General features: G+C 37.2%; 1 protein-coding gene across 6 annotated transcripts; it reads right to left on the bottom strand.

Annotated features, from left to right (window-relative positions):
* Positions 1-21,911: 21,911 nt before the first annotated feature.
* Positions 21,912-61,317, bottom strand: LOC145606677 (uncharacterized). 6 transcript variants are annotated; one of them, XM_081662490.1, is made up of 61 exons: positions 61,189-61,317; positions 60,666-60,785; positions 60,485-60,546; positions 60,026-60,141; positions 59,508-59,930; positions 58,825-59,009; positions 56,541-56,704; positions 56,389-56,453; positions 55,558-56,286; positions 54,660-54,961; positions 53,396-53,493; positions 53,127-53,312; positions 52,576-52,756; positions 52,307-52,495; positions 52,183-52,226; positions 51,707-51,763; positions 51,449-51,545; positions 51,165-51,337; positions 50,868-51,081; positions 50,597-50,722; positions 50,421-50,510; positions 46,454-46,570; positions 46,171-46,251; positions 45,968-46,075; positions 43,789-43,958; positions 42,836-42,914; positions 42,575-42,649; positions 41,634-41,731; positions 41,422-41,529; positions 40,912-40,969; positions 40,548-40,775; positions 37,730-40,376; positions 37,298-37,423; positions 37,015-37,149; positions 36,728-36,829; positions 36,107-36,217; positions 35,847-35,960; positions 34,881-34,994; positions 34,380-34,493; positions 33,424-33,489; positions 33,014-33,127; positions 32,437-32,550; positions 31,879-31,992; positions 31,309-31,422; positions 30,787-30,900; positions 30,268-30,381; positions 29,739-29,789; positions 29,228-29,341; positions 28,714-28,824; positions 28,053-28,166; positions 27,579-27,692; positions 27,303-27,416; positions 27,027-27,140; positions 26,733-26,846; positions 24,859-24,951; positions 24,364-24,480; positions 23,895-24,008; positions 23,363-23,476; positions 22,705-22,809; positions 22,392-22,495; positions 21,912-22,186 (listed from the first exon to the last, which is right to left on the bottom strand). In XM_081662490.1, exons 2-60 carry the CDS (start codon positions 60,774-60,776, stop codon positions 22,410-22,412), a joined length of 10,422 nt encoding a protein of 3,473 aa, XP_081518616.1. In that variant the 5' UTR covers positions 60,777-60,785; positions 61,189-61,317; the 3' UTR covers positions 21,912-22,186; positions 22,392-22,409. The 6 variants fall into 6 exon arrangements, with proteins under 6 accessions (XP_081518616.1, XP_081518617.1, XP_081518619.1 ...); XM_081662491.1 differs by having other exon boundaries at positions 24,364-24,477; XM_081662493.1 differs by having other exon boundaries at positions 24,364-24,429.
* Between the last annotated feature and the right edge of the window lie 10,772 nt (positions 61,318-72,089).

Raw genomic sequence — 72,089 nt, 5'->3', positions numbered from 1 at the left:
AAATATGCCTTAAATCGAGTCATAATTCCTTTTAGTCAACCCGGATTTTTATTCCCGTATACTGCACATGCGTCAACTTGTTTTGGTCATAGCCGGAGTTCTAGGACGAACCACGAGTCGTATAACCTATGGATCTGTAGCCCCGAGTTTTATCTTTAATTTGGCGTTAGTTTCGTCCGAATCGGAGTCACAGATTAAAAGTTATGACTAAAATACTACAGCCTGTCCAGTTTAATGCACATACGTGAAGTCTTAACTTAGTCTTTACTTGAGTCTAGTCACATAGTCTAGCCACATGGTCATAAAACAAGTCTTAACATGTCACCTACACTCATTAGTTTTAGCACACACATAACATGTTTGTCACACTATGACCATGTCTTAGGTTTATGCATGAGTCGTTCTTCCGTCATTTGAGTTGGGGGTCCATTCTATTCTTAATTCTTCCATATTTCTTCATCTCCATCATCTTCCCACTTACTACATTCTTTCCCCATGCATATCATATTTCTCACTCTTCCATAATCTTTTCCCATCTATTGCATGTTGAATAAAGCTTGAGTCAAAATAAATAATTGGTATAAAACTTATCCCTAATTTCCCTTTCTACAGTACTTGGTCAAGGAGAGAAGGGTGATTAATAAAGGACAACACTTTCATTCAAGTAGCACTTTTTGATAAACCGGTTAGTAGGAAAGGAAAGCTAAGAAGATAATGGCTAGTCAAGAAGAACTTAATGAGGTCAAGGGACAGGTAGCCAACTTGGCTGAGACATTGCAAAACTTATCGCTGCAAATAAGTGACCCTGCAAGACAGAAACAAATGGACCTAATCCAGGAAAACTTGGGCAAGCTGTGCAACGACTTTAGATTCCAAAGGATTAGCTCACAAGGGGTCTCGGTGGATACGGACCTTCTCCCGCAGAAGTTCAATCCCAATGACATCCCTAAATTTAAGCCTATGGATAACTCTTACTTTCATTTAAGAGCATTTGAAACTATAATGAATATTAAGGGGATAGACAAGAAAGCCTTTCATTCTGTATTTTCTTTGTCTTTTGAAGCTATATGTCAACAATGGTACTTTTCTCTTGACAAAGAGAAGACCTCCAATTGGGAAGAAATAAAAAATGCTTTCATCAATAGATATAAATGTAACATTCAAGTTGAAACTGACCATAGATAGCTTGAGATGCTAAGACAAAAAGAAAATGAAAGTTTCACTTCCTTTTTCAACAAGTGGAGGGAAACTTCCGCTAATATGATTGAAGTCCCTACTGAGAAGGAGTCTGTGAGGTTGTTTATCAAGAATTTACAAGAGAAGTATTCGAAGCATTTGAGATATCAACACAACTTGAACACTTTCAAGGCAGTCTACGACATAGGCATAGAGATTGAAGATGACCTTGCAAAACAAAAGGCTACTAACAATAGTAACCACAGTGGCTGGAAAGGAAAGAAGAACGACAATCCTTCCTCTTCTGAAAACACCCACTCTAGTAACAATGTTAGTACCTTTGATCTCAATGAAGTCTTAGCCATGAATAACCAAGAATCTAAGAAAGAATTAAGGAAAGAATTCACTCCTATTGGGATGAGCTATGATGTGGCCTTCGATCGACTCCATACTAAGGGGCTCATTACTCTCGTTGGACCTATTCAAGATCCCGCACCTGAAAAGAGATTGCCTAGTTAGAATCCAGATGCACATTGTAAGTACCATCAAGGTAGGGGTCATACTACTGAGATTTGTTGGAAGCTAAAGAAGGCCATCCAATATTTGATCGACAACAACAAGCTTCCTATACCTCCAGTCGGCAAAAAGACCGGGTGATGATAAAGCACGAGACAAGAGGCGAGCTTCAACGACAAGATTTAGTGACTTTTTTTTCTTCTATTTCTTTTTTTTTTCCTTCCCCCAATAAAGTCTAGCATAGGCACCTTTCATTTTCCCCTAGTTTTTACTTTGTAGGACTTTCATTTACTTTTTTTCCTTTTAAAAAAATGAGCATTTTATTTTCTTGCATATGATCATTGCATTGCATTGTCAAAAAAAAAAAAAAAAAAAAAATTAAGGTCGAACTAAGCACAAGGTATACCAATGATTTGAGGCACCCCTTGTAACCATATCATATTACCTTTCACCCTTCAAATATATAATCCCTTTCTTGACAAACCACTTTGAGCCTTGTCTAACGATAGACCTTTCTTTCTTCAACCCATATCTAACTAACCTTGGGATGGGATGGTGTGTAACTTATGCAAGTTCTCAATACAAAAGCTTGAGTGATCTCAAAATAATAAAATAAAAATAAGCAAAAATAAATAAAAGTGTGCAAAAGGCAAGTGTTCCAATGTCTATGATATGAAAATATCTTTGATAAGAACATGTCTCAGATTGCGTCTCTTATCGAGTGCTTGGTACCGTGCCTGAGAAACATGAATGCCAAGTGAGTGATAGACCGCATGATCGGGATTGCCCACACTTACAAAAATAAAAAAAATGCAAAAAGTAAAATAAAAAGATAGAGCAAAAATAAAAAGAAAGCTCAAAAATGAGAAACCTCAAGCATAAAAATACAAAGATTCAAAAGCAAGGTTGCACACCTTGGGGGGCTTATTCAGGGTCTTGAGCCTTTATCCCCTTCTTCCCTAACCTTTAGCCTAACCACGTTACAACCCTTAAAAAGACCTTTTTGAGGTATACACATACTTGTGCGAGGTTCGGCTAGAGCTACGTTTGGCCTGATTCCTAACGGATACATAGGCAACCTCACAATGAGGTGCGGCCATAATAAAAATGCATTCATTTTCACATTCACACACTTACACCATGATCATGTCAAGGGATCTCCAATGCTCATCCCTATTTACTTAGAGCTAGACTTGGGGGCTTGATCCTTACATCATTAGCCTACCTAGCCTAAGATTCATCATTATTTGACTCTTATCAAATAATACTTTTCCACACCGTTAGCCTTTGCAGCCTAACCTTAGTGTCACTTTCACACACATCACGGATACATGACCAAATAGACTTCCAATTAGGAACCTTTTGTCATGAAATCTTAACATAACGTTGAAGCATGCTTTGTCATATCACACATCACTTATAATCATCATTGTATCAAAGTATGAAGTACTTAGCCTCCGTGCCTAAGTTACCTAAATACTTTCATAATCGAGTCAACTAAGATAGTTTAGGAGGAATTAATCCTTGCACCTTGAGGGATAGTATCAAATGCATATACTTGATTAAGCTCATTCAACATGTACCATCAAACACTTCGATTCTTTTTCGCGTCTTTCTTTTTCGGGAGAAAGTCGGTACCCTCCACAAAAATGACGGAAAATTTTTGCTGTTTTGCATTTTCGAGTCGTACATCACACACGAGTCATGTACATTGAGTCATGTTGTGTCATATCATATCGAGTGGAGTCTAACACATGTGTCAAACGATTTGAGTTAAGTCATGTCAAATCAATGAGTCAAGCAACACTAAGCCTTAGGTCAACCCTAAGATAATAAAAGATGAGCAAAGTCCTATAGTCTGAAATATAGATGCAGGTACATTCCAATTTTTTCAAAAAACCGCGAATATAGATGTATGAAACTTTTCCAAGATGAGAGAAGTTTGAGCAAAATTATATGGAGATGAAGAGCCTTAATTTGCAAAAGATTTGAGCAGATTTGGTTGTAAGGAAACGACCAAATTGAAAGTTCGGAGCAATATCGCGGCGACAGGCACTTTTGGCTTGCGCTGGTGCAGCGACAGGTCACGTGGCTTCATGATGTGGTCATATAGACCTGGCTTAGTAATTTTGGGTTCCTTGGTACGCCAGTTAGCCCCTATAAGCAATTTGACAGGATTAATTAGTCGGCTCGATTACAACAACAATAAGTGATCGACCTGACAAAAGATCGTCTCACTTAGCTTAAAGCGCCTAAGTATTGGCTCATCGCAAGCACCAAAGTAACGGTTCACAACGATTTCCTAGGATGGAAGAAGATTTGAAGATTCGAGATGACGAAGCCTTCAACAGGGGGCTTTAAGAATAAAAAGAGTCTATTACTTGGATTTAAGAAGGACGGTTTGAGATAAAGCGACCTTCAATAGCTTTCACTATTATTGGGAAGGTTATTATTTGAGAAGAACGATTCAAGATGAAGCGGTCTTTGATAGCTTTCGCTAAGATTGTGAAGGTTATCACTTGATTTGAGAAGATAGCACGAGATGAGCAATCTTCGACAACGCCCGCTAAGATTGTGGAAGTTGTCACCAAGATTTGAGAAGATAGCACGAGATGGGCGATCTTCGACGACATTCACTAAGATTGTGGAAGTTGTCACCTATATTTGAGAAGAGCGGTTCATGATGAGGCGGTCTTCGACAACATTCGCTAAGATTGTGGAAGTTGTCACCTAGATTTGAGAAGAGCGGTTCGTGATGAGGCGGTCTTCGACGACATTTGCTAAGATTGTGGAAGTTGTCACCTAGATTTGAGAAGAGCGGTTTGTGATGAGGCGGTCTTCGACAGCATTCGCTATGATTGGGAAGGTTGTCACCATGATTCAAGGAAAAGCTCGAGATGTAGCAGCAATGATAGACAGCGTTCCCTAGGATGTGGAGAGTTGTCACAAATTCTGAAGATGGCGAGATATGGTCACCTTCGACGGTCCCTCAAGGTAAAGAAGAGATTGTCTATAGCGGCGATGCACTGCCGTGGCGACATACTGCCACAACCTAGAAGATGACGACATACAGTTATTTTCGACGATGTTCCCGAAATACTGTGGAGGATTGTCACCAAGGATATTGAAGACAACGACATATGGTTATTTTCAATGATGGCGTTCACAAGGCACTGTGGAGGTTGTCACAAACAACAAATGAAGCAGCAAAATGGTTATTTTCAGAGGCGTGTGCTCGACGGTGCAAGATACGCGTTTCTTAACTCTTTTATCTGTTTTAACTAATGATTAGTTTGCAGGTATCGGCGTTATAAGAATGATTTGGAATTGCAGAACGTTTTGAGTCATTCTCCGTCCCTATCGCTACTTTGACTTTCGTTTTTCGAAACATAAGTTTCTCCAAACTCAGTCAAAGTGGGGGCTTCTATAGACACCCATTTGTGTCTCCCCAAAACCAAACCCAGTGACGAATGCCTTTCACGTCGAACCATAGTCGAATGAGGTGAAAGTGGTTAAAAGTCAAGTGTTGTGGTTTAGTTTTATTAAAATTCTCTTCTCTCTGTTTTTGAAAATAACTCTATTTATTTGAAAATAGCCAAACCATTTTAGTTTGGTACATAATTAAGGTCCAATAATAGTGTAGTTGGATGGGGCTCGAAAAGACCTTTCCATTGATATATTATAAGCCCAATTCCGATGAATATTGAGGAAGTTATGGCCAAAATACTAAACTAGGCCCGGTTAATTATTTACATACGGCCCAATGATCTAGAGGAGGGCCCAATGTTAATTACTATTCCTAAAAGCATTAGGATTAATTATAATTTTCTAGAAGTTTCTAGAAGCTTCTTTTTAATTCTAATAATATTAGATTTAATAATTATTTATTTTTAAATAGACTTTTATTTGGAGTAAAATATTATTTTATTATTATTATCTTAAAAATATGTATTTTATCTTCTGTACGGATTCCGTAGATCAAGTTGATTAAAGATCGGATTTCGCGTGAAGAAAACGCGCTAATACAGGATGTCGCCAAACGACAAGTCTGTCACCTCGCGACAAAGTCGATTCCTGGCGACAGCGTGTAGTTTTATTCCTTATCAAATTCTGTATTTTTCTAGACTATTTTCCTTATAAATAGGGTCCCGAACTTCTGTTTTTAGATCATCAACTTTCAAAAAACAATAAATTCTCCCAATCAACTTTCATCAACTTTCATCAATTCTAGCCATCAACTCTCATCATTAACAATCAATTCTCTCTATCAATTCTCTCTATCAACTCTCATCAAGAATTACTTAATTCTTATTCTTTCTCTCCCTCTTTCAAAACCACCTTTTTACAAATACACAATTCCGCATTCACAAGACTTAGAATCTCCTAGCCAAGTTCGAAGTTGCCTTCGCCCTAGACGTGCAAGGTTTGATAATTTCTGAGGGTTTGGTCCAAATCTAGTCAAAACTTTATTTAATTTGATTTCAATTTGATTCTTTAATTATTCTTTATTGATTTTCATTGAAGTTTACTAACTTATGTATTTTGTTATTAGAAAGAGGTACGAGGCTTCAAAGTAAGTAGATTAGCTTACTCCTTATTTTATTAACAATGTAGAAAGCATGCTTATTATTGTTTTGTATTCCTAGTATCATGTTAGGATGTATTCAATTCCAAGTATCATGTTAGGATGTTATTTTATGCTTTCTAGTATCATGTTTAGGATGCCTTTACTTATTTCTAATATCATAATATCATGTTAGTACCATGTTAGGTTTAAAGCTTTGATCTTTATTGTTTAGTGACATGCTAGGATTGGTTATTAATCTTTTTAGTATCATGCCTAGGATCTTGCTATTATTATTAAGCTTTATTATGCCTTAACATGATTACTATTATTGTTATGATTATTTTATATTGTTTATTATTATGTTGCTTGATTTATTTATTGTTATTGCTTGATTACACCTTTAATGATTGTTAAAGGGAATTTGTACTTGAAATCACGCTTAATAAGATTATTAATAATTTGGTTTAGGCTAATGTGATTTTAACTCAAGTGATCGCCAATAATAGTCTTATTTGTGCATTAATATTCAACCAACATAGATAAACAGGGTAGGTTTAATATAATGTTTGTATGTTATTCGAAAAGCGCGCATGAATACGAGCAGAACAAAGTAGAGGCCTATTTTATAGGGCGGGTCCTTTCGTTTGTAGATTGGATTCGTACCCTCATCCCCGGACCCTGTTTGGTTCAAGAGCTTATGGAGTTGATGATCCTTTTGGATTGTCTTTTGGCTTTACAAGTTCCTAAAACTTGTTGGCGACTATTTTGCTCTCTTTTCCTTCCCTTTGGAACGCCACCATACTTTAGTGTACGATCACAGTGGAGTTCAAGTTTGGGATCATAATGCTTGAAATATTCCCTACAGGTCTCAACCTAGACCAGAGGCCAATGGCCGGATAGCTGCCTTTTTCACAAATTCGCCCGTGCCAACATGGACAAAGGCGTCCGGCGACACCTTCCGGGTGCGATCGTCGCAGAGAGAAGCCAACCTGCTTACTCTACGTACCAATGCAGGCGGCCACAATTGGACGGCCGAATCGGCCCATCCATAGCCGTCTGACCTGAACAATCTAAGGAACGACCAAGTTTCGAAACCCGGATGTCCAGTGACATCAGTCGGTGACCGACTGAAGTTCTTACTTGGCACTTTTTCGTTTTTAAATTGCATACATTCTCCCGTTTGGGGCAAAAGAGTTGTGCAATGGCTATGCAATCTCTGCCTAGACGGCCAAACACCGTCTAGTTAGTGACTGGAACGCCTGTTTATGAACGGCTGTGCACTTGGTTTGGGGCAATCACTACTGTGATTGATTGACTTACAAACGCATCATGCTCTTTGCAGCATCAGACGTTTCCAAGTTAATCAACCAACTCCATTTGAAACCAACCACACAGCCGTCCAGGGGCAAGGACAGCCGGCTTTTGATAAGTTAGGCAAGAAATCGCCGCATGCTTTTGATAAGTTAGGCAAGAAATTGTCGCATGCTTTTGATAAGTTAGGCAAAAATCAGGCATATACGCAAAATTGAAAATGCAAAAAATTGAAATCCAAACACAAACACAAAATGATCAAAACCGACTCAGTCGGTGCATTCATTTAAAGTCCACTCAACCAAACAGCTGTAGTGGATCAAATGTTAATGATCGGGGGATTAAGTAGTGTCGTTGGTCTACTAACCCTAATCAAATTAATTATTTATAACCTAAACTACCCTAATACGAGTATAGGGGTAAGTAAAAGGTCGAACCCAAAAGGACTAAGTGTATCAATCTATGCTAATTAGACTACTAGGAAAGCTTGTGAGATAGAAAGAGATTCAACTAAACATAACTAAGGACAAATAACTAAAACTAGGGAAGGTGGAATCCAATTACATCAATGCATTAAACAAAATCATACAATTAGATAAAAATGCCCTCGATTAGGAACAATCAACACATTTAACTCACTCTCGCACAATTAAGCATGTTAATTATCCTACTAAACTAATTCACTCTCGTGCAATTAGCCTAGCAAAGGTATGGAAGAATTTAGACCCTCAACCAACTCACTCTCGCACAATTGATTGAAAGCACAATTAAGAACATAGAATCAATTAGCTAGAAAGATTCTAATCCATAAAAGCATCATCCATACGCAATACTCAAGAAACAATTTCATACTAACCACAATCAATCATTAAATTAATTAACATAACCTTCATCCATTTCCCTAGAACAAAATCTAAGCTAACATAATGAACAAAAACATGGAAAACAAGGTAAAATAATAATAAAAGCAAGAATCAAATAACTAAACTAATTAATCTACTCAAATAAACAAATAAATAAGCAAAAACAATAATAAATGAAAGCAATAAAGGTGAGAGAAAGTTAGGAAGACTCATTGAATTTATGAGAGGAAAAATCCACAAATTGCTTCTTCAAAATCCCAAAAATTCCCCAAAGGGGTATTTATAATACAAGCTAAGAGAAAAAAAAAAAAAAAAAAAAAAAAAAAAAAAAAAAAAAAAAAAGAGAGAAATAATAAAAAAAAAAGAAAATAAAATAAAGTAAACAAAAGAAAAAGAAAAAGAAAAAGAAAAAGAAAAGGAAATAAAATTAAAATTAAAATTAAAATTAAAAGAAAATGAAACCCAAAATCCCCCAAATTCCCTCAGCAACCCACGATCTCCCCTTCTCTTTCATTTGGCTGCTCTGTACTTCCATCATCACCATCACACATCATCAATTATCATAATCACCACCGTTCATCAACATCATCTTCATCTAGCATCAAATCGTGGCCATCCGATTTTCATTAAAACTCGCGTGAGAAGCTCGTGATTGACCCACATTTGTGCGCCCGCGAAGACATCGCGCATAGGTCGCGAAAATGCTACTGTATCATTCTGTTCTTTGGAGTCCAATTGTGTGCGCCTTGTGACAGAGCAACGCGCCCGCGGTGGTCTGGGTTGGGCGAATTTGGAGGTTCGATTGAAGCTGCTGATTGTTGTTAGTGTTATGTTCGTTGCTGTTGTTGGTGGTTGTTTTGTTGTTGTTGCGGTGGTGGAAGAGAGCAGGGGAGGTACGAATTTTGGGGTGTGAGATGCGGGTCGGTGCTGTGGTGATTTTGGTGGTAGATTGGAGGTGAGTGCGGTGGCTGGGTGAAGGTTATTAGTGTTGTAGGTTGCTGCTGTAATTGGGGTTGTTGGTGAGAAGGCAGTAGTGGTTCTGGGTGTGGGGTGATTGGTGTGTGTGTGTGGTTGGAGATGCGGGGCTGTGTGGTGGTTGATTGGAGGAAATGTGTGGTTTGTTGCTGTTGTTGTTGGCTGCTGGTCTGGTGAAGGGTGAGCTGTTGTGGCTGCGTGGTGGTTGATGTTTAAGTGAGTGTGAGTTGCGGCTTGTTGTTTTGTGTGGTGAAGGGGGCAGCAATGGTGGAGTGTGTGAGTGAGTGGAGGTGCTGGGGTTGTTAGTGTTGCGGGTTGTGATGGCTGGTGTTGGTGGTTGTAACTGCTGGTGTTGTTGGTTGTAACTGCTGTTGGTGTTGGGGTTGTGTGAAAAGAGCAGGGGAAGGTTGCGTGGTTGATGGTGGTGTAGGATGTAACACCCTAGAAATTCCTTTCCTTTAAATACACACTTTACTCTTTTAAAAATACGATTTAGGAATATCTAAGACATTACCGCCACCGTGAAAACGGCTAAGGCAATTATCAAAGACACACAGCGGAAGACTTGAAAGTCAAAACTAAGAAATAACACAATTTAAAAACCGAACTAAACAAAAGTAAAGTTGAAAATCAACAAAACCAAGTTAAATGAAATCCACTACCACTTGGAACCACTTAAGGCCCTTATTCAAAACCGATCAATCAAATAATAGTGTTAGTCCAACAATCAATAAAACAAAATATCCAAACATAACTATTACACACCCTAGTGGAAACTAGCATAATTCTCTCTTCACTCATGCCCCATCATGAACATGCCTCGATACCTGAAAAGAGTATCTCTACTTGCCCCCACTACTCTCCATTAAAATGGATCATCGTAGGGCCAAGATAAAGACATAGCCAGACACAAACAATACACACAATCAGCAAAGCTGAGTACATAAGCGCATTTAAACACACTAACATGCAATTCCTAGCATCACACATACTTACCTCATTGCACCTGTTTACAAGCACACACAACAACACAACAACAAGACTCTTTAACTGGACACTAAATAATTTATTTAGCGTTGATTACGCATCGAACGGGTTTCCAACTAAACCAAACCTACCTCAATAAATTGAGCCCACTAACACGGGAGCTAACCGTGCCAGCATCACCTATGCCACATCCATTGGTGGCGGAATTCCAGCGCATAATAATAATAATAATAATAAAAGGGAATATGCAGCGTCCTGTACTCCATTAGAAGTTATGGTTAAATATAAAACCCCATAACTCCCCCCATATGTTCATACTCAAGGTATATACGTTCCAAGAGTTTTGGTGCGTAATCTCTTTCACTTTACGTTGTTTACATATTATTAGACTTGGTGATGACTCTCAAAGCATACAATTCAATCATCAATAATAATTCAATCAATCAAACATACCAATTTAATTCTTGAATAATTAGTGACCACATATAATTTGATGTTGAACCCTTTTTAAATCTACCTCAGTGTCAAAGACACCTTAAACGCATAAAGCGCCAACAATCCTATCCCTCGGTGTTAAAAACACCTTAAGTGCACAAAGGCACCAACATACAATTTATTCCTTGTGTACATAGACACTTGTATAGCTCCTTCCTCTGCTTAAAGCATCAATAAAAATTATATGAACCATAATAAAATTCCTTTTCAATAATCCAATCATAATTAAACAATTAGTTTGATTAAACATGCTCTCTATCATGCCATAAATAAATATGTAGTCCATATAATCATGCCAAAATATAATTTTCCAATCCATAGATCATCACAAATAATTCATGCTTCACAATTCAATCACCAACACCAATAATTCACAATTCAATACATGAACCTTAGCATGATACTACTTGTAATTGATTGAAATTAAGCCTAGCATGATTCTACATCATCAAATATGCTAAGTATGCGAACGTACCTTGAATATGATCTTAAATTCGCCACGACTAGTAAAAATCGCTTACTTCAAAGTCTCCTACACATTAAAATTATAATAGTGTATCAAAGTCCACTCTAAACAAATTTCCAGCAATATATACTATTTTAAAACCCTTCATAAATTAATTAGAATAAGCTGAAATTATATTTAGAACACCATAATTAAGTCCCCTTTAATGGGTAATTTAAATTTCCTTTAAAAACATAAAATTTAGGTTTCTACATAAAATTCCTGCACTATTTTTATAATTAAAACTTGCTGAAAATTAGTCTTAAAGCACTTAAATTGAAGGTCCTAGGGTTTCAAAAATTGGGGCTTTTATAATTTCATAAATCAAGAACCTAGGGTTTCAAACATTAATACATCATATACTTTCATAATTTCATAAATCAAGAACCTAGGGTTTCAAAAATTGGGGCTTTTTAATTAAAATCAAATCTGAAAATTAATTAACATAATTACAACATTCAAACATCAAAATTTAATCCCAAAACTCATAATTTATAATATTAAGTTTTTTTTTTCGAGAGCCAAACACGGCAGCAGCAGCCACCGCGGCAAGGCTGGGCTGCCGCCGCCTGCCGCCGCAGCTGCTGGCCGTGCGCCGGTGGGTGTGGTGGTGTGCGGTGGTGGTCCGTCCACGTGTGTGGCTGTGGTGGTGGCCGGCCGTGAGAAAGGGGAAGGGGAAGAGGAAGGAAAAAAAAGAAAGAAAAGTAAGGAGAAAAGGGGAGAAGCTTACCTTGGGTTTTCTCCACTCTGGGCAAAGTTGATTTGCCTCATAAGTGGGATATTTATACCCCTTCTCTACCAACCCTTTTTCCCTAAACTTTCCTCTTTTAGTTTTCCTAATCCCTTCCCAAATAAAACTTGTTAAAATTAAACTTTCCTAAATTAAAACCCCATCTTTTAAAATAAAATAATTAAATAAACTTTCCTTTTTATAATAATATTAATAAAATGCTTTAATTAAAATGATTATAACTAATTAAATATTTCATTAAATACATACTTTAAAAAAAATACGTATAAAAATACGGGGTATTACATAGGATTAGTGAGGTGTGGTGAAGTTTAAGCTGGCAGCAACAGGGCAGCAATTTGCTTGGGAGCTTGTGCCTCGAACCTTAGACCTCGGACCTTGAACCCGATCGACCACGGACCCGAAAACACCTACAACCAAAAACAACACGATGGGAAAATTGGAAAATAAAATAAAATAAATAAAATAAGATAAATAAAGTAAAATAAAATAAAATAAAATGCTAAAACTAGAGTAATAATAAAATTAAATGAAATAAAATAAAATAAAATAAACTAGAAACTAAAAGAAAATAAATAAAAAGAGAGAAGCTGGAAATTATTAACTAAAACTACAAAAATAAACTAAAAACTAATAAAAAAGAAAAAATACTCAAAATACCCTAAAAGTGACATAAAAGTCACTTATCAGTTAACCGGACCCCGTCCGGGAGAAGAGAGAAATTGTTGATTAACCAGGCTCCTCAGCCGGTAAAATACAAAGATACTCGGCACACAAGCCGGAAAAGCAAGTTTTTAGGCATACTGCCGCAGAAAAAAAAAATAAAAAGAAATGGCATACTGCCGCTGAAATCACGCTTCCGCAGACGGCCCCTCCTTGTCCTTCTCTCCTTCTTCCTCATTTTCTAAGGGAATATCGTGCGCTTGACCAAGGTCGGGAAGCTCAGGCTCGAGCAGCTCGGTGTTGGCCCAGACGGCGAAGGACTCAGGCTCCGGCTCGCCCCTCTCTCTCAAGTACACCACCTCCTCGGCGTACTTGTGAGCCAGTGCCCAGACGTTGTAATCTTTGTCTGGGTACAAGGCAGCCCAGGCGATTCTCATCCTGGAGTCGTTGTCAGCGTCACTTTCAGCAATCAAGCGGTTCTGCTCCGCCTCCAGGGTTGCTAGAAAGTTCGTCTGAGCCTTGGCCGCCTCATCCTCAAGCTTTTGAACCTTAGCCTTCAGGTCGGTGTTCTCTTGAGAAACACCTTGAAGTTTTTCAAGATCTGCCTGGGCCTTCAAGAGAGTCTCCTTAGCCTTTGAGAGGTCCTCCTTCGCCTTCTTCTGAGCCGCCTCTGCGTCGCTCGCCCGCTGCTTGGCCGTCTTCAGATCCGCCTCTAGCTCCTGAATTTTCGCCGCCTATGTCATTGTGGTTGCTGTAGTTTCAAGTTCATCTATGATACATGAGTATAAAGCAACATTATCGGCATCTATGGCGGACTTCTTGGCCCGTTTTACCTCTTCCCGTTTGCGGGTGTAAGGACGCTTGAGCCCGTTTACCCGCAGCAGAGCCAGCAAAAGCAAAACAAGATTAGTATTGCAGGCGGAGTAAAGTACTTAAAAAAAAAAAAAAAGAATTTACTCAAGTATCTTACCTCAGCCAGAAGGGACAGGATCCGTTCCAGGTTGAACGTCTCTATCCCTGGGATAGCATCCTTATCCCTCTTGCTCACTGCCTCGAGCATGGCTCTAGCATGCTTCTGGACGTCTGGCCAGCGAGGAGATTGATCTGCACCATAATCAACGTCACATGAGTGCGAAATTAAGGCAACACCTATCTGTTGCCGACCGTCTGAGGATGACGTCTATTGGGAGTGGGATTTCACTCGCAAAGGCCACCCCAGCTCAGGCGGGGATTCAAAAGGGTTATTACCTTCAGAGCCGGCTAAGCGAGTGCCGCTTGCAGACGTGGTGAACCCGCCGGTTGCTGATAGGGGGTTGGCGAGGTTGAGGCCAACACCGCCACTTACCCTCTCATTTCGCCCCCCCCCCCCTATCCGCATCTGACTTTTCCCGACTAGGGCACCAGGAGTGGCGGTGGAGCTGGATTTTTTGGTTTTGCTGGGGGTGGTTTGCTTGGGGTGGAGGCGGATTCCTCCCTTGCCCATTTGAGCTTCTTCTCAAACGTCTTCCCAACTTCACCTCCCTGTGAAAATAACCATGTTAAAGTTAGCAGGCGGGAAAAGTAAACTTTGAAGCAAATTCAAGTAAGAGTTAGGCATTTTTTACCTTGGCCCTGAGCTCGGCCGCCTGTTTTTCCGCAAGCTCCTTGCGGATTTGTGCAGAGCACCGCCTGGGCGTTTTCTCGTCTGGCAACATCTCCAAAGCTTCCTCTGCAAAAATGAAAAAGAAGTTGATCAGTATATCATCAAAACAATTCTGATACAAAAGTACTACAGTCGGATATGTACTCAGGCGCATACATCTGGTAAACATGTTTCCTAGCCCGTAGGCGGCCAAGAAACACTCATCCCTGAGCCAGGCGCTCTTTGGGATCCAGTTCTTGGGGACTTTTATTGTCTCCCCGGTTGACAAGGTCGCGTCTGTGAGGCCGAAAAAGTCAACCTCAATTATTTTATCGAATTCCTCATCCGGGATCCGAGGAGGACAACACTTCCGGCCCAGTTGATCGGGCTTCTTATTGTATTGGCGGAGCTCATAGTTCTCCCGCTTGGTGGGAGCCGTCAACAGGTAGAACCTGTGCTTCCAGCCGTCAAATTTTGAGACCTTGTCTAAGGTCATCATGTATTGGGGGAACGTGGTTAGAGTATACCACGCCCTATACCCGCCTGGGCTGCGACTAAGATAATGCATCTTAGCAAAAGCTTCCCAGCCGGGGTGAAGCCCCTGAAATTCGCAGGCGGCAACGTACCCCAAAATGTTTGCCCAAGAGTTGGGGGTAAGTTGCCAGACTCCGAGGCCGTAGCCTCTCAAGATTGCCTTCACCGCCTGGTGAAGGGGAAAGCGAAGACCGGCCTTGAACGCCGCCTCGTAACAGCCGAAGTAGCCGTTGGCGTTCCGTTGGTCGTCTTCCCAAGAGATGGTGTCGTCTGCAGGCGGCACCCTGATTTTGTACCTGTCTCCTAACGGGTGCATTTGTTTGAATTTGTTGAGGTTGCTCTCCATGTGACCTCTGTCTTTGGTGGAGACGTGGATTTTGAAGGGGTCGTCCTTCTCTTTCCAGTTCTTCTTCTCTTCCTCCTCGCTATCCTCAAGCGGAGGCAAGTCGTCACTAGGGATGACAATGGATCTGGACCTGACCCGGATCCGTGGATCCAGATCCGTTTTTCACGGATCTGGGTCTTCAAATTTTGGACCCGACGGATCCGGGTCGGATCCGGGTCCTGCGGACAAAAAACGGATCTGGATCCGGGTCTAGGGCTAGACCCGGATCCAGATCCGTTTACCCTTTTTTTATTTTACATATTAAAAAAAAAATTGTTTGTTTCTCTATTTAAAATGTTGATGCTGTTAGTAGTGATAAAGATTAGCCCTTTCAAGAGATGAATTTTGGATACTCATATGGAATATATCATCGTATATGTAGCATCGTACTTTTTTCCGTTGTTTATATTTTTTATTACAAAATATAAGTGTATAAGTTAGTTACTTTGTGTTTTTAGATTAGGTGTATAACATTAATTAAGGTTGAAATTAATAACCCCCATCGGAAGTTTAAAATAAATTTTTTGACCCAAACATTACATTTATTGCAAAAAAATTAGGCAAAATATATTGGACCCGTTTTGGACCCGGATCCGGACCCGGATCCGTGGACCCGTCGGATCAGGATCCGAGTCTTCATTTTTCAGACCCGACGGATCCGGGTCGGATCTGGATCCTAGATACAAAAACGGATCTGGATCCGGGTCCATCTGGACCCGGTCCAGATCCGACCCGTTGCCATCCCTAGTCGTCACTGCTTTCAGAAGAGGAGGCGGAGCTGCCGCTCTCCGTCTCCTCCTTATGTTGGGAAGAAGGAGCTGAGACGGCCTCATCGCCGCCTTGGTTGCACTCATCCAAGAAGGAATCTGCAGGAGTTGGAGGGCCACGTGGAGGGGATCTATCCGGAGCCGTCTGGTGTCCTTGGCCAGACGCTTCTCCCTCAGGCGTTTGGCCGCCTGAGCCCTCGCTCCTATACTCTGGATCAGGGGCCGTCTGCATTATAAAAGCCATTGTGTCCTACACAGACACGTAAATGGTCGGAATCCAAGCAAAAGGGTGGTCCCAACACCCCGAGACGGCACTCCCAGTCCTAGACTCAGCCGTCCCTGGTGACCGGCTGGACTCTAACCTAGACTGTGTCGTGTGTGTTGGTGATGCATCCATTTATTGCAAGAAATATGTACAAGCGGTGTAAAATGAAAAGAGCTGAGAGAGACAGAGACGGTACCTTTAGATTTGATATCTGAAGGTAGACGGGTCCGGTTGGGTTGACGAGAATGAGTTTTCCTAACTTGCACTTGACTCAGACGGATGACTTCTGCTCTCTCAAATTTTTGTCTCGAAAATTTTTGTGAACGTACAAAAATTATGAGGGTAAACGGCTATATATAGAGGGTAATATCGGGGGCATTCCCGTAATTTACTCAGAAGGTGAACAGTTACTTTTTGGCGGTAAAATTACCACCAATCGGAGCGTGACACGTGTCAGTCCCAAGGTGGTCCAAAGTGGACCTATCCCTGCTTGACACATGTCACTCCAGAAACTTGGGGGAAAATGGCGGCCTTCAGACCCAACTCCTGAGAAAGTCGCAATGCGGCGCAGCCCACCAATGATTAGGGCTCAGTACCCTAATCAGGGGCACAAATCCCGATGACCCTATAAATAGGGAGATTCCCCTCTTTTGGAGGGCACGTTTTACCATTTATTGCAAACTGTCCCTTTGATAGAGACATCTGAGCTTGGAATCCGAGCAGATACCCACCTAAATTTCCGCACCTTTTTCTCTCCCTTCAAGTTACTAACTTGATCGTCGGAGGCGGAGCACCACCCAACCGGTGTCTCCGTTCGTTTTGCAGGTACAGGCCGCACCGGACCAGTCTTCGAGTTGTAACTCTCCCGAGGGACAAAAACACCCAAAACACTAGGTAAGGATGCAGCTACCTTTTAAATTTCGTATTGTACAAGTTCTTCATCAATTATGTATTAATTTGCTTTATCCAATGTCCAAAAAAAAAAAAAAAAAAAAAATTTTCCTGGCTTCGTCACTAGGTGGACTTATTATTAAGGTGTCTTAAGGTACCTTTTTAGGCCATATGCATACTGATGCTGACTCCAAGCTTGGTGACGGATATGAAAACTAACACGAATCCTTATTTCCATGAGCTTTTGGGATTGGCAAAGAATGAATCTCTGGAGCTAGCTAGCCACATACATAAAAACGTATTTGTGTGGCAACATTGGATGCATTAGTGACAATGTTGGATCCTGTTCTATTGAGCTTCTAGGTAGAGCAGGGATCATCCAAGCAGAGCAGATTAAATTTCAGCAGAGCAGAGTAAAGCAGATTTCAGGATAGCAGAGCAGAGCCGAGCTCAGCAGAGCAGATTTCAACATTATTATTAATAATATTATTAATCTTGTTGTTGTTGTTGTTGTTGTTCTTATTGTTGTTGTTATTATTATTATTATTATTATTGTTATTATTATTATTATTATTGTTGTTGTTATTATTATTATTATTATTATTATTATTATTATTGTTCTTATCTATCGTTCTTATCGTTCTTATTATTATTATTATTATTATTATTATTATTATTATTGTTGTTGTTGTTGTTAGTATTATTATTATTATTGTTCTTATTATTGTTATTGTTGTTGTTATTATTATTATTATTATAATTATTATTATTATTACTATTATTACTATTATTATTATTATTATTGTTATTATTATTGTTATTGTTGTTGTTATTATTATTATTATTGTTGTTGTTGTTGTTGTTGTTGTTGTCATCATCATCATCATCATCATCATCATCATTATTATTATTATATACCATTGATTTAGGTGAGTGAAAACATAAATATATGTGTACCATATTTAACATATGTTAATAGTATAAAGATAAAAGACAACGGTTTACTTATATTTATTTCACAAAAATTTAAAAATAATATGATTTATTGAGTAATAATGATTTTACTTATAAATTTGTCTTAATCATATATTTTTAACCCTAAATATAATAATGATATACAAAGTACTACTTGAAAACAACCTCTTTTTTTTTAATTCTTAAATTGTATTGAAAGATTTGAAAAATAATTTAACTCAATGAACTAACAATCAATACCCACATAAAATGTTTCTACACATGTTGATTCTAATATCAAATGTTTATAAAAGAAATTGTTATCAGTTGTTATTATTATTATCTAGTTTTTTTAAAAGAATTGATATAATTATTAGAAATTATTAATAATATTATTAAATATTAATTCTTAATAGTTTGAATTATTAAATATTATTTTTGATAATTATTATTATGATTAATAAATAATAATTATTATCAATATTAACAAAATTAAAATTATTTTTAATATTAATAATTATTATAATTATTTAAAATAATAAATTATTATCATCAATAGAATATTAATTATTGTTATTGAATATTAATTATTATTATTGTTATTATTAATTACTATTTGAAAGTAGAGCAAAGTAAAGCAAAGCAGAGCAGAGCAGATTTCTTTTGAGCAGAGCAGATTTGATTTGAGCAGAGTAGGGCTCAGCAGAGTAGAGCAGAGCAGGGCTCAGCAGAGCAGAGCAGAGAAGCTCTAAAGAACGGGGCCTTAGTCAAATTGCAAAAATACATGTCAAGAGCCTTTAAGTCTCATCCACGTCCACCAATTACCCAAATTGATGGTTAATTAGGAATAATCTCCAGTGAAGTCGCCAAATTGTAGGTATCGTAGGATTTGGCCCTAACTTTGCATGTATGTATGTTTACTTGGCAATTGTAGGAAGATGTGGAATTAACATTGAATTGAATAGGAGAAAAGACTTCGTAGCAGCTGCCAAAACGTTTTTTACGAACTTGTAAACCATTCATGGACTTTAAAAAGAGGGACAAAGGCAACCATGTTTTAAATCCATTAAGGTTACATCTCATTCACAATATGTAAGATTGTTAACTCCATGTGGTCATGAAACATGACTTAAGAGTTCAGGGACTATGGTAAAAAATTGAATCCGGATGAGAATTTCGCCCGTAGTGGCCATGTATTATTTTAAGTTAAAAAAGACATATAACCAATCATAATTAACTTGCTCTAAAAAAAACTGTCTTAAGTTGGCTGAATATTTAATGCACGTGTAATTGCTACTTATGTGACAACATAATTAAATAAATAAATACCTAATGGGATCCTAAAAGTTTGTTCATGATTATATTTTAAATAGTTATATTCAATACTGTTATTAAAAGCTACTGATATCTGCCTGGCCCGCTCAAATAAAGCAATAAAACTCCTATGCTTTTGTTGGATGTTTGGATAACATCTTTTTCCAAGTGATCCTTCGCTATTTATAGACAAATTCTTTGAGAGCCTTCCTTTAACAATGTAACCATTTCCTACTTTTTGGAGCCAACTATTCCTTGCTTTTAAACAAGGTTGAATGGATGCATACACCTCGCCACGTTCTTTGAGAACTACGGGCTTAGATATCGGGTCATCCTCTTTATGCTTACGGGATGTGTTATGAATAACAAAGTAAACAGCTTAAATGAACAGGGCCTAAATGTAATTGCCAGTTGCTTTTCACATAATCGTCCTTTGAGTTATGAATATTGACCAGGCCAATTGTAGGGGTTCATGCACTAATGATATTTATCTATAAAATAGTTAAGTTATAAATGTTTTTTAGCATATGGGACATAAAACGTATTTTTTATATTTAGAATGAGGTTTTTTTTTTTTTAATACTTTAAAATAATTAGCAATTTATCGTGACTATTTTTTTGAAAGTAAGACCAGATTGATAATTTTGGCTTGTCAGTTTAAAATTTTGGGTCAAAACAAACACAATGGAAAAGATAACTAGTTCTAGGTTAAATGATTAAGACTGATTTGGGTTCAAAAAAGACACCCTTATATGTACTTCGCATACAAAATTATAGAAATTAGATTGAATATAATCAAAGATCCTGGGTATTCTATTTATTCTCTAAGGTTGACATATATCCACGCTTTAACTATCATTCAATTTCTAACTTGCTCATTCTCACTTGCCCCACCATCCATGGCTGTTATAATTTATATCCCCTTTATCATCCCACCACACATCATGCTTAGTGATCCCTACCTAATCGAGACAAATGGGACTATGCTAAGCAAATTGAACACAAGCCCCTCAGGCGCATAGCCACAGTAATCAAGTAATATTAAAACAGCGTAAATATTAACCGAGTTAAGGTAATAATTAGGGACTAAAGTTTTATACTTTTCACTTTTTGGGACCTGGACTTTTTTTTTCACCGTTAGAGACCTGTGGTTAAATTTTAAGCCATTTAACCCATTTGAAAAATTTACTAACCAACTTGAGCATTAATTGGTGTTGTAAAAAAAAACATCGTGAACATCAGCTACATAATTTTTTAGCAACAAAAACAAAAAAAAAAACAAAAAATAAATAAATAAATAAATAAATAATAAAAAAAAAACTACTTCAAAAATTAGACTTCTATGTTCCAGTTTTTTACGGTAAACTAAAATAGCAAACCACAATCCAAAATTTCAAAACAAAAACAGTGGTGTTAAATAATTCATGTTTGATTATTATACAATCTTGTTGATGAAATTAGAACCTTGCATTTTAATGAAATTAGAACAATTTTGTTGTGTTAAATGATTTGTGTTTGATCATTATACAATCATTAGTTAGTATGGTTATTAGTTCGGTAACTAAAACCGTGCATCGCTGTACGATCATTTAATTTAGTTTGGAATGGTTAAGTAGTTCTTCAATTGATCCATGAATTATATAATTGAAATTATTAAATATGAGAACGTAGTAAACTAGCTGCCTAACTTTCAACCTTTTCTAGCAAAACTATATACTTGGTAATTCTACTAGTGGTGTGGATGTTATTTTGCCAAACTATATAAATAATAATTGGAATACCATGTTCGAGAATTGCAGAGCATAAATTTGACTGGGCATAAATTGACCCCAAACTAAAATTATACATTCTCAAATACAAGAACAAACAAATAAATTCAACACTATAGCAACACTAATTGTCAATTTTAGCATCAAAATTCATGAATACCCATAATTTTATTTTTTTTAAAAAAAAAAAATCCCTAAACCCCGCGATAACTAGTGAGGAAAAAAAAAATTGAAATAAAAAATTTGTACAAGATTAGACAACTTACTTGTATTAAGATGCTTAATATACCGCTAATTATCTGACTAAAATCAGCTTCAAAGCTTTAATTTTTCTTCAAAGGGAGGTTGATTATGAAGGAAACAACGAGAGTTGAAAAGGCACCTTTTTTTTTATTTTTTTTTGTTAAAAACAATTACTCTATTTTTTTTTTTATTTTTTTGGAGTAACCAATAGAAATTCTCTTTGCAAATAAATTAAACCCAAAATAATTAGTGGGTCCCAATGCTTAACCATAGTTAATTTATTTGTTTAAAATTCTTTCTCACAGGTCTCAAACGGTGAAAGAAAAAAGTTCGGGTCCCAAATGGTGAAAGTATAGAAGTTTAGTCCACAAATATGACCTTTAACTCACATTAACTCGGTAGTAGAAAAGCTTCAGATATATATTGATGAAGCTAAGTCACATAAAATTATCTATTTACACCAAGTCTCAATGGAATATCATTGATGAAAAATGGCAATTGTTTAGGGATGCTCAACTAAAACTAAAAAAAACATAGCATCACTGTTATCTCGAGCTGAAGCTGCTGCAATGTCAAACAACCAGAAGATATAGAAGCATCATCAACTCATGCTCAGCATTTCCATCATCACTCCCTACAAAATTAACAAACATATATCTTGGTCAAGCAAATAAGCAGATGTTGGCATAATAATGTATAGTAACAAACTAACTGGACAGTATTAATAATATACAAACACAGCATGCCAAAGTGTGACTAGGAGCCTTCAAAAAAAAAAGTGTGACTAGGAAATTCTAACACAAATTTAGTGATGCTGGGTTAATATCATCTAAATATACCATGGCGCTCTCTGTTTTTTATTCCAGCGTTGATGTTGCTGCAGTATCGGTATCAACCGCACACGATGCCGTTGGAGCACCATCAGCCTTGCCATCATCAGGCCCTAAAATAGCAGGGCAAATTACATTATTAGTTTTAGAGTGCCAATTTGTTATTCTGCTCTCTCAAAGGGATATTGACAAAGGTCAGATTCATCAGCCAAACATGTCAAAAACATATAGAAACATGTATCATACAGAATATGTATTTAGCTCAAACTGAGGATTGTGGCAATTTTGAAAGCTAAAAAGCAGAATATATTGTTGGACATACCATGACATGGTTCATTATCAGTTGATACCAAAGTTGAGGTTGTTGGAGTGTCAGAACCTTTACATATATCACTGATATCATGTTCAGAATTTCCATCATCACAACCTGAAGGACATGAAAAACAGCCAACATTAAAAAGGTATCTCCATGTTCAGCATCTCTTGTAATGCAATGTACAGAAAGGCTCAAGAGTCAAGACCGATTGAGGTGATAGGGATCCTTCGGTGCCATTTTCCAACTCAATGAAGAGACATTAATCTATACTGTAGTTATTAAAAAGCATCCCAAAGGATGTTTATATTCCACATGGCCCTCTCTTCTTCACTTCATGCTTTCCATTACTCAAATCAGAAGTAAGGTTTTGTACAAGGCTCAAACACCCAACCTCAATTTTCAACACTAGTCTTATCCAATAAACTACATTTTTTGTTAATATGATAAAGAAAAATATGTTTTGTTAAGAGGATTCAATAATAATTTCAAGCATAAAAACATAACAACTTATTGTTATGTTAGCTTATGTTCCAGGGAATTGCTCGACAATACTAGGTTTTTGTGTGTGTGTGTGTGTGTGTGTGTGTGAAAAGTTGTGCCCCTTTTTAAGCAAATTTGCGAGGGTTGTAATTTCAGTGATGCGGCAATCAATTGTTGAATTTACCATGACACCCCTCTTTTGAGTCCAAACTTGAAGCTGCCACAGTTTGAATACCGACAACAGGAGAAGCTGTAGGAGCATCGACATCATGAAGTTTAGCATTGCCACCATCAGGTCCTGCAGAAAGAACACTCAAATTACTCTACTATTATGGCTTTATCCATAAAAAATATAAATAAAAAACACCAGTTAAAGCTCCAACTTATCATTACTTTTCCTTCTCATTTTTTATCCCAAAGTAATCTCCCTCGTGCATAACTCTATTGCTTCTGTTTAACCCTCAATCACTCTGTTTTTTACTGTACGGTTGGACTGATCCTTCAGCGCCTTATTGCAACTCATTGAAGAGTTCCACTTAACATAAAAATATGCGTGTGTGCACGCACCCCTTTTTACACAATGATGTGGTCATTGTAATTTCAAAGGAATATAGAGTAACCCCGTGTTGCCAAAAGCAACGTGAAAATAATATGGATTGCCTGAACTCCTCAAGTACAGAATGTTTCAATGACATGTAGCCAAATGTTGAACTTACCATGACACTCTTCTTTTGACTCCAACCTTGAAGCTTCCACAGTTTCAAAACAAACATCATGAGAAGCTGAAGGAACATTAGCACCACCAACTTCATCATGGCCACCATCTGGTCCTGCAAAAAGGGGAAAAAAAATTACTTTAAAGTACCAACTTTTTACTATTTCTCATTCATTATCTCAATAATCCCTCTTGTTCAAAACACTCTTATTTCTGTTTATCACTCAATCACTCGATTTCTTACTGTTCAAAAGACTCGCATATAATATTTTTTTATATATATAAAAACCAAAAAGAAAACTCATGCATAAATATCTAAACAAAAAAAGTGCGCATATGTAAAAGCTATGATGTTTGTAATTTCAAAGCAAAAAAACACCTAGTGTTGCAATATTAACATGAAAGTGATATGGACTGCCTGCAGTATAGAGTGAATTTTCAGTAATAAGTAACTAAGTTGTTGAACTTACCTTCACGCTCTTCTTTTGACTCCAAGTTTGAAGCTGCCAAAGTACCAAAACCAATAGCCTGAGAAGCTGAAGAAGCATCAACATCATGAAGTTCAGTAGTGCCACCATCAGGTCCTGCTGAAACGAAAGAGAATACTCCACTTCTATTATGGCTAACCCAAAAAAAAAGACAATACGAACTTATCATTACTATTCCTTCTCAGATCTTAAATTATTCTCTGTCATTCGTAACACACTCTTCTGTTTATTCTCTCAATAAATCAATTTTTCACCCTACAGTAAAGTCTTCACTGCCTTGCTGCAATTAGTTAAAGAGAATCGCACTAAATTTATGAATAAAATAAGTGTACAAGAAAAGCTATGTACTTTTTAAACACTGCTGCGAAATTTAATAGCATAAACCAACCAAGGCTTGCCAAAGCCAACAAGAAAAAAATATAGACTGACTCAACTACACAAGTGTGAAGTGATGCATAACAAAATAATTGAACTTACCATGACACTCTTCTGTCGACCCCAAACTTGAAGCTGCCAAATTATCTGTAGGAGCATCAACATCATGAAGTTCATCGTTGCCACCATTAGGTACTGCCAAAATACAAATCACACGACTCTCATGAGAACCCCTCCTTTATGTGTGAGCCCTTTTGTTATGTAAGAACACTTTTTATGTTCTAAATTTTCTCGTATATTCTAAATTTAAAATCTGGTGTTCAAAATTATTACTCAAGTGTTCCAAATTAAATCAGATCCTCTAATTACTAGTCACATGTTCTACCATAGATTAGTTGTATCAAATGTAATAAATTTAAAATAAATTGTTCCAAAATTTTAACTTATATGTTTTTAATTTTAAATCACGTGTTCTAAGATTTTTAATCATATGTTCTAGATTTTAAAGCATACTTCCTCCGTTTTTATTTAGTTGACGCGTTTGATTTAGGCACACATATTAAGGAGAGGAGAGAGAGTGAGAGAGAATGAAAAAGCAAGTGGGGTACCTTGTAAATGCAAGGTAAAAAATTTACCCCAAAAGGAAACGTGTCAACTAAAAAAAAACTTCCTAAAAAGGAATACGTGTCAACTAAAAAGAAACGGAGGTAGTATGTTCTAATTTTTACTCGTATGTTCTAATTTTTACTCGTATATTCTAAATTTTTACTCACATATTTTTTATTCTATATCAGGTGTTAAATTGACTCACATGTTCTAAATTTCATAAATCATATTTTCTAATTTTTTACTCACATGTTCTAAATTTAGAATCAAATGAGAAGTTTTTAAAAATGAGAAGGATTTTTTGTACATAAATTTTCACTCAATGTGCATAATAATTGAACAAAATGTGCAAACAAATTTGACCGAAATTCATGGCGCAAATTTTTTGTGCATAAAGTGCATAAATTTTCGTTTTTCCTAGAAACTTCAAAGAAAGTAACAGGTCAAAAGAAAATAATGTACATTTAGTAGAAAACGAGAAAGATGAAAAGGGATCTTAGCCATTCATATGAAACAATCTAACGGCTGATATTAAAAACAAAATAATATTTTTTTACTTCATCTTCCTCACCACTATACTGAATATCGTCAGAGGATTGATCTCCATAGCTCCCATTAATTCATAATCTTCCTTTTAATCAAGCTGCACCAATTTCATCCCCAAATTTTCACTACTCTAGGTGCACTTTTAATTGACATACTCTTGTTCTTTTCTCTCTCTTCCTTCTACATGTTTTCACTCTCCAAAAATCATAGCATATGTGCTCATTTTTTTAACAATAAATTTCAGCTTAATCTTATTGATGATTACAACATTCAATTGAACAAAATTAGTGAGCTGTATTGAGATGCAAGAGTTGATTTGAGAGTGGATAAGGTAGCCTACTAAGATAGCCATAGACATTTTGATATAATTAAAAATTAGCTTGCTCGTACATCTAATTTGTAGATTATGCTCAATATTAGTGCTCATCGTTTATCATGCTTTTTTCGGCCAATCAAAATATATTTATACATTTTTTTAAAAAAAATTATACATATTCTATGTAAACATTATGCACATTCAACTATGAGAATATGCACATATGATTATTTCATTGCCAAACTAGTACTTGTTGTATAGGTGTTGAGTTATATTTTGTGCATATTCTAAATTGTTGAACTTACCATTACATTCTTCTTTCGACTCCAAACCTAGATGCCTTTTTAAAAATAAGTGAATGAAAACCTAGATGCCTTTTTAAACACTGAAATGATGTTAGAGCAAGATAAACCAACCAAGTGTTGCCAAAAGCAACATGAAAGTGATACATATTGCCTCAAGTGTAGAGCGTATTTTTAGTGTTGTGTAACTAAATTGTTGAACTTACCATTACATTCTTCTTTCGACTCCAAACCTGAAGTAGCCACAGATTCAAAACCGTCCGCATGTGAAGCCGTAGGAGCATCAACACCATCAAGTTCAGCGTTGCCACCATCAGGGCCTAAAAAAGAAAAATTACTCCAATAATACTATGACTTATAAAAAATAAATAAATAAAATAAAATAAAAAAATCAAGTTAAGTTAAAAGCTTATCATTAGTTTTGCTTCTCATTTACCATCCTAGTAGTCTCAAGTATAGAACGTATTTTTAGTGTCCTGTAACTAAATTGTTGAACTTACCATTACATTCTTCTTTCAACTCCAAACCTGATGCATCCACTGATTCAAAACCATCAGCATGAGAAGCTGTAGGAGCATCAACATTATCAAGTTCAGCATTGCCACCATCAGGCCCTGAAAAAGAAAAATTTCTCCAATTCTATTATGCCTTATAAAATAAATCGAATTTCAAGTTAAATCAAATGCTTATGATTAGTCTTACTCCTCATTAACCATCCTAATAGTCTCAAGTATAGAGTGTAATTTAGTGTCGTGTAACAAAATTGTTGAACTTACCATTACATTCTTCTTTCGACTCCAAACCTGATTCAGCCACAGATTCAAAACCGTCAGCATGACAGGCTGTAGGAGCATCAACACCAGAAAGTTCAGCATTGCCAACATCAGGTCCTGAAAAAGAAAAATTACTCCAATTCTATTATGCCTTATAAAAAAAACGATTTTCAAGTACAATTAAAAGCTTATCATTAGTTTTACTTCTCATTTACCATACTAGTAGTCTCAAGTATAGAGTATATTTTTAGTGTCGTGTAACTAAATTGTTGCACTTACCATTACATTCTTCTTTCAACTCCAAACCTGATGCAGCCACAGATTCAAAACCGTCAGCATGAGAAGCTGCAGGAGCATCAACACCATCAAGTTCAGCATTGCCAACATCAGGACCTGAAAAAGAAAAATTACTCCAATTTTATTATGCCTTATAAAAAAAACTCGATTTTAAAGTTAAATTAAAAGCTTACCATTAGTTTACTTCTTATTTACCATCCTAGTAGTCTCTGTTGTTCTTAACATTCTTACTTCCGTTAGACAATCGAAAATCTCAATACTCTACAATTAAGTCTGATCCTTTACCGCCTTTTGGCTACATACTTTAAAGAGTGGCACTTAATTTTTTGTATGAAAAATAAATAAATCTAAATTAAAAAAAAAAAGAATATTGCTAAAATCAACATGAAAGTGAAATGGGGGCTTCATGAAGTATAGTGTATTTTCAGTGATGTGCAACTAAATTGTTAAACTTACCATGACACTCATCTTTTGAATCCAAACTTGAAGCCGTCACAGTTTTACAACCAACTATACGAGACATTGGGGGAGCATCAACATCACGAAGTTCAGGATTGCGACCATCAGGTCCTGCAGAAATGAACGACAAATTACTCCACTTCTACTATGGCTATCCCAAATAAATAAATAAATGAAAAACAAAAAAATTAAAAAAAAAAAAAAAAAAAAATAATAATAATAATAATAATAATAATAATTTAATAAATAAAAAATAAAGTCTAGTTGATGTAACAACTTATCATTACATTCCCATCTCATTTCTTAACTCTCTTCTATCTGTCTAACTCTCAATAACTAAATTTTTACTATACAGATTAGTCTGATACTCCCTTTTTGCAACACAAAAAAAATTGTGAAAGGAAAGATGTCCTTTATTTTGGCGCCATTCTGCAACTAATTGCAGAGAGTGAAAAAAAATAAAAATTAAAAATTAAATTAAATTTTTTTTTTTAAAAAAAGTAAAAGGAATAAAAAAAACAGTAAAAGAAAAACCGAGCACTGTTTATAATAATGAGGATGCTAAAAGCAACATGAAAATGATATGTACTGCCTCAACTCCACAAATAAAAAGTTACGAAAGTATCCAATGATGCGTAAATATATAGTTGGAAAATACCACGACAATCTTCTTTTGACTCCAAACTTAAAGTTGCCACAGTTTCATGACTAATAATTCGAAAAGCCATAGGAGCAACAGCATCAAGTTCAGCATTGTCGGCATTAGGTCCTGCAAAAACAATTGACAAATTTCTCCACTTATATTACGAGTTTAAAAAATTTTGCATTAGTTAAAGTATGTACCTGTCATTACTTTCTTTTATTTTAAACCAGCAATCTATTTTATTTCATAGCTGATGTGTATACCTCTCAATCACATATTTTTTACTCTACAGTTAAGTCTAATCCTTCAGCGCCTCATACAAAAAAAATAAATAAATAAAATAAAAAAATAATGTGGCAGAAGAACTGAGAACCTTTTTAAACATTGTTGTGATTGTAGCAATTTCAAAGCATTATAAACCAACACAGGGTTGCCAAATACAACATGAAAGTGATATGCACTGCCTCAGCTCCTCAAAACAGTTGCATAACATAATGTCAGTTATACGTAAGTATATTATTGAGCTTACCACGACGATCTTCTGTTGACTCCGAACCTGAAACTGCCACAGTTTCATGAATACAAATCTGAGAAGCCGTAGGAGAATTAGCATCATCAAGTTTAGCATTTTCGCCATCAGGCACTGCAAAAACGAAAGGCGGATTTCTCAACTTCTACTACGGCTTACCGAAATTTAACATTAATTAAAGTTTTAACTTATCATTACTTTCTTATATTTTATCTTAATAATCTCTTTTACTCATAGCTCTATTACATTTGTATATACCTCTCAATCATTCATTTTTCTCTCTAATTTTAAGTCAGATCCATCAGCGCCTATTTAAAAATGAAAAAACATATCATGACAGAAGAAGTGGGATGCTGTAGTTGTGTTAACTTCAAAGCATTACAAACCAACAAACACAGGGCTGCCAAACAAAACATGAAAGTGATATGTACTGCAAGTCTGCAACAACTCATCAATCATAAGAGTTATAGACTGTAATTTCAATGATACATAACTATATAGTTGAACTTACCACGACAATCTTCTGTCGCCTCCAAACTTGAAGCTACCACAGTTTCATGACCTACAACATGAGAAGCCATAGGAACATCAACATCACCAAGTTCAGCATTGCCATCAATAGATCCCGCAATAACTAATGAGAAATTCCCCCACTACAATTACGCCTTTAAGAAAATTTACATTAGTTAAAGAACTAATTTATCATTACTTTCGTATATTTTATCCTAGTATTCTCTTTTATTCATAGCTCACTTTTACATTTGTTCACCTCTCAATCACTCATATTTTACTCTACGCTCAAGTCTGATCCTTTAGCACCATTTAAAAATAAAAAATAAAAAATAAAAAATAAAAAACATGACAGAAAAACTGTGTGCCTTTTTGAATAATGCGGTGATTGTGTTAATTTCAAACCATTCTAAACCAACCGGTACAGGGTTGCCAACAAAACATGAAAGTGATATGTACTGCCTCAACTCCTCAATCACAGAGTCATAGACTGTAATTTAGATGACGTGTAAATATATTATTGAGCTTACCATGACAATCTTCTGTCATCTCCAAACTTGAAGCTGCCACAGTTTCATGACTGACAACATGAGAAGCCATAGGAGCGTCAACATCATCAAATTCAGCATTGCCACCAACAGGTCCTGCAAAAAAACAAATGACACATTTCTCCACTTCTATTACAGTTTCCAAAATTTTACATTAATATAAGTATTTACTTATTAATATTTTATACCAGTAATCTAATTAATTCATAATTTCATATCTCTATCTTACATGTGTATACCTCTCAATCACTCAGTTTTTAACCAACAGTTCAGTCTGATCCTTCAGTGATTTTTTTTTTAAAAAAAAAAGATTGTAACAGAAAAACTGTGCTGTTTTTAAACAATGCTGTGATTACGGCAAATTAAAAGCATTATAAAACAACCGACACAGGGCAGCCAAACGCCATACAAAATGATATGTATTGCACTATTGCCCAACACCTCAAACATAGAGTTATGGACTATAATTTCTATGATGCGTAAATATATTGTTGAACTAACCGCAACAATCTTCTGTCGATTTTAAATTTGAAGCTGCCACATTTTCATGACTAACAACATGAGAAGCTGTAGGAGCATCAACATCATCAAGCTCAGTTTTGCCACCATCAGGTCCTGCAGAAACAAATTACCAATTTGTCCACTTCTATTACGGTTTCAATACATTTTACATTGCTTAAAGTATTTAATTATCATTACATTTGTATATATAATCCCATTAATCTCTTTTACTCATAGCTCTATCTTACGTGTTTTTATGTGTATACCTCTCAATTAATTATTTTTTACTCTACAGTTAAGTCTTGTCCTTCAGCACCTTTGACTACTAAAAAAAACATTGTGACAGAAAAACTGTCTGTCATTATAAACAATGCTGTGATTGTTGTAATTTCAAAGCATTATAAACCAACTGACACATGGTTGCCAAACGCAACATGAAAGTGATATGTACTGCCTCAACTCCTTAATTATAGAGTTATAGACTGTATTCTCAACGATGCAAAAATCTATGATTGAACTTACCACGACAATCTTCTGTCAACTTCAAACGTGAAGCTGTAACAGTTTCATGACTGACAATATGAGAAGTTATAGGAACATCAACATATTCAAGATCAGCATTACCGCCAGCAGGTCCTGCAAACACAAATGATAAATGTCTCTACTTCTATAAAGGATTTTGAATATAATATAAAATGTTAAAATATATAGCTATCATTACTTTCTTAAAATTTAACCCAGTAATCTCATTTATTCAGCATGTTGCCTTACACCTGTATATCTCTAAATAACTCATTTTTTACTCTACAGTAATGACTGATCCTTAAGCGTTTACAAAAAATTAAAAAAAAATAAAAATTTAAAAAAAAAAAACAAAAAAATTGTGACGGAAAAACAATGCTTCTTTACAAAAAAAATAATAATAATAATTAATAAATAAATAAAATTGCTATGATTGTGGTAATTACAAAGCATTACAAACCAACTAGTTGATGCCAAAAAAAACATAATTGTGACATGCACTGCCATAAGCCCACAACTCCTCAAAAAATAGATTATTCAGTGATGCATAATTTAAATTGTTGAACTTACTGTGACACTCTTCTGTCACCTCCAAACTTGAAGCTGCCGCAGATTCAAAACTGACAACATGAGAAAGTGTAGAAGCATCAACATCATCTAGTTCACCATGGCCACCATCAGGTACTGCAAAATAGAAAGTTCCACTAATGGCTTTCAAAAAAAATAATAATAATTTAATTACCATTAACTTAAAATTTCAAATTGTCATCAATTTTACATCTCATATTTTATCCCAGTAATTACATTCTTTCATTTCACTCTCTTCTATTTATTTCTTAATTAATCAACATTTTACAACACAGTTGAGTATGTTCCTTAAGTGCCTTTACGCAACTAATCATACGGAGTGAAACTTAACTAAAAAATTTAAAATAAAATAAAATAAAATAAACAGTGAAGAAAAGCTGTGCACTCTTAAAAAAAATGCTGTGATGGTTACAATGTCAGAGAATAATATACAAACCGACAAAGGGTTGGCAAAAGAAACATGAATGAAATTATTGACTGCCTCAACTCCTCAAATACAGACTACATATTAGAGATGTGTATCTTAATATTTGAACTTACTACAAGAGCCTTCAGCCGACTCCAAACTTGAACCTGCCATAGTTTCAATACCGACAATATGAGATGTTGTAGGAGCAACAACACCATCAAGTTCAGAATTATCACCATCAGGTCCTGCAAAAAGAAAAGACAATTACTCCACTTCTTTTATGGCTTTCCTTACCTTCAAGTTAAAGTAAATATTATCATCTCTTTTACATCCCATATGTTATCCCAGTAATTTCTTTTTTTCACAACCCTCTCGTACTTCTGTTTATTTCTCAATTAATCAATGTTTTAGTTTTAGTATATAGTTAAGTCTGATACTTCTATGACTTTTTGCAACTCGTTGCAAAGAGTGAAACTTGATTTTTTAAGAATAAAATATTAACTATAAAATAAAGCAATAAACAGTGAAAGAAAACCTGTGCACCTTTTAAAACAATACTGTGATAGTTGCAATTTCAGAGTATTATATACCAATCGACAAAGGGTAGCCAAAAGCAACATGAAAGTGATAAGTAATGCCTCCACTCCTCAACTATAGAGTTATAAACTTTACTTTAAATTACGCCTATATTTATATTGTGGAACTTACCATGACAAATTTCGGTTGTCTCCAAACTTGGAGCTATCACAATTTCATGACAGACAGCATGGGAAGCCGTAGGAGCATCAACATCATTAAGCTCAGCATTGACAACATCAGGTCCTGCAAATACGAACAACAAATTTCTCCACTTTTAATACACCTTTCCTAAATTTTATATACTTATCATTACTTTCTTATATATTATTCCAATATTATCTTTCATTCATTTAACTCTCTTACATCTGTATACCTCTTATAACTTAATTTGTAAACAATGCTGTAATAGTGGTTATTTCAAAGCATTATAAACAAACAAATTGATGCCAAAAGCAACATGAAAGTGATATGGATTACCTCAACTCCTCAAACTATAGAGAGCATTTTCAATGATGCATATTTAAAATTGTTTAACTTACTATGACACTCATCTGTTGCCTCAAAACTTGAAGCTGCCACAGTTTGTATACCGACATCATGAGAAGCTGTAGGAGCATCGACATCACGAAGTTCAGCATTGCCACCATTAGGTCCCGCAAAAAAGAAACTCAAATTTACTCCACTTCTCTTATGGTATTCCAAAATATAAACAAGTAATAATAGTTACCTTCAAGTTAAAGTCTATGTTACTCGGACTCTTCATTTGACCTCACGTACCCGTGTCGTACCCTCGACACTCGGACATGGGTGGGACACTTAGACACTTCATTTTAGTTCATAATCATGGAATTTTTTCACAAAATAGCCGGGTCGGACACTTTGACACGTATTTGTGTCGGACATGGGTACCCGAGTCCAAGTAACATAGGTTAAAGTACACAATTGTCATTAATTCTCCATCCCAAAAATTTATCCCAATGATTTCTTTCTTTCATAACACTCTTTTACTTTTGTTTAATTTTCAATAAGTTATGTATGGTCCAACATCGCCTTTTTGCAACTCGTTACAGAGAATGAAACAGCAAAAAAAAAAAAAAAATATATGAACAGTGAATAAAAGCAGTGTGCCTTTTAAAACAATGATGTGATAGTTTAAAATCTTACAATTTACTATATAACACTCTTACTTCTGTTTATTTCTCAATTAATCAATATTTTTCTATATAGTCAAGTCTGGTCTTTCAGAGCCTTTCAGCAATTCATTGAAGAGAGTGAAATTTAACTTTTTTAGAAAAATATATATTAAAAATTAACGGTAAACAAAATGTATTAAAAGTTAAAACAATTCAGTAATAGTTGCAATTTAGAAGTATTATATACCAACTGACGTGGGGTTGCCAAAAGCAACATGAAAGTGATATGTACTGCCTAAACCCGTCAAATATAGAGTCATAGACTGAAATTTCAAAATGCGTAACTATATTGTTGAACTTACCACAACAATCTTCTGTCGTCTCCAAACTTGAAGCTACCACAGTATCATGACTCACAACATGAGAATCCGTAGGAGCATCAACATCATCAAGTTCAGCATTGCCGCCATCAGGTACTGCAAAAACGAATGACAAATTTTCCCAGTTCTATTACGACTTTCAGAAATTTACATTAGTTAAAGCATTATTTATTATTATTTTCTTATATTGTATCCTAGTAATCTGTTTTATTCATAGCTCTCTCTTACATTTGCAAACCTCTCAATCAGTCAATTTTTACTCTACACTTAAGTTTGATCCTTCAGCGGCTTTAAAAAAAATTGTGCAGAAAATACTGTGCGCCTTTTTAAACAATGCTGTGATTGTGTTGATTTCAAAGCATTCTAAACCAACCTAAACAGGGTTGCCAACACAACATAAAAGTGATATGACTGCCACAAGTCCTCAAACATTGAGTTATAGACTGTAATTTAAATAACATGTAAGTATACAGTTGAACTTACCATGACAATCTTCTGTCGTCTCCAAACATGAAGCTGACAGAGTTTCATGACTGACAACATGAGAAGCCATAGGAGCATCAACATCATCAAGTTCAGCATTGCCACCATCAGGTCCTGCAAAAACAATTGACAAATTTCTCCACTTCTATTACGGCTTCCAAAATTTTACAGTAGTTTAAGTATTTACTTATCCTTACTTTCTTATAATTTATACCAGTAATCTCTTTTATTTATAGCTCTCTCTTACATGTGTATAGCTTTTAGGCTCTTAATCACTCATTTTATAATTTACAGTTAAGTCTGATTGTTCAGTGATTTTTTTAAAAAGAAATATTGTGACAGAACAACTGCACGCTTTTTTAAACAATGCTGTGATTGTGGTAATTTCAAAGCATTATAAAACAACCGACACAGGGTAACCAAAGCAATGTAAAGGGATATGCAATAGACCGAAGGAACGCACTCACAACACCAACAATCAGAGTGTATGAAAGAAGAAAGAAGCGCCAGCAGAGCAAGGAGCAAAATAGACAACAATAGCAGACCCTTGAGAGAACAGGACAAAAGGCAACCACTATGGAGAGTGGTGTACTGGTGTGGGTGCTGTGGTGTGCTGTTCTGTTTTTGGCAGCAGTACAAGACAAATTCAATTAAATGTGAGATTCCTTGTAGGAGGGAAGCTGAGTATAAATAGAATAGCAATGAATTAGAATGGCATATGTGATTTGTGTAGTTCATTTTAGAGTAATTTAGAAGTAGTGTTCTCCAAGGCTTAACCTTTAGCTATAGACTTTGTAGCCGTTATTCTCCATTAATCAATCAAACAAATCTCAAGCTTTCCTCTATTCTACTGTTCTATTAGTTTACATTGAATTTACCTAGTCTATCGCAGGATATGTATTGCCTCAACACCACATACGGAGTTATAGACTATAATTTTAATGATACATATATTGTTGAACTAACCACGATAATCTTCTGTCGATTCCAAATTAGAAGCTGCCACATTTTCATTACTGACAACATGAGAAGCCGTAGGAGCATCAACATCATCAAGCTCAGCTTTGCCTACATCAGGTACTGCAAAAGTGAATGAAAAATTTCAAAGCATCAACATCAGCAAGTTCAGCATTACCTTTTTAAATAATGCTGTGATTGTGGTAAGTCCAAAGCATCATAACCAATAGATGCCAAAAACTACATCAAAGTGATTTTGTTGCACTTACTGTGACACTCTTCCGTCGAGTCCAAGCTAGCTGTCACCGTTTCAAAACTGACAACATGAGAAAGTGTAGGAGCATCAACATTATCAATTTCAGCATTGCCACCATCAGATCCTGCCAAAAAGAAAGATAAATTACTTCACTTCTCTTACGGCAGTCTAAAGTATTGTGACATTTCCATTTAGGTAAGTGTTGCAACTTGCAAGTATTAAAAAACAGAGGAAGTATATATATGAAAGATAAGTTCCAATAGAAAACTAATTCTAATATCAGTTTACCCTTATTTCCTCGTTCACACAATTCGAAACCCTCTAAACTTGTGTTTAGCAATCTTTCCTAGTTAGTTTAACTTGGGTCCCGAAGAGCAATACCAGCATCATAGCTATGTTAAAATCACAATTCCCTTGCGTTTTTAGTAAGATATTAGACAATATGGTCAAATTAACATAATTGATTTGCTGGAAACTACCAGGAGTTGTCATTATTACAGAAAGATCAGCAATTCAGCAATGTCAAACAAAAATTCAAAATAAAGAAAAAAAGACAACAGACAAACCATGTAACAAAATTAAATAGTGTTTTAGACAAACCATGTAACAAAATTAAATTGTGTTTTAGACAAACCATGTAATTCTTCTTTATGTTTAGCCAATTCTAAAGGTGATGTTGCTATAGCATCAGACTCTGGATCACAGACATTATGTTCAGCATTGTCCACTTCAGCCTCTGTAAAGTGAAAACAAAATTACAGAACTATGATGGATCAAAAATACTTTTCTTAATTATAAACTGATTATTAAGGAAAATTAATACATCTGTCCCACTTATAAAGGAATATCTAATATGAATCGTAAATAACATAAGTTGGAACAGAATAGAAAAAGAAGTCAAAAATCATGTTCCAGACATACCACGAGATTCCTCCACTTTAAACTTTAGAGTAGGAGCTGCAATAGAGTACTCCACTTTTAATTCTAAACTAGGCGCTTCCACAGTATGGGATACTTTAGGAGCATCAGCAGCATCAACTTTGGCATCATCAAGCCCTGCAAAATTAGAATACAAACAGCTAAATCATGCAAAACTCATAGTAGTACTGGCAGAATAGTCACCATTCCAGGCATGGGAAAAAAGAGAAAAAAAATAAATAAAATTCTTATGAGTTACTTAACGAGTACATGTTTTCAGACATACCATGAGAAGGTTCAGCTTCTTTTGAACTTGATTCCAATGTTGACGCAGACGTAATACCAAAACCTACAACAGTGGAAGCAGTTGGAGATTCAACAGTGCTGATTTCAGCATTCCCATCAAGAGATCCTGTCAAACATAAATGCAAATTAGAGAAGCTGCCATACTACCTATATTTAAGCAAAAAATAAGTCATGGTATACAAAATTAATAGAGATGGAGTTTTTTGAGCAGAAAACCAGCATTCCCATCTAAGAAGTGCATCTGATAAAAAATTCTAGAGAGGGCTCCATGAACAAGAAAACAAAAAACAGCAATCACATCGAATAAGTTCATCTGCTGATGCTCCAGGAATTAGAGGATAAAGAAGAAATCCTTAAAAGTATCTGATTCTCTCTTCCAAACTTTTAAACTCAGGATCAGCATCTGACGTACCTTGAGAACATTGGTCAAGTTTCAATTTTGAAGCAGAATCAATCACCTGGTCCGAGGCCAGGCCAGCAACACATTCAAAAGACATTGCAACAGCATTTTCAGATAGGCAACGTTGAGGAATGTCAAACCCAGGAGGAGCTGAAATTTCTTCTTCTGGCTGACCTATTGTTGCTGCATCAGCCAAATTAGAAGTAGATTCACAACCTATAGGCGTTGTAGAAGAGATACTTCCTTTTCTGGAACCTTCAACTCCCAGCAATTCTGAAGATTCTTCTTTTGTGGCTGACAGTGCAGTTGATTCCAGAGCCAAGACAACAGAACTTCTTTCTGCATCAGTAATCTTAAATGCACAACGAACACCTCTTTCTGATACCTTCTTCAGTTCAGCATCTGGCACTTCTGATCTTGGGGTGTCAAATCCAGGAGGTGCGGACATTTCCTCATCCAGATTAGGAGCTTGAACACCAGCACTACAGCTGACTTCTGATCTAGAAACATCAACGACTGGCATAAGTACATTTCGAGCAGAACTCTTTTGCAACTCCGAACATTCAACTTTTCCATCTGCAGTTTTGTAACTACTCCCAGTAGGATCCACGGCAGGACCACTTGATTCTAAAGCCAACACAATTACATTTGTTTTACCCTTACATGATACCGGCGGAATATCTGCTGGAGTGCGACATAATGTAATCTCTTCCAACGGGTTAGCATGCCTTGACCCCCGAATACTAGCTTCATAGGATTTAACAAGGGTAGAATCTGGAACATGAGAAGACAGGTTGGGATGCTGGACGGCATCTGTACTATTAGTTAACGCAATAGATTTGCTACATGCATCTGCCTCTTCCTGTGCAATCTTACTACGAGAATTATTTACTCGCCTACTTCTTGTTGCTATGACTTTGTGACCACCAGAGCCCCTAGAACTCTTATCAGATTTCTTGGATGATAAAGACTGATCACCCGAGTTATCAAGCAACGCTGCACTTTTTTTCTTTCCACGTCGACGTGATGCAGTTTCTCCAGCTTGTGAATTCTGATCTTGTCCTTGGACTTGCAAAGGAACAGATAATTTAGGAGTCTCAAGGGGAATAGCACAAGTTCCGGGTAGAACAGGACTCGATTGTGACCCAATGCTTGAATGATGCATTGAGCCACTAGTAGAAGTCAAAGGTGCAGAGCCTAGCATGAAACCTGAAACTGGGACAAGAGGAATTACAGGAACTGTTGCAACATCTGAAATCATTCCCATGTTACCAGTTCCAGAATGTTCTGCAACATATGTAACAGCAGAGGTGGACAATGGATCTGTGATTTTCACAGGCTCCTTCAAATTTTTATCTTGAACATCAGGTGCAGCTGGGTCAGTTGGCACAATCCTTCCCCGTTTCCTACCCCTTCGTCGGACTGGTTCGATTCCACTGTGAGGCTTCTGACTTTGTCTTCTACCAGGCCTGAGTCCAGTTGAGCTGGTCAGGGCAGTTTCAGAGCTAGGATTAGCAGATTGTGGGTTAACGCTTTGAAGCTCAGCCCCTGATTTCAAACAAGGCTGGCTTCCAATAATTGGTGATGCAATTGGGCCATCAAAACTCTTGGAAATAGAGACAGGATCACATTTGCTGGCAGCAGAATCTTCCAAAGGAGCCAACGGAACAGAAGAGGAATCCAATAAATCTAGCTTAGACTGACCACTAGGTTTTGGAGCTTGTACAGCTGCTGATTCTTGGACAGATACATTTTGGTTATGTGAAACGGCAGTAAGTTTGCTTGTTTCTGAATCAGTAAGAGGAGCAACAATCAACGATGAGGAATCACATAAAGTCTTCTTAGCTGCAACTTCAGATCCTTTTGAATCCTTGACGACAATCCCAGCACGGCCCTTCAAGCATTTGGGATCTGAGCCATCAGCGAGATGGTTATCTGTGCCAACACTAGAAGCTGTTGCTACATGTGTATCTGAAGCAAGTTTTTCGACAGGTTTAGAATCTTCAACCAGAGAGCCAGTAGGAACAGGGTGTAACACACGAGTAGGTTTCCTCCCCCTCCGCCTAACAGTTTCTACCCCTGAATCCCCTCCAATAGACTTATTGGTTGGCTGCCCCTTTCGACCTTGTCTTTTAGACTGCGATGAAACTAAAGTACCAGCAGGGTTAGACTGAACCCCAGAATCAATAGGTGGCAACGTTGGAACTGCCTCAGAGATGTGAGAAATTGCAACATTCTGATTGTTGTCAGCACTGGCGTCTTTAGTGAAACCAGAAGTACCAGGAGTGTCCAGACAACTTGAATTCAACATGATTGAATCTGTTCCTTTTTGTAATTGAATTGCGTGTTGACTAGCTCCAATAGGTGTTGCACTAACTCCCATAGACGGTGAGACATCTGTAGTTGTTCTCCTTGGCCTACCTCTCCCCCGCTTAACAGGTGGTGTGACCTCTTTCTTGATTAGTGGTGAAGATATTAAAGCAGGAGGAGGAGATTGCAGGGTCTGCGTAGATAGCTCTACTTTTCCAGCAGTTTGACTATTGTCTGATGACTGTGAGACATCCATCTTCTCATCCTTTAGCTTGGGAGTTTCAGGAGACTCAGCCTGACAAATCTTTTCAAATTCTTCTTCTGTCCACTGCTCTTCATAAGACCGTACCTGAATAATTACAAAGGCAAACTCAGATTCAATGTATCAAAATGGGAAAATTGACAAACATTACAATTCCACAAGCTCATGCATATCATACAAAAGATGAAAATAAATGCCAAAAGCAAAGGAGGGATTGATAACATGTACTATGCACAAGACCAAATATAATTAGCGCACCTCTCGAGCACGCTTCCCACGCCCATATTGTTGAGTATCAAAACCTCCGAGATAACCACTTTTCCTCTTCATCCCAGAACTAGAAGATGTTCCATCATTAGGAATATCATGTATCTTCATCGCTTCATAGAATGCCTTAAGGTCATCATCTGTTACAAGACGTGAGGGTAGAGGCGGCACTTCAGAACAATCACCCTTCATCTCGATTAACAGCCTCCTCCATGTTATCTTCAATTTAAAGTGATAGCAAGCCCAACAACAATAACATAAGTACACCATTTTGATTGAGGGTGGAGGGATGGGGGTGTTATGAAGAATACCAGAATAGATAAAAGTTAAGATCTGTGTTCTTTGAAATACATACCATCTCTTCCTCACGCCTTTTCTGATCAACTGATTCAAATACATCGATCTCAGACTCACTGAAATATAAATACGAAGTTTAGATAAGAGAAAGCAGAAATAAAGCACCAGGAAAGACGTATGGGACAATAATATACTAAAGCTAGCTCTATCATCATGCCAACAACACACACATACATACACAGAGAAACTTAAAACCAACAACACACACTTACACAACGTGAGCACAGTGTGTTACATAAAACAAACTTTCAGATTTGGATAAACAATTTAAAAGTAGTTCTACTGTCACTTGTCCCAACAAACAAGGTCAGAACCATGACAAAAACAATAGCATCTCATCGTCTTTGAAAGTGCACAACACTTTTGGGTTTATGCATGTTTTTACCCGCATTTCCATTCATCCCACATGCAATAAGCATAAAAGTAAAAAATTAAAAATAAAATATATAAACAAAAAGATTAAAATCCATGAACAGCTCACAAACAATTCTGGACACAAATATGATACCTGCGGGCTAATATGTCATTTAAGGAATCATCATCCAAAACAGGCGAAGCTTCTTCTTTCTTACATTCCCGTAGGAGAGACTCCAAATATTCCCTACGATCTTCAGCACTGGAAGATGGTATATGTTACAATGTAGCAATAAGCTATAGTAATGTATAAATTACCACAAAATCTAAAAGCAAAGCAAAAAATTTTAGCTTAATGTGTTATACCTTGTATTGTTATCAAAGAAACCAGCAGTAATACTCTGATTAGCCACACCCAATTTGTGCTCAGCTGAAGCTCTCACTTGCTCTTCCACAGTATGGACCTTGAGTATCAAGAAATCGTACAATAAGGGTGACAAATTAACAGTCTTATACCATCACAGAAAAGAAATGACTATTATAAGCTGTAAAGAAAGATCTACAATGAGCATTGACTTGCATGACCAACAGTGCAAAACAAAACATACTATTGCAGCGAACCCAAAAAACATAAGTAAAGACGGGAGTTCTTCCAATTTCTGATATTGTTAATTGGATAATGTTCAGTTTACTAATCCTTATATAATTGCACAAAGAATTAATAATACAGCGAAAATTAGCCCAAAATCCCTCAAATAATTTTGCATAGTCTACGCTTTTGGGTGGTAGATTTGTGCCCTTGTCCATTAAGTGCCTTCGCTGAACATGGTTTACCGAATTATTCTACAATAGACCAACAAGAAGAGGACGTCTTCTTTCAAATGTCCAAGCCAAATTCCCTTGGATATTGATTCATCTCAGCACCTTGAGTTTATATGAAACCAAAAAATCATGGTCACGTCTCTCCAAATCTAACGTAATTTAGAAATATGTTTACAATTACAGTTAAATCACCAAGAAAAATAATTCACAGTGCCTTGGCAACTTCGTGATGAGTCTAATTAGCTCCATCATATGAAGAAGTGGAACACAAAAGGAGACTTTGAGCAGATTTCAACCTTCACTTCATTTCTTTGTCATATTGATAAAAAGATTGGTAATAAATGGTTATCAAATTTAAAATTTCAGTTAATTAAATAAATTAATATGCTCGGGTAATGAAAATGTAACTGCTAAAGTATCACAACATCTTCAAGGTAAATGGGACAAAGAAAAAAGGTAAAAAACTGAGACAAATATGAACTTACTGTTTCCAATCTAAGAACAAGCACATCTTTCTTCTGTCCAATCCTATGGGCTCTAGCTTGTGCTTGCAAATCAACCTTATATCACAATCATTAATAAATAAAGTTAGCATTTAAAAGTTCAAACCAACATTATCATCATGAGTGTCCAACCCCACCCCCCAACCCACAAAAAAAAAAAATAAATAAATAAATAAAAATAAAAAATCACACACACATACAAAACCAACCAAAAAAACAAAAGAAACAGCACAGAAAATATGCCTGAGGATTCCAATCTGTGTCAAATATGATGACAGTATCTGCTGCTTGAAGATTCACCCCAACACCACCAGCACGAATACTACAAAACATGGAAAATAAAAATAAAAAATAAAAATAAAATAGATAAAATCAAATACAGTAAAAAGTAAGAGATTTTAAAAAGCTTCAACAATCTACAAATCCTATTCCTCACAAAAAAGATATTGAGCAACAAATAGAGATCATTAGAACCCAAAATCATTACATGGATTCACATAACACCACAAATTCAATTAAACCCACTTTTTTAGCTAAGTAATAGTCTATCATCTTGGAAATAATAAATCTACTTTATATTTCGCCAAAAACATTTATGACAACACTATATCCCCATCTATTACTTCTCAATAATTGAATACGCCAAATTGCATTTTTCTTTAAATTATATGGCTCCTAATTATACCCTTTTTATTTCGTAAAGTTAGTGTATTATACGAAGTACAGAATACTACCTAAGCTTTTTTTTAAAAACTAGTATATATACATATATAACAATGAATTGATCAAAATAAGCTTTCTCTAGTTTTTTATACTTGCAACACTCCTTGGAATACTATATGAGGAAGTCATTAGAGAAGGTAAATAAATGGGTAAACTGACGGATTTAGCTATAAAATCTAAACCACAACAACTTAACACTTTCTTTATATTGGTGGTACAATTATTTTAATCACTTTTCCTGTTTACCAAGTCTGATATCTTCCTTAAAGTGAATGACAAAATAGTGTGATGCAAGTAAATAAAGACAGTGGAAATTCTTTAAGCAAGCAATTTGCAAACATTTGTGACATCCCAAACGCGAATAAGAATTATACTAACGGATTGAATGGGTGAAATAGTTTAAACAAATATTCAGATACCATTCGTACCTTCTAAATTCCAGTTAACTTAAACAAAAACAAGTCTACACTAACCTGAGCAGGAATATAAAATAAGGCGATTCTGGTCGGTTAAATTGTTCAATAAGAGCACCTCGGTCTAGGCCAGATGTATGTCCATCTAACCTAAGGTAGCGATATTGTTTCCATACAAGATATTCCTCCATAACATCAAGTAACCTAGTCATTGTGGAGAAGAATAGAACCTGCAAAATAAAACGAGAATTCACCCAATATCACTCACTGAACCAGTAATCCTTGCAAATGCAGTAGTACAAAAAAAAAAAAAAACAAAAGCCCTGATTGTATTGCCCAGACAAATAAGAGTATCATAAACATGCAAAAAGTGTTTGGGACTTTGGATAGATAGACACGCATTCAATCAAGTGAAACCACACCTAAAATGTTTGTGATTCCTTGTAAAGTTATAAGCATAACGTCTTTGCAGGACATTAATGCCCCACACCAGACATATATCCAAACTTACAGCTAACATAATTTCTTTAATTTATTTTTTTTTTTTAACAATCACTTTCTTAAATTTGAGCACAAGAGTCAGCAGGTTAAAATTTAACAACAGTCACCATTGAAACAAGCTAATTGATGACTTCATCTAGCTTGAAAGTTGAACCTCCAATAATATTAATGTATAAATGTGAAATTTAACTGTTTTCTACTATTGCTGAGTTTAGGCTTTGACTGTTCATATCACGGTCAAAAAATCATTGAATTTAAGGAATTTAATATTTACAATTGATTTATTTAATTATTTTGGATCATACCGCCGTATCCTTCACTGAATTGCCAATACTAGTTTTTTGGTAGAAAATTTTACATGATAAACCTTTTTTATTACACATTCATATTGCTACACTAAAATGGTGATGCTCTAATTGACTCTGTGACCATCATGACCAAATACCAGTTAACTTTTTGTTATGTTATTAAATATTTTTTATAAGAATAAGCCTTTACATATATGCACATCTACCACATAGCCACCAGCAACCTCCTCTGCCACCTCCAACCAACTAATCAGCCATCATCACAAATGCACCCTTTACGTTCTTCATTAACTACTCTACAACTGCCCACCCCTACTTAGACTACCCTACATGATCATCGGCCCTCCGCTCCCTCAGTAGCCCCTTTTCTGTAGCTTTTAAATACTCAATTAGTTTATCTTGGTTGTTGCCAACTACTTTCTCTGTTTCTATTTAGTTGACGCGTTCAATTTAGGCACACAAAATAAATGAGAGGAGAGAGAATGATAAAGCAAGTGGGGAACATACCCGAAAAGGAAACATGTCAACTAAAAATAAACTTTTTAAAAAGGAATATGTGTCGATTACACAAAAAAAAAAAAAAAAAAAAAAAAAAAAAAAAAAACGGAGGTAGCATATAATATTTCCATATGAGACATCTTTAAAGCCTTCAAAGGTAATTTTGGGATTACTCTCCCAAAGTCCCAAGTGAATAGATACATTTCTTTCAATAAATACAAGTGCTGGTGGTCTCAATCATATCTTTGATTTCATAAGTCAATTTAAACTACTTGGACATATTATAATGTACAGGACCTAATTTATTCCATGAAAAAAGCAACCATCAAAATCTTCAATAGTACTCCCCTGTTGGATATGTATCCTGCCCACATCATCAGTAGACTGCATTAAATCATATTTAGACTCCCTAGAAGAAGGGGCAAATGGGTAAGAGAACCAAAGAAAGGAGGTATTTAGGCGAGCAATCAAGGGAGCAGGACTGCGGGTAAAGGGCAGCAATGGTTAAAGTGGGTGGGGATTATGGACAGCAGTGGTCGAGGTTGGTGAGGGTTATGGGCAGCAGTGGTTGAGGTTTTTAGGCAGCAGTTGTTGAGCCTTTGGGGGCTGGGGCTATGGGATAACAAAGGAGTGATGCTGTGGCAGCACAGGCCGTGTGTTTTGTTGTTTCAGTTAGGAATGAGTTCCATTTTTTATTATTTTTTAAAACAACAAAAAGTTAACAAGGTTGTTTTATTTTTTTGGCTGTAAGATTACATAAACATTTGTATAACAATGATACTGGGTGAAATTAATTTTTGAAATTTTCACGTGTTTTCAAATTTTTGGCCACCACATACAATGTCTAAAAGGAGGGTCACCATCTAATTTGAAAGACATTAATCTAATAATAAAGTAAACGACTTAAACAACAAGAGTAAGTACATCAATACCCGATGATTAGTTGCTTTGAGTTTAGGAAGCAAACGATCGAGCATTTCAAGCTTGCCACACAGCCTTACAATTGGTGGCAGAAAGTGTTTAGGTATATAACCATCCACCTACATTATGAAGAAATTTTAATTAAAAAAAGTAATAATAATGTCAGCATATAGACAAATAAAATTATGCACACAATTAATAGAAAGAAACATGCCTCTTCTGCATGAAGCTGACTAAGATATGGATGATTGCAGATATTCCTGAGCTCCATGACAGAGTTGTGAACTGCTCGAGCCTGATAATAAGTGATCAACATAAGCAAATAACTAATTTAGAATATAGACTAATACGTGCAGAGCATGACACTGGTGTTCTGAATTTTTTATCAAGTGTTGAAAATTGAGATAGGTCTAAAAAAAGAACCAGATTTTTTATCTCAATCTATATGATTCTTCAAAAAAAAAATGAAACAGAAAACTTAATGAAAATAATGAAACCTTTGACATCCCAAGTGCACCGAGATTCTCTTCCACCCTCTTCATCAGGAGTTTTTGGTATGCAGAAGCCTCACACCTGACAAGTCTCTCAATTTTCTCAGGCAATTCATTCTCCACCTGCAAAAAACATGATCACTAAACTTTAGCTACCCTATTTTCTATTATGTATCTCCTATTGAGAAATAGCTACACTGATACAGTGATCGGAAAGTATAATTGAGCCAGTAGTCAACTAATATTAAGAAGAATTAAAGGCTTTTTAGAGAGAGGAGTTTTGATAAAATGTTGTATATCACTAGGAAAAGTTAACCAAGTATTCATGGACACTGCCACAACCAGGTTTACGAAAACAGCATACTATCAAAAGCCACATTTTCCCCCTTCCTTAAGTCTGCCAAACACTAACAGGATGCTTTCTTCTTTTCAGCTGCTCCAGAACCCCGTATACTTATCATAAAATCTCTCATCTCTTAGCAACACCTGATGGTAACGTAAAAGTACAAGGAAGTATTGAAATAGTTTCAAAATTTAATATGTATTCCCTCTGCTTTGTAATACTTGCCACACTTCAATATTCATGTTTGCCCATGCAGATTATCAATCATTTATATTTTTTGAATTAACACGTCATGTTTTGAAAATATAGTCAAATTGTGTGAATAGTTGCAAGTATTAAGCAACAAAAAGAAATATCATACAACTTCACATATAAAAAAAATTCTGAAACCCAAGCTTCCTAAACCCCTCAATGACCAAATTAAAACCCACTCCGTTCAAATACCAAAAATGTGAGGGAGGAGGATGTGTGTGTGTAGGGGGGGGGGGGGGGGGGGGGGGGGGGGGGGGGGATCATGGATGACACAGCCTGGCTAAGAAGCTACTAAATCAAAACATATATAGATAAGCATAGCATGTTGTCCATCAAAAAAAGTCCCACATTGCACAAAGATTGCATAGATCTGATACCCAAACCCAACAATAGGTTGGGGACCTATGCAATATTGTATACAAATAAGTAGATAGCTATGGTTTAAATCAAGGTTCTTAAGACACCTAGGCATTAAAATCATGACCAATGATTGATGACATCTTACAATATAAATGAACAATTAAAATCATAGGTTGAATGTCAAAGTTAACTATTGACCTTAGTTCCTAAAACAATTTTAGGCTTGTTTGCAAGGCATATGCACATGGCTCACATGTGTATGGTTTCACGTGTTTTTTCTTCATTAAGGTCTGCTTGGGATATCAAGCTCCTTTAGTTGGATTTGGTGTAGGATGAAATGAAGCTTGGGTGGCAAGGCAATATGAATTTAGGTAATCACTAAATGCATAGTCTTTACTTCCCTCCAAAGGGAAGGGTTTTGCATGTGAATATATGTTTGTAATCTGATTTCTTATTTTTCTTATTTGACTTGAGTTTCAATGGAAAGAACAGCTAACATAAATAGGAAAAATTGACAAGAACAATCCCAACTTTGCCTCATTCGCCCAAAATAATCCCAACTTTCGATAATTTTTTAATAATCCGAACTTTGATATGAATTTGCTTCTAATGGTCCTAACCGGTCATCTAACTTGTTGTAATAAGTTATTTGACACGTGTTAGCACCTAATTGGTTAGAAAAAAAAATTTAATTTTTTAAAGAAAACTAAAAAACTATAATAATTAATTAAAAAACCACCTTCAAAAAATAAAATAAAAAAATAAAAAAAACCACCTCCCACGCCACTAACCGACCACCTTCCCACCGCCCACCACACCAGCTGAACCTCCTGCCCCTTACTCCGGTCGATCCCAGACCCCTTACCCATCGCACCGACGCCCCGCCAAGACGCCAACCCCCTTCCCCACGAATTTTCAGTCCCGATCCCGCCTCGTTCCCTTCCCCCGTCCCGCTGATCCCGCCCCCATCCCCTTCCCAGTCATGATTTCGACCTCCCTTCCCTTCCCTTGTTCTGATTCCGACCAAGTGCGCTTACTATCACCGCCCTAAAACACGATTTTGGGTGGTTATGGGTGGGATTTCGGTTCTGGTGGTTGTAATGGTGCTTCAAGTTTGGTGGTTGAAGGGTGGGAGCTTGCGGGTCATATTGATTGTGGTGGGGGTTTTGGTTGTGGTGGGTGTGGGGCTGGTGGCTCATGGGATGTAGGGAGGTGGAGGGAGGTGGCTGGGTTGGTGTTGGTGGTAGGTAGGGTGGTTTGCATCTTTATTGTTTCTATTTCTTTTTTTAATTTTTTTTAAAGTAATTATTTTTAAAAAAGTTAGTTTTAAATTAATTATTAATTAAGTGTTATTTAATAACTAATAATCATTTTACAAAATTAATTTCTTTTTTTAAAAAAATTTACCTACTCAACAAGTTACCCGTCACTTAGTACCATTGAAAGCAAATTCATATTAAAGTTTGGATTATTTAAAAATAATCGAAAGTTGGGATTATTTTGGGCGAATGTGGCAAAGTTGGTATTATTCTTGTCAATTTTTCAATATAAATATGGTGCTTTGTTGTGTTTTTTGTACTCCCTTCGTTTTATAATAATCGCAACACTTTCCTTTTTCATCCGCTTCGTAATAATTGCAACACTTCCTTTTCAGGTAAGGACCCACTACTATTTTTTTTTTCTCTCCTACTAGCCCCACTTATACTATTTTTTACTATGTTACATTGGCACGGGTACGGGTATCCGATATTGGTACGGATCCAAGTGTCCGATACGTCGTTTTAAAAAATCTAGGACACGAGGACACCGTCTTAACTTCGAACTCGGGTACAAATACGGCAATAAGTTTTGTTGTTTAAGAAGAAAAAAAAAACCAGAATTAGTATTCGTACAACAAAATTAAATATAATCATTATAAGTTTAAAATCTTTTGGAAGCTTGTTAATTACCGAGTAAAACAAATGCGGAGTACGAATGAGTACACTGTACATAAAGCCTTTTTAAAAGCATTTTTATCATCTATGTACTGTACAAAAAAAGTTTACCTTGGAAAGCCACAAAGTTTATTTTTTAAATAAATGTACAGTACAGCTGTACACCACAAAGTTTTTTTAAAAATATTAAATGTACAGTGTACTCTTGGGAAAACACAAAGCTTTTTCAAATAAAGGTAAAAAAATAAAAAATCCTTCATTTTCCTTAGGGCTTCAACCAGTGCTTTCTTCTTCTCTCTCTATAAGCTTCACTTCTTCAATGGTCGTTGTATCTTCCTCCTTGTCATGGAAAACCTTTTCAAGACGACCTTGCCGCACCCGAGAGCCAAGTGACGTGTCCGGACCAGATTTTATACCCGGATCCGTGTCGGGTCGTACCGACCCGGGTATAACGGCTAAAATGCCGTGTCCGAGTAACACAGATTTTTTCTCACTTCTCTATAATTTGCCTAAAACTTTGTGCCATCCCTACTGTTGCGATTATTACGAATCAGAGGGAGTAATATAGATTAAACAAGGGAGGAAGGTGCTACTGGATTTAGAATTAGCTAGGAGAAGAAGGCAGAGTGCAAGTTGAGAGAGGAAAAAGAATTTTGAAATGCTATTTTAAGCTATCATCAATCAAATCATACCTTACTAGTTTTGTTCGAAATAGATTACAAATTTCGTCATTAATACCTCATCCATCTTCTTAATTCCCTAAAATCTACTGTTTAAGTGAGAGAACAGCAAGTACAGTTACTTATACACAGCTTAAAACTTTCAATTTGTTAGTTTTGTGAGTCTGAGGTTAAATTTGTCTTCACGCAAAAGCTAATCGGAAATTTAGGATTGTTCTTGGTGGCCTAGCCTTATAGATGAGATATAAAATTATATTCGGCGCCATTATATTAGTATCATTAGTCTAATTATATAAGCATTCATTTCCAAGATAGTATTTTCAATCGGAGTCGCCATTTACCAACAAAGACTAATATATGAGATTAAAAGATGGGGAAAAAGTAACAGATATCATCAGAGGAACCTTGTGTTTCAGCCTACGAAGTACAAATGGACGAAGAACTTGGTGAAGACGATTAATGATTAAGAGATTCTCCTCCTCGGATAGCAAGGCCTGGTCATGAAAATCAAAACTTCAGGTGAATAAGTGAAAAAACTCTGAAAGATAAACCAGTGAGAAGGTGCCAAAATTAAAGTCACCTCGTCAGGGGAATTGTCACCATTACTCTCAAATGGCTTGTTAAACCACTGAGAAAAGTCCTCAGAAGAGTTAAAAATGTTTGGCAATAGAAAATTGAGCAAAGCCCAAAGCTCCTCAAGATTATTCTGCAAAGGTCACCATATTATTTGACATTAAAGAAATGGATGATAACTAAATCAATGGGATTACATAACTTGAAAGAGTGTAAACAAACCGATAAAAAAGTGTAATAAGAAGATAATGTATAAAAAAAAAAGATTAATCAATAACCTGTAAAGGGGTTCCAGTTAATAGTAATCTGTGAGAACTATGATAAAGCTTCAAATCCGCATTTAGCTTGCATGATGCATTCTTTATCCGATGTCCTTCATCAATTATAATGTAATGCCAAAAAATTTTACTCAGCTTTGGCCTGTCATGCTTGTTCATAAGATATTCATATGTTGTCAGAAGGACATTGAATTTCTGGTGGATGATGCTCTCCCTATAGCAGAAAATAAACAGCTGCAATTATTCGTGAGGGTATTATGTATGAAATAGATACTTTGTAATACAAAAGTTCATTACTTGAATAGCCTACGCCGCTCTTCTGGAGGCCCTGCATAAACAATTTTGTTTATACCAGGCGCCCATAAGTTCATTTCCTGTTCCCATCCAGGAAGAACTGATGACGGAACAACCACTAGAAAAGGTCCTCTGTCATTTTTTGCCTCCATCAAATAACAAATTAAAGAGATCACCTGCAGTACAAATATACTATCATCCACAATTCAAGATCTGTAACTGCAAACCATCACAAGCTCTATATTCCTTCTTGGAATCATGTGAACCCAAACCCAATTAAGTCATACCTGAACAGTTTTCCCTAGACCCATTTCATCAGCAAGAATCCCATTTAAATGATTATTGTACAGTGAGACAAGCCATCGCAAACCATTCATTTGGTACCTTGAAAAAATAAATAAATAAATAAATAAAAGTTAAAAATAAACAAAATAACAAATTACATGACAACGCAAGTCATAGTTCACTGATCCGCAGAAGAAAGAAGTAGCCACAAGACTATTCTAAGAAAGAACTAGAATAGCAAAGTTTCTGTTCTAAATTACTCTCTTAATTTTCCACCACGAAGTCCAGCTGGTTGCTCAGCAATGCTCTCCTTGATGCTGCAAAAATAAATTGCAATGTGTAGCTAGAGGGTGAGCATTAGGTAAAATAAATTATAAATAATAACAATAATAATAATAATAATAATAATAAGTACGAGTAGCAACTGATTGCATCATAATACACTAGTTATGGACATCATCGTTTACAAAGTTCACTCAAATGCTCCTAATTAAGTAATTTATACAGGTCAAAAAATAATAATAAATAAATAAATAAAATCACATATTCCTGTGGAAATAAAATAATCAGCAAGATCAGTATTCTTGTACCCATCAAATTATTTCTCATTAAACAAAGCTTTTACACTACTATATGAGCCCAATTTTAGCAGATTAAATAAACAAATTTAACAACTTCAACTCACAACAGTCAAATATGGTTTATGCTTATTTAGAGTGAAAGACATGAATCTAACCTGTGGGCGATCAAATAGTACTTCTCATTGCTTTCCTTGTAATGCTGAAACCAAAAAAAAAAAAAAAAATTAGAGTATTCCCCTAAAATGGAAGAAAACCTGAAAACCCTTTTCTACTACTTGCCTTTGCCTGATCACTCTCATCCTCAATATCAGCGAAAATGTCGCTGCTCTCATCAATAGTTGCAATCCTGTTTTCATCCATCTCGACTTGTCGAGCAGCAGCCTTTGCCTCCTTAAGCTTTGATCCAAGCTTAAGAAGATATTTCTCTGTCTCTTTGAGAAGTTGCTTGACTCTATCAGATTTTGCATCCTAACAATTTTCAAATCAAATGTAAAACTCAGAACTTAAGGCCAGAAAATGCAACAATTAAGTTGATTCAATTCTCATACCTGAACCATCCGCAAATATCCTTCCACATCATTGATTTTCAGTAAATTAATTTTTTCACGCTGAATTCTGTCAATCTTTTCCCGGTGTATCCGCTCCTTCTTTTTGTGAAACTCCTTTGCATATCGATTAAAACCTTTGCAGCGTTCTCTCTTATATTTAAACACATCCTCCAGTCTCTCCCTGAGTGAAGTCGAAGCCACACATGAAATACAGTGAAAAGAAACCAAAACAGCTAGATTTAAACAAGATACCCCCTCGGTCCCCAAAAAAAAAGTCTCATTGCCTTTTGCACACATTTTTTGGAAGTTGAATAAGGAAATAAGATAGTGGGATTTGATTGATTAAAATGAATAAAAAACATAACATTGTGGGATTTAATTAAGTAAAGGTGAATATAGAAATAGATAAAGGTCAAATGGGACTTTAATTTAGTGACAATGTTTTTGGGTAAAATGGGACTTATATTTGGGGACGGAGAGAATAATTAACGTATATAAAACAAACAGGATCAAAAATGAAACATCTTATTGAAAAATAGCATCAGACACACTTGTGAACTTCTACTTCACTAAAGAATTCCTTCTGTCTCTCACGGATCCTCTTTTGACGTTCTTCCTTCATCTTCTGCTCATATTTTTCTACATGCTTCAACCTCCTACCAATTCGGTGTTTCTTGATTGATTTCAAACGGTCCATTTCAGTTCGTATGGGCTTAAAGAAATCACTCAAGATATTCCTGGAGAAGTGATACATAAAAATTTCAGATACGTAGAGAAAGAATATTTCAGCTAAAGACAGATAAAATTATATCTACATCACCTTCGAAGGCAACGCTGAAGCTCCAATAATTGAAGCTTTTTCAACTCTATCACACTCCTTGTTTTTGCAGATATATCTGCGGATGAGCTAACAGTTTCCTACAGATCACACAGACAAGAAAATTAGAAGAGCAACCATGAAATTAGCATCCTTTTATTTATGTGTACAAAAACGACACTTTTAAGGGTTTATAACTGCAACATACCAAGACACTTATGAAATACGTAATTGAAGAAAAAGATTTACGACTTTACAGTCATAATAAGCTTTCTCACTTTAAAGCTTTCACAAGAAACCAAATCTTATTCTTCTACAAAACCTTATTTTTCCAAGAGTAGCCAAGGAAAATAAGTGGTTATACGGTATACCACCACAAACTCCTTGTGCTTAAGTTCCTTTACAAAATCTAAAATTATTTCTTCTGTTATTTCTACTACATATTTGAGCTTCTATTTCACCTAGGTTGAAGTGTTTACTAGAAAAAGCAATAATTATCCTACCCAAGTTAACAAAATCTTGTTAAGACACTCCCTCTGATCATGACCATGTCCTTGATGCTTCTCCTAGAATCACCACCTTTTGTTCATCCTTTACATGTTGAATAACATTTCTAAATACCAAGATCATTGATAACTTTATTTCTGTTTAACAGTGATCACGGAAGTTCCAAAAGGCTCTAATAACATTCTAATGTGTTTAAATTGGGAGTTATCTTAGTTGCCTGCACTCAATCAATGAATTCTAAGGGTTTACGAGAAAATTTTATCAAATATGGACTTCAGATAGCTCATTTGACCAACACTAATATCTTGAAATTAAGACAAAAGATTAGTAAAATGGCCCCCACTCAACATACTAAGCCACTCTCCACACTTGTCTTTTTCCATCTTCGCAATCACCACCCTAATGTCTTCATCCACCTTTACCTTGGTCTATACGCAAAATAATGTTACATTAACACATGGAGTACATAATAAATACCCAAGATAAAATCAACTAGAGGTGTAAAAAATATGTGACCCTTGATTAGCATTACTATTAGCAAAACAGATAAATTACAGCTAAGTTTCATTAGTTTTTAAGCATTTAATATACAGCTACTTTCCATAAAATTCAGTTCTAAAACATTCATATACAGCTAAGTTCCATATACACTGAAAAGGATATAGAAATTAAGCAGTGAGCCCCCCCACAACCCCCCCCCCCCCCCTCCCCCCAATGTAAGTCATATGCCATAACCAAAAATCGACAGGATAGGATATACCTTAAGCTCACTAAAACATGAGGCAATTCTCTGGTCAGCATTTTGCAATTTTTGCACCCACTTTTGTTCTGAAGCAAGTTTCTTTTTCTGGTGAGCCATAATCCATTTCTCAGACAATGTGTATCTAGGAGAAGGGCGCAAGTTAACAGACACTGGATTTTCTTCCTCTTCAGGTTCTATAAGGTTATCCATAGCAGCAAGAGAGCTAGAATCCTTATGCATGTAGCTAGAATCAGCCACCGGAACAACTATTGACCCATCTGAGATAGACTTTGTTTGATACTCTAGAGCACCATTACCATCTGCACATTAATTAACTTAATGAAGAGTAACAAGAATATGGGCATGCGATTACATCAAAATAGTTTGACTACAGAGTCTATGCGTATGATAAGGAGGGGCAGTCCTCACAGGTAATGAAGGATTAAAGGCAATGCAGATCATTTTTCTGAGCATAACTAAGCTTACTTTTTAAGAAGAAAACTGCAAATGAAGAGGAGCAATTGAAAGGTGAGGTGAAGGGATATACTTGAAAATCTGCGTTTATCTCTTACATGCTTGTTAAATTAATACCTCTGAGACTTTTCTTTATTTTTAAGTTTATGTTGTATATATGGTCCATTCAGCTCCTTTAAAATTACTTTTCCTGCTATTACTTAGCAAATTAATGCAACATAAGGTACACCACTATCCCATTAATTCAATAATACTCCCTCTTCCCCTCCGGCCATATGATATTTGCTTTTCTTTTAAAAGATCATGAAACAAACCACAACATAAATTTATATCAACTAATTCCATTTTACAGTTTGCAATAGACCCCATACTCTCAAGTTTTCATCTATAACATAAACATAGCCTTTTCACCCAAGCATCTCCAGCCAAGAGTTTTACTCACCATGCAAGGCATTTCTGAGCAACATGTTAGCATCATTTACTGGTCTTGCTCTGTGATTTCCATTGTCCATGCCATGAATTGACTTCCAAGATGAGGACAATTGGCTATCGGGCAGCTGTTGGTTCTGACTATGGCTGTCACGTTGAGACAAAATTGAAGAAATCTCATTATTGACCCCAATGTCATGTTGAACAGTGGAATGCAATGGACCTCGTGGGAGGTCACTGTGACCAACTCTAGCCCACCTAATCATCTCAGGATTTAGCTGATTGTTCACACCAACGACAGAAGCCCCATGATTTGCCCCCCCTGGCTGCAAAATGTCTTCATGTACATGGGTGGCTGGACTTCTCATCCCTAAAGTATCATGCTGAATTGAAGTTGTAACAAGTGCAGAAGAGTTGGCTGTTTCCTGACTCTCTGTATCATCCTCCATAATACTACTTCCAGGAGGATGGTGTTTCATATCTTCATCATTATGTGAAAGGTCAGCCAATGCAGGTTTTCCCGCCTCATGTTTTATATTCTCAGCTTCTTTTGAAAAAGGATCAGCCTCTCTAACAAATCCACCAGCAGCAGAAGCAGTAGGAGCACCATCACTCTTCATGCCAGCCAAGTTTCCTAATGGCAAAGGGACTTCAGATATACTGCTCGACTCAAGAGTTGTTTGTTGCTTGCCCTTATCTTTCGCTAGCTCTATTTGAGCTCCATCTACACTACTGCTGGATCCTAGCAGCATCAAACAGAGTATTAGAATTATATAGACACACAAAGGTTTTTTTCTTTTAGTTCAAAAGGTATAGCTGATGATACAGGTTGTGAGCATAGTACCTTCTTTAGGTAAGATGTTTCCAAGTGCAATCTCAAGATGTAGTCTTTTTGGGGCCAACCCATTTCTATGCAAATGAAAATTCGTCAAGATAAAATACAGATTCTCTGATATAGTTTGTCAAGATAAAATTTGTCAACAATATAATACACACCTGAATGCTAAGAAGACCAAACATTGAGCTCTTAGCTGCTTCAAATGGTGCTCTTTAAAAGGCATGCTTGGTACAGAAGCAGTACTTGCTGGATACTTTCCTGTATCTCTTGAACCTGAACTTCCAGGTATCCCCCCTTCACAGTGATTGCTGGGATTAATAGCCTGACAGAAAGATACGATCAAACAATGTCGGAATCAGTATATTAAAAGGTCAGCAACGAAAAAAAACAGGTACACTTAAAGGATCTTCCTCAGGAGCAAGCAAGGCCCCAACCAGAACAATGTTTTTAAGTCATCAGTTACAAAACCTATACATTTAAATGTATAAAAGCTTGTGGCATAGGGATCGAGTACGCTTATTTGAGCAACAGGTTAAAGGTTCAACCAGTGCGTCCATAACAATAGAAGACGGCATGACATCCTAAAGCAAAAGAAAAGTATAATAGATTGGTATCTAAAATGGTCACAATAGTTATACAAAGGACTGCCAAGGAAGATACAAGACTGGCAACCACTTCATTTTCAATTATGCCTTAGCAGAAAAAATCTAAATCACCGACTTCAAATCATCATTAACAGTACAGGTTGAGCAGGTGTGCAATAATTAAGCATTCTAAAGCAAAACAATAGAGGAACTCTTTATGTTTCCAACTTTTCCCATCAACACTTTTCACTTACAATGTAAGGGTGCATTCTATTCACCTAATCTACACTTATTTATACCTATCTAAACTTAACTATACTAATCTAAACTTATCAGAGCTAAGCTAAGTTATTAGAGCTTATCTTAGCTGTAGATTGACTTTAGGTAACCTTAGTAACCGTCATCTGAAGTTTTTCTTTCTTGAACATATAGAAAGTTATTAATTATCAGCCCTTATCTGAACTTCTTATTCATGAAATAAGAGGACTTAAGGGGAACATAATAGGGCCTAATACCCAATAACTTGACAGAGAGTCCGCTCATAGTACTACAACATTTACCAACATTGTATGGTAGAAATCTTTATGCTACATGGATAGTTTGAGAGTAGATGATAACCTATTTCTAGATAACCGTGAAGGCCTATACCTGACTTCACGGCAACCAAGAAGCAAATCATATATAACATTTCTTTTATTAGATGTTGGAATCATGTGTTCATATTTTTTTTTTATTTTTTTTTTTTTTGGGAAAGCCGGTTAGTGCATATTATTATATCATGGTAAGTGTGTCAACAAGTACATTCGAGGAAACCTCACTAGGAGCGTGGTTTTCCCAGCATTGTTCGACGCCAAATGGCACTAACCTTGCAAGATGGTGGGCAACAAAGTTGCCATCTCGCTTAACATAAGACCAAAAAACAGAATTAAAACTGATAATGTGTTCATATTAAATGAATTTAAATTACATGAAAACTAGAATTTTCTCTTTCAATTTTTTTGCTTTGTTCTTTTCACCATAAAATGTTTTGCTAAAATCAATTTCAACCAATGCAAAAAAATTTCTTGCACTAATAATCAGTTAGAGGTCATTCGTTCTTTTCTACTCATTTTGATTTATTCTATTTTAGACCAACTCTTTTTACCATCTTACCCCTGCAGTAACATAATAATTACACCTTTCCACACTTTCTCACTTCCTACTTTATTCACTTTTTTCTTACACAAACCAACCTTTTTACAATCTCTCTTACTTTATCTTACACCCAGTCACATTCTACAATGTTTCCTTAATTTGCATAGCTATAGTAAACAAGTAGAACATAAAAAAACCGAAGGCGTACTTGAATGTAGTTACAAATATAAGCAATCAAAGTTGTATTTTGGCAAACATGAAAATCAAATAAGAACAGCTATATAAAAGCTAAGAATAAAATTATATAAAATGATAAAACATCTATTATATAATCATACAATAGATAAATTATAATCTTAAATCATAAAGAGATCTTAATACATCTCAAAATGAATCTAATGGTTCGAACATTGATAGTTGATGCATTATATCATAACAGTTATACTAGATTTTGTTCACACAAATTACTAGAATTTCATTTTATAACCAAACACTAATATTATAAGGTGGCATAGTTTTCCTAGATGCCTTTTAAATGGCATAACACATCATTAATTAACGATGCCAAATGTCATTGTTTTGTGATCTAAAGCACCGATTCAAATAAATTGGTATTGGCATAAAAATAATAAAAGACAATTTAAATTTTTAGAAAAGAACTTAATATGAGTCCTTGCATAAAATTCTCCATGGATTACTTAAGTAGTCTAAAATGAGAAATTACTTGAGAAAGCCTATCAGCATTCGCTGGTATATGTGAAATTTCAGCAGCGTCAAAAGAAGAAGGTGAATTTAAGTTTCTCATTACTCCGTCAACTTGGATACCAGATGATAATTGCCCTGGTACAGTTCTCTCTCGCAAGCTGGTTGCACCCCTGAAGAATCCTTGCTTCCAGCTTTCAGAATCAACTGCAGATTAACCAGCAGACGATCAGAAGAACAACCCATGTAAAGATGCAACAACAACAAAGCCTTAGTCTTAAAATGATTTGGGTTCGGCTAACATGAATCGTTATAAGGACCTGTTCGCAGAAAAATGGATCGTAGCTAGATAATTGATTAACAAAAGTGGGTGGTAGAAAAAAAAAAAAAAAAAGAAAATTTATCATCTTGCATATTGCACATGATGTGGAAACCAACACCAACACAAGGGAGTGGAGCAAAAACAGCAATAGCAAGATGGTTCCACAAGTTCAAGCTCATACACCTCCTTCTCTAGCATTATAAATGAGGTAAATGGTAGATTGCTGAATGCCTGAATCATTATGAAGGATTAATTTGCTCTAATTAAAAACTAAAGGGGTGAAACAACTAGCACAATGTAACACTCACAGAGTCACAGCCCAAAGAACCCTAACTCATCCTCCGTTTTGTAATATAACAGAGTACAGAATAGTAAACTATCACCTGGAAGAGTTCCTCCAGCTTCCGACTTGCCAGCAAGCCTCTCCTTTCTTATATCAGGCCTGCCAGAATAAGAATCAAGCTGTTGGGAGATATCTTCCTGTATTTCTATGCCAGATGAATCAGTCCTCTTTCTCTTGATATTCGCTCTTTTAGGATCTTTCTGCATACCTTGTTGCTCCCAACCTGGCGGCTCACGCCTATCCTGTGAATATGAGTTAGTAGATCTAGTGTCAATACTAGAAGGGCTCTCATGATCAAACGACATTGCACTCCTTTGGGAAACTGGTCCATGGAAAGGATCGTTCCCAATACTGCTAGGAACAGCAGGTGGCTTGCCAGAACTAAAACCATCAGGCCTTGTGGTCTCATTTTCAATCATGCCTGATTTAGAGTCTGCGACAACTCCAGCAGACTGTGAACATCCTGCAAAGTAGTTCAACGATTACAAAACAATCACGCTGAATAATGAAATGCTTGAAGGAGAAGAAAATATAATCTTCAATAGGAGTAGTTAACACCTGCTGATTGTGCTCTGGCAGACTCTCCCAAATGAGATCCACTACTCAAAGGAAGGCGTGACGACATCAATGCTTCGATATCAAGGCCGTGCTGATTTATAACAGTCTCCATGGCCCTTGTGAAGTTGAAATTTAACAAACACTAAAGTAAGCACTTTTTCAGATCATAGCTTTAATTTTTGTAGTTAAAAATAACCTATCGAGCAATAGCAAGATATCAGAATCTAATTAACAACATGGTTTCGCCTAACAGAAGAAACGCAACCAGGGTTAGGTTTGCATGAAGATTTCTTACACCTCTAATATTTCACCACCCAAAACCCAACAGTTTTTCGCACTCGAGCCACATCACGACAACAAAAATCAATCGAAAAATTTCAAGGTTCACTATTTCACCGTACTTTTTCATAATAAAACATAAAACTATCGAAAATGATGAACTCATTGTACACTACTTACCTAGATATTACTTGGTACGGCATAGAATTTTCTTTCCCACTTGCTTTCATGTGTTGCAATATCTGAAACATACAAAACATATGAAAATTAAAAACCATATAATCATAACATACATATCAAAGATCACCAAAATTCGACTCGGAAAAGAAGACAGACAACGACAGCAACAACGACCACTCACAACATAGAGTTTCGTCGCCAATTTCGCAGGCTCGTCTGTAGACTCATGAATGAGCTTCTGCAAAAATTTGGCAGCCTCAAATTCAACATTATGAGGATGGGGATCCGCCATCTTGTTTAACTATTAAAATCACAAACAACAAAAAAAATATCAATTTCATTAATGAAACAGTAAAAGTAGCTCAATTTAACAATTTATAGCAAAAAAAAAAATACATTAAACAAGGGTTCAGTAGGTTCAACTGAACTAAACCCTCAAATCTAAATAAAAATAAAATAAAATAAAAATAAAATAAAAATCAGTAAAAAATACAGATGAATCTGGAACCCTAAGATTGGGATTTCTGGGAAAAGTTTGCAGACACCCGAAATTCTCAATTTTAAGCTTGTTAGATGGAGAAAATATCAAATTCGTATGAAGTTGGGGAAATCCGAAACTCCTAATGATAGTGTTTAAGGAAACCCTAGATTGTGAGATTAAATTTTGATGGTATAATAAAATTGATAGTTGAATATGAACTTACCTTTAGCTGCTTCAATGGAGAACTCTGAGTACGCTGCAATGAAGGAGAGAGAAATAGGTGAAGCGTAAAAGTGAAAAGGAACAAAGTTAGCTTTGTTTCCGTCCACGGTGCTGTTACTGAAGTCTGGGGCTAAAAATGTTACATATACGGCTTATACGCCTTCTTCGTACTATAATATTACAGACACATTTTGACTTTAACAATACTAATACAGAATACGAAAAATTAACAACTGTTTTGGGTGTTTTCTAGTTCTTCGGGAAAGTTACAACTCGAAAACTAGTCCCGTGCGGTCCGTACGTGCTAAACACGGGTACTCTGGTTGTTGGAGCTAGGTAAAAGTGAAATCTTCTCAGATTCCAAAATTAGGTGTTTATGGTATTTTTACCCTAGACAAAGTGGGCCAATGAGGAAGTGCCACGTGTCAGAAGCTGGCAGGTCACCCTTGACCAATCTCCAGCTGACACGTGGCCTCTCCAGATACTTTCGTAGAATTGCGGCCTTCAAGGGCCCAATTCCCCAAAATCCGCTATTTGGCGGCGCAGCCCATCAGTCCTAGGTGAGAATGACCTAGGGAGGGGCACTTTTCCCAATGACCCTATAAATAGGGAGATATTCCCCCAATTTGAGGGACATTCAGAAATTTACTATCATTTATTACATCCTATTTTCTCTCACATCAGAGAACTCCTGAGCTTGAAATCCAAGCAGATCCCCACCTAAATTTCCGCACTTTTTACTCTCCTTCAAGTTACTAAATTGAGCGTTGGAGGCGGAGCACCACCCAACCGGTGTCTTCGTTGATATTGCAGGTACAGAGGCAGCAAGACCAGTCTTCGAGCTGTAACTCTCCCAAGGGACAAAAACACCCAAAACATTTGGCGCCGTCTGTGGGGAGAGTACCTCAAGATGGTTCAAGATTCTGTACCAATTCTTAACTCTACTTCTCTGCGTCCGGTTACTCAGGCGGGTAACCAAGAGGACCTACAGCCGGTTATTCAACCGGAAGGCTTTGAAATCCCTCAACCTCAGCCTCAGCCAGAGGTATTCACTGAGGAGGAGGAAGAAGAAGACAATGATGTGGAGACCTACATAACCAAAGATGGCTCCCTCATCTCTAAATCCATTCATTCCAGAGATCAACTGGAGCGAAATCTAGACCAGGCGGGTCCAAGCAGGCGGCCCACTGGGAGGTCAGACGGGGAAACCCGGAAGACCAGAGGAGAGGCTCCAGTCACCCGGAATGAGCTCATGAAATTCATGAACTCCTTCAAGGGTGAAATCAAGGAGATGATCAACAACAAGGCTGGCTCTAGCAAGAGTCTGCCAGCTAAAAAGACTCCCAATGATGGGAAGAAGAAGAAGCCGGTCAAGGACAGGCAGCCAACTCCTCATCCAAAGGAGAAGGCAGCCGCAAAACTTGACTGGACCAAGATTCTGATGCCCTAGAGGCAGCCCCGGCAACCCTTGTCGGAGGCCAAAAAGGCGTCTACCTTCGATGCTACACATGTCATTAATCGAAGGAGACAGCAACAGTCTGAGTCAGCTTCTACCTCAAGCTTTCCAGACAGCTTCAAGGAAACTTCTACAAGGAACTCCATGTCCTTGCATGAGAGTCGGACAGGCGGTAAATCCGTCAACACCGAACCTCAACTCATGATAGGGTCAATGCCATACGCACCCCAGGCGCAGTATGGGCAATATGGCCTCCAGTTTATGCAGCCACCCCATTCGGAGGTCAGGCGGCATATACCAATGTCCAGCCACTGGACTGGCAGCTGCGGCTGATGAGGCTAGGCGAACAGCCGTCTGCCTTTGCAGCCAATATAACCGAGGCGGCCCCGCCGGCCAAGGTTAAAAATGTTTTGGTTGGTGCTTATGATGGCACCACCAACCCGGAAGACCACTTGATGGCATATACCAACCTAATATGCTTACAAGGTTGGGACGATGCCACCTGGTGTCGCTGTTTCCCGGCTACATTGAAGGGCATTGCCCAACAATGGTTTGACAACTTGCCAGCCGGGTCTATTGATTGTTTCAAGAAGCTAGCCTTCTTGTTTGCCACCAACTTCTCAATGAACATCCCTGCTAAGAAAACAAGTTTAGACTTGAGCACAATTAAGCAGGGGGAGAGAGAAGGGCTACGCTCATATGTCAGGCGGTTCAACCTGGTCAGGATTCAGATCCAGGGGCTGTCTGACGAGGTAGCATTTACAGACTTCTTCAAGGGTCTGAGAGACGGGTCGACTTTTAAGTTCGACCTTGTCAAAAAAGGGGCATTTACGCTACAGGCGGCCCTGAGGGAGGCGGAAAGCTATATTCAAGCAACCGACCTCTGCACGCCTAGTAGCCAGTCGGACTCCAAAAAGTCTGACAAGCAAAAAGAGAGCCGGTCTGCTCAGCCGGCAAAGAAAAAAGAAGAGAGCAAGAAAAGAAAAGAAGTCTGGGCGGTCAGTGATTCTGAGCAGCCGTCCCAGAAAAAGAAGAAAGAGTTTAAACCGTACGTTCCCCGGTACGAGTTTAACAAAGACTGTAACTCCATACTCATGGAGGTAAAGGACCGGCTGTCCATTGAGAAGCCGAATCCAATGAAGAGTTTCGTCCAGTCACGGAACAAAAATAAATTTTTCCAGTTCCATGAGGAGGTTGGCCATGACACCAACGACTGCTTCAGTCTACAGCGGACGTTGGACCGTCTGGCTGACAAAGGGCTTCTAAAGTCCTACATTTCTAAGTCCCCAGCCGGGGCAAAAAGAAAAACAAGGGTCAGCCCTCCAAGGCAACCCCCCAGCCTACTAGTAGTTCGGATACCGACAGGGATCCGGTCTACACCATAGCAGGCGGATTCTCTTGTGGTGGCCCTACCATCCGAGGTACCAAAAGCCATCTTCGAAAGATGGATAAGGATGATGATGAGCAGGCGTCTGCCAGCTCCACCTTTCCGGATGTCCTTATTACTGAGAAGGACAGGGGCAGCGTCCGCCGCCCGCATGACGACCCGGTTGTCATTGAATGCAAGGTCGCCAACCAGTTAGTTGGGCGCATCCTTATTGACACCGGCAGCTCGTCAGACATCATCAGCCTCCAGTGCTTGCAGAAGCTGAAATACAACTCCAACAGCATGCATCCGATCACCCACCCCTTGGTTGGTTTTGGGGTTGGAATGGTCTACCTAGCCGGAAGAATTGACTTACCCATCCGGCTGGGAGAGAAGGGCCAAGGACGACATATTGTCGTCAGATTCTTGGTCGTTGAGGAGTTGACCGCCTATAACATTATTCTTGGAAGGCCAACCCTCAACGAAGCCAAGGCGGTGATCATCCCGTCTCTTATGCTCATCAAGTATGAGAGGGATGATGGCTCTGTTGGTTCCCTGAACGAGGATCAGAAGACGGCCCGGGAAGTGCTATCTCTCAGCCGTCAAAGATACTGTAGCCGCAGACGGCCAAGGGAAGGAACCAATAGACCTTGATAATGTCAAGGATGCCAATTCACCCCCACCAGCAGCCGGAAAAAGAGAAAAGCTGCAGAGCTGGTGGAGGTGAAAAAAGAAAAGAAATAGCAATCACTGACCGGTGAACGGTCAGAGGAGCTCCGTCCCCAACCGGCTGGTGAAAGTATTGATCTTGTTCTGGACAACAGCCGTCCAGAGAGAACTGTTAAGGTTGACGGTTGCTTGTAACACCCCCGATTTACTAACTAATAATAAATAATAAAGAAAGGATAAATAGACAACCTTTGAATAAAATTGCGGAAGCATACACCTAAATCGGAGATATTACCGCCACACTCGACAACCTGTCAAGTGTTAAGGCTTACAAAATCCCAATAATTACAACCCAATAAATCTAAGTGAGCTATTTTACAACTTTATAAACTCGTTATAACAAACTAATTGAAACACTTGAGCTCCTTTAGCTACGATCACCTGATCAACCTGCTAAAACAATCTTGTCTGCTCACCATTAAGGACAAATTCCAAAATAGATCGTCGCAGGGCCACCATAAGAAAAAGACATGGCCGCAAACACAAGTAGCACAACAAAACAACAAACACAGACACGTCAGCAAAAAGCTGAGTAATCACCACATATCAGAATACAGAGTATAGCAAAATAATCAACATTACTAGCTCAATTAAACAATGTACTTCAAACTACATTACACATTGTACTCTGAGAAAAGTAACCACTGATCAACTCAACCTCGAATAATAATATGAACCTTTACCCAATATATCCCATAAGTGTGCCATGCTCATTGTTCTATACCTAGCCTTGGACATGGGTAATTCGAATTAAACCAACAAGTATAAAAACTTGAATACTCCCAATAACTAGAAAATACCTTAAACCAGACCACATACGGGCCAATTTCCACTGTAGGGGACCATAGAAAAATAAATAATAAAGATTGTACCTCATTCTTAACTCATGATCATTATCTCCTTACCAACATGCCAAGGACTAAGGTCTATAACGCCGAGCCTCAAACCAAGAATAAAATATAATAATTCTCAACCTTTTGATCTCACACATCGATCAAATAATTATTCATAAACAATCTCAACAATGGCACATGTTCCCAAATAAATAACATAACAATTCGGTTCATAATATCTCAACTCTTAAAACACATACTAATAACCCAAATATAATCATATCTCAACCCAAAAAATAATACTCTGCATTAATAACCCTAAAACCTCAATAAAACAATACTCCCTATAGCAACAACATTAAAACCTTAGAAATTATCATTCGTAAACAATAAAAGTAATACGATACTCATAGCCAATCAAGTCACATAATATCAATAATCAATCATGTACATATACAAACTTGATCACACGAATTACAATTATAAAATTTACACATAATAATAATACAGAGTACAAATAATAAATCATATCACACATTTTTATATGAAATATAATACAAACATCTCCAAAGTTTCGTGTGATTACCTTTCGACGAATCGCACATGATATAATACAAAGGGGACGAACTAGGTGGACAACTTTGCAATTCATGGTTTTAATCCCACAAACAATTATGTACAACTTCTCTCATGATGCAATTAACATATAAATCAATTAATATGATGGTGGAGATTATAGAATAAAACAAAACATTAAAGAAGAGTCAAATTGGGTTTACTGATTTGTGCATGAAAGTTGCGCACAATCTAAGAGGAAAAACGGCTGCTCTCTTATATTTTTTAATAAAATATCTTTTGCGGGTTAAGAATAGTTTATATACGCTTAAAATTGTAGAGTCCTATTTAAATTAAAATAGGGTTTAAACCCTTTCCGAACTCTAAAATAAAAAAAATATGAGATTAGAAAAGAATCTTAATAAATAAAAATAACTATTTTTTTTTTAAAAAAAAATAATATAAAATTATAAATTATTCGGGTATTACATTGCTAATGTTGTTCTGGGTGCAGACTTGCACCTACTGTTGAAAGAATTCAAAGATGTGTTTGCCTTTGAAGTGGAAGAGATGCCAGGCATCAGCCCGGATCTCACTGTCCACAAACTTGCCGTGGATCCAAAAATAAAGCCCATCCGGTCAAAGAAGAGGAACCACGGTGAGGAAAGAAGTCAGGTGGCAGCTGCCGAAGTAATAAAGCTGCTGGATGCCAGGTTCATTCGGCCTTGTAATTTCCCCGACTGGGTGGCAAACGTTGTGCTTGTAAAGAAGCCGAATGGTACCTGGCGGATGTATGTAGACTACACAGACCTCAACAAGGCATGCCCAAAGGATAGTTATCCACTTCCAAAAATTGACAGTTTGGTTGATTCAACAGCCGGTCATGCCTTGATGAGTTTCATAGATGCCTATTCCGGCTTCCACCAGATACCCCTGTGGAAAAAAGATCAAGAAAAGACGGCCTTCGTCACTGATCAGGGGCTATTCTGTTATACTGTGATGCCGTTTGGCTTGAAGAATGCGCCGGCTACGTTCCAACGGATGATTAATACAGTCTTCATTAGTCAAATTGGGAGGAACGTAGAGGCATATATTGATGACATGATAGTCAAATCCAAGCAGCAGGCGGATCACCTTGCTGATCTTCGAGAAACCTTCACCACACTCAGGCGGCATAAGGTTATGTTAAATCCTAAGAAATGCGTCTTTGGTGTTGAGTCTGGGAATTTTCTCGGATTCCTGATTGATCAAAGGGGGATAGAGGCTAACCCTGAGAAGATACAGGCGGTAATTGACATGAAGTCACCCCGCATTGTTAAGGAAGTACAGAGACTCACCGGTTGGCTGGCAGCATTGGGAAGATTCCTCAGCCGGTCAGGTGACAAATGCCTTTACTTCTTCCAAGCAATTAGGAAGAAGACTAGATTTGAATGGGGGGATGATGATGAGGCAGCCTTCCAAAAATTGAAAGAACACTTACACTCTTTGCCAAGGCTTGTCAACCCTTTGCCTAGAGAGAAGTTGTACATGTACTTAGCCGTCTCAGACCATGCCCTCAGTGCCGTTCTCCTTGCTGAACGAGACGGTACTCAGCTCCCGGTATATTTCATTAGCCATGTGTTGAAAAATTCTGAACTCCGGTACCCCATGGTGGAAAAATTTGGTCTTGCTTTATATATGGCATTCAAAAAGTTGAAGCCATACTTTCTGGCACATCCGGTTGTAATTTACACCGACCAACCCCTCAAGCGGCCAATGTCTACTCTGGAGTCATCGGGAAGAATGTTAAAGTGGGCTATTGAAATGCAAAGTCTTGAAATCACCTACGAACCAAGGAAAGCAGTGAAAGGTCAGGCGTTTGCCGACTTCATTGTTGAAATGACTCGTCCGGTTCTTCCGGATAATATTGACCAGGTTTGGAAGGTGTATGTAGATGGGATCTCTACAAAGAACGGCTGTGGTGCAGGCATTGTTTGTAAATCTCCAGAAGGAGATAAATATGAGTATGCACTACGGTTCAAGTTTCAGGCCTCAAATAACGAGGTAGAGTATGAAGCCCTGCTAGCTGGAATCCGCATGTGCAAGGCGGCAAGGGAAACAAAGATTGACACCCATTCTGATTCTCAGTTGGTTGTTAGCCAGTATGAGGGCACTTATGAAGCAACTCATCCGGCTATGATCAAATATCTTCAGGCTGTCAAAGATAAGGCTGGGACACTTGAGGAATTCAGATTGAATCAAGTGCCCCGGTCAGATAACCACCCAGCGGATGCATTGTCAAAATTGGCATCTTCCGCCTGCCATGATACGCCTCGGTCAGTCTTTTGGGAAGTTCTTGAAAAAAGAAGTATTTATGAAGAGCCCATTGGAATTCTGGATCGAAGTTCTACTTGGATGGATGGCATCCGAGCGTATCTTGCAGACGGTACGCTCCCTGATTCACCTCAGGAGGCACCCGTCATGAAAAAGAGAGCAGCTAACTTTGAGTTGAGAAACGGAGAACTCTTCAAGGCTGGATTTCTCAAGCCCTTGTTGAAGTGTGTTACCCTAGAGAAAGGGAAAGAGGTTCTCGAAGAGCTGCATGCGGGATTCTTCGCCTCCCATATAGGCGGCAAGTCCTTAGCCGTCAGAGCCAGGCGACACTATTTTTGGCCTACCCTTGAGGCAGACGCCAAAGAGTTTGTGAAGAAATGTGATAAATGCCAAAGGTTTGGCAAGCTAATACATCGCCCGGCTACTGCTCTGACGGCAATCCACAACCAGTCCCGTTTTCTAAATGGGGCATGGACATTTTGGGTCCTTATACGCCTGCTCCAGGCGGAAAACGCTATATCTTGGTGGCTATGGACTATTTCACCATATGGGTAGAGGCGGAGGCAGTTAAGAATATCAAGACAAAGGATGTCATCTCTTTCATCTGGAAGAATATCATCATTCGGTTTGGGGTACCTATGTCTATGGTGTTTGACAACGGCCCTCAGTTTGAAACGCCTCAGCTCAAGACTTGGTTGGGAGATCAAGGTATCTCAAGTTACTTCGCCTCAGTCGGCCGTCCTCAAGCAAACGGTCAGGTTGAGGCATTCAACAAACTCATCTCAGACGGCATCAAAAAGAAAATTGAAAGAGCCGGTGGTTTATTGGCTGAAGAGTTAATTCATGTCCTATGGGCCATCCGGACAACTACCAAGGGATCAACCGGAGAAACCCCATTTCTCATGGTATACGGAGCTGAAGCCGTCCCATTGAACACTATGAGCCTACGCTCAAAGTGATGCTCTATGATGAAGAGGCAAATTGGGAGGCCATGCGGCTGACATTGAACTCCCTCCCGGAACGCAGGGGCAATGCTGCCCTGCGACATGAGATATACCGTCTGAGAATGACAAGAGCCTACAACAAAAGAGTACACAAATGTCCTTTGAAAGTGGACGATTTTGTGTTACGAAAAATGGAGGCAACCGGTAGGGCCAATGAGCTTGGAAAACTAACTCCTAATTGGGAAGGCCCCTACCAGATATATGAAGAAGTTAGGGATGGCACATACCGCTTGGAAACCCCAGACGGTAGACGCCTGCCTAGAACTTGGAATGTAGATAATCTAAAAAAGTACTACTTCTAAGTATTGTAAAGTTTTTTGTAACAAGAAGTGTTAATGAGAAATGCTTTTGTTTCATTTGTTGTCTTTTTATTTCCGTTTGGGTTTACCCATACCAGTATTGTAAAGCTTAGTAATAGATTTACTATGTGAATAACTCGAGGCCAATGGCCTGATAAAAAACTAAGTTTAACACTTAGTATTTAAAATCAAAAGTCCATAGTGACACGAGGCCAATGGCCAGATCCTTAAGCTAGGCACAAAACCGCCTAGTGGCTATGCAGCCGGTCTCCAACTAGACCAGAGGCCAATGGCCAGATGGTTGTCTTTCTTACAAATTCGTCTATTCCGTTTTGGATATAGGCGTCCGGCGACACCCCTCCGGGTGCAATCGTCGCAGAGAACAGCCTCCTTGCTTGTTCTATGTACTCATGCAGGCGGCGAAAATTGAACGGCTAAATTAGCCAACTCATAGCTGTCTGACTTAAATTTTTTCTAAGTAATTTTTGACCGTGGAACTCCGGATGTTCTCAAACATCAGCTAGAGTACCATCATAAGCTTTTACTTGGGATTATTTCATCTTTAAGTTGCGCACTCCCCCTATTGGGGCAAAACTTTTTCGCGTAATGGCTATAATGGAATACCCAGGCGGTTTGATACCGACTGGGGCAGAGGTTGTATGCCTGTTATTTGACCGGCTGTGTACTTGGTTTGGGGCAATCACTATTGTGATTGAATTGATTGTCTTACAAACATCCCATGCTCTTTTAAGTATGAGAAGTTTTCAAGACAATCAATCCTTTTTTCAGATTAAACCAACCACACAGCCGTCCAGGGGCAAGGACAGCCGGATTGGTACTTGTCGCATACTTTTCATAAGATAGGCAAATTCACAAGTATATATATTGAGTATATATGCAAAAGTGAAAAAACTGTAAAAATTGAAGTATTGTGCAAGTATAAGAGAAACCGACTGAGTCGGTATACTTCATAAATTAATCTGGCTGAAAGCCAGGAATGATAGTCAGCCGGATCCACATCCGGTGTACAGAGAAACAAAAAAATTACACAAGTACTCGGCACACAGGCCGGAAAAGTAAAGGTTAGCATACATTCGCTGAGAAAGGTAAAAAATGGCTGGCATACTGCCGCAGAAAGGGAAGAGAGCTACTCTTGGGGCTGGTCCGGCTGGGCCTGGGATGTAGAAGGAACTTCCTCTGCAACCACAGCCTCTTCAGGCTGGCTATCCTTGGTGCCCAGTTCCTTCATTATCTCATCAAGGTCCGGCTCCTCGGTGTCCGAGACCTCAGCGCCATTCTCCGCTGCACAGGGCTTGAACCGAGGCGGAGCAGGATCCCCAAGAACCTTGGCATCATACGCCGCAGTGGCGTAGTCATACCTCAGCTTGTAGACATTAAAGTCTACCTCAAGGTAGAGAAGCCTGAAGGAATTATGTCTTCGATAAGTGCAATTACTAGATATATCAAGGATCACTATTATGGAGATAATAAGTTCATTCTATAGGGTCGTCAATATCTGGTGCTAGATATGATAATTGATCTTTGGGTTAGTTAAATAGCCCAAAGCCTTATAGAATGGATCCTATGAGGTCACACAACAAGGGTATTGGGTTAAACAAGTAAGAGGCCCATTAATGGGCCTCATGAGATTATGACATACCATGTAGAGTGTTGGGCTAAAGTAGTGTGTTTAGGATAAGGGTTTTGGGCTTTTGACATGGGAACTTATTTAGAGATGTGATCTATAAATAAGATCCATGCCTAGGGTTGCTAGTAAGAAGTAACAATCAACACATAGTAGATTGTGAAAAAAGGCAACCAATCCCAAAACCCTGAACACTCTCCTCACTCACGGCCCTCCCTCTCCCTTCACGTCCGTACGTGCGGTGCCCCTCATGGTGGCTCGTGGTGTTCGTCGTGGTGGTTCATGGTTAGCTCGTGTCTCTCCTCTCCGATGAAGGTTGATTGAAGCGTTCAGTCACGACTAACTAGCATTAGTGGAGGTTTAACTTGTGCCCGTGGACCAAGTAGAGGAATCACACTTGGGGTTCTTTATCTCCCTTTGTTCTTACTCGATCGCACGTGGAATCACGCTTCAAAGGTATGATTATGTGTTCTTTATGTGTTATGCAATGATCCTTGGTTTAGGTGCTTTATGAATATGATTCATGATTATTTCCGCTGCGTAGTACCTATAAACCCCTACAGTGGTATCAGTTAGCCTATTGCATTTACGCATATTGCCAATAATTCTTTGATAGTCCACAATTTTAATTCAATTAGGAGGGAGAATAATTTAATTATGGGTCAATTATTATATTAAATGTGATTTAACTCTTGGAATTGA

Source organism: Chenopodium album, chromosome 23, assembly GCF_948465745.1.
Source record: "Chenopodium album chromosome 23, dcCheAlbu1.1, whole genome shotgun sequence".
Classification (NCBI taxonomy): Eukaryota; Viridiplantae; Streptophyta; class Magnoliopsida; order Caryophyllales; family Amaranthaceae; genus Chenopodium; species Chenopodium album.
The sequence above is the reverse complement of the archived record's forward strand: the minus strand, read 5'-3'. Positions and strand labels throughout refer to the sequence as shown.

Bases quoted from the DNA above. Each gene is read 5' to 3' on its own strand.
- LOC145606677 (XM_081662490.1), bottom strand. From the start codon at position 60,776: ATGGCGGATCCCCATCCTCATAATGTTGAATTTGAGGCTGCCAAATTT. The intron at 54,962-55,557 runs GTGAGTAAAACT...ATTAATGTGCAG, and splicing joins GCTCAGAAATGCCTTGCATG to ATGGTAATGGTGCTCTAGAG. The intron at 40,776-40,911 runs GTATGTATTTCA...TTTAAATTGAAG, and splicing joins AAAGGCGTGAGGAAGAGATG to ATAACATGGAGGAGGCTGTT.